The sequence below is a fragment of the Lithobates pipiens genome, unplaced genomic scaffold (genome assembly GCF_037356315.1).
Source record: "Lithobates pipiens isolate NorthernLeopardFrog02 unplaced genomic scaffold, aLitPip1_a1.2 Scaffold_16, whole genome shotgun sequence".
Lineage (NCBI taxonomy): Eukaryota > Metazoa > Chordata > Amphibia > Anura > Ranidae > Lithobates > Lithobates pipiens.
In genome coordinates, this window is record NW_027507748.1 from 367851558 (window position 1) to 367923646 (window position 72089).

Genomic DNA, 72089 nt, shown 5'->3' on the forward strand with positions numbered 1-72089 from the left:
ATTATATATTATATATCTATGCTTTAGATTAGTCCCTCCTTCTTTTGCATCCCTGAAGAAGGACTGCACTTTATCCCGAAACGCGTTGGGTGTAAGGAGGTTTTACTATGAAAACTCTCTGACTGCGTTCAGTTACTCAATGTTTCAAATCTTTCTATTTTTAATCATGTTTGATGTTTAATAAAATCTATTGTTATTACATTATTGTGACATATTTTTACTTAGTATCTCTAGTTGCCCATAAAGTCCACCCAGGGGAATACTTCCTTTTTTTAACCTTCCTGGTAGTGTCTGTAAATACTTGTACACACGATCGGATTTACGGCAGGGGATTGTGTGATGACAGACTGTTTTCCTAAAATCTGACTGTTAGTACGCTCCTTCAGAAAATTGTTGTCCAACTTTCTGCTAACAAATGTTGGATGGCAGGCTAGTACATTTTCTGAGGACAACGGTCTGTTGTCAGATTTTCATATTGTGTGTCCACAAGTCTGTGACACAAAATTCCAATGTACAAACACACATGCTCAAGATCAATGCTCAGAAAACACGACATTAGCAGAAGGTGCCCAAAGAGTGGTGCTCAAGAGCTGAAATTCCACGTAGTACATAACTGTGTTTCGTGTTTGTTGACCAACAATTGTGTGCCCTTAGTAAGCAAGACAAGTTCCTGGCACACGCTCTTTGGACAAAAGTCTGACGCTCTGTTGGCCAGCCGATTGTGTGTATGAGACTTTAGTCAGAGATATATGAATCACAAACAGGTCTAAAAGAAATAACTTTTTTTAGTAGATGGGAGTTGTATTTTAGCTGTATAATAAGATACTTGCCTGAACATTTAGCTTTACCTGTAGGAATTCAGTATACGTAAATTCTAATTCTGGGATAAATTACATTTTTTTTTTACTGTCAATCTTTCAACAATTTTAGGTATAGCAAATTTGCAAGAGAAGGGTAAAAAGGGAAGCACCCATCCAGCATCAGCTTGTCTCCTTGTTGGAAGCCCTCCCCCGGAAGTGTTCCATGCCGACCCCAGCATCTTCCTGATGGCCACAGGAAGTACTCTCTGCCGATAATCATCCACCTGCAGCCCCACATCTCTGCAGTGTCACCCGGATTGGGAATTGAGGAAATCTCCATGGACCACTGAATAACAGATGAGCCTTTTTATCCTTGTTGTCCTGTAAGTGTAATCTTACGTTGTGTCAATAAAACATACATTTTAATACTGCACTCAGGTGGCGCTTCCCTTTTTACCCTTCTCTCGGTTACTACAGAGCCAGCTCTCTGAGGACAGCAGCCGCCTTTCTGATCAGCCATTATACTTTGTTTTAAACCTCTGAACTGCCAGATAACATTTTAACCATTGGACTGCCAGTTTGAGTACCATGGACTTAATACTCAGTCAGCTATAATTGTCCAATTATTGTATGCATCTTTTGTATTGCGCTTACACTTACTACCACATTTATACCAAATATGCAAACTGTGAAAGAAAAAAAAAGAATGAATGACGTAAATGTATATGTGGGTTTTTAAACTGTTTTTGGATGTGCACTGAAATAAGTCAGTTTTGGTGAAATGCCTGTGGGTTAGATCACCAACCAGATGCTTCCGAAGACCTCATCTGCAAAACCACATGCTCACCCACCTGTTGCACTTGGGTGTAGCTCTCCTGTGGTATCCCACAATGGTTCCCCAGTTGGTGATTCAGCGTTCCAAAATCATTTCATAACCAATGATAAAACTAGGTGGACTTTCCTGTTATTGGTATTGTATGTCCAAAACTCAGTATTTGTTATCTTTTATTGCAATGGGGTCTTTAAATGTGCGGAAGCATATATGTTCATGACAATGCCATCTAAAGTCACTCAAAAGTATGCAGCCATCTCTGCTCAGAAAGTTACACAGCCAACACACCAGCAAAGTGGATGAGCATTTGGACTGCAGCGATAAAGCACTGTGTACTATGTTGGTCATTCTCCCTATAGAATTCAGGATCCTGTAATCAGGCAGCATTAACTGTACAACGTATAGTGACAGATCTCCCTACTACAGTTATATGCATTCAGTATATAACACAGGCACACATGCTTCAGTTATGCACAGAAGCAAACACCACCAACGTCACAGTTTTTACTGGCAGCACTATCTAACCAGGGTTAGATACCAAAGGGTTTGTACCATTCATACCCAATGACTTTACATGGCTTGATATGGGTGAGAAGAGGTGCCAGAAAAAAAAAAAAAGTTCCTGTTATAGGTCTTATAGCTCCTAGTCCCTAACACACTGTCAAAAAGACCTTCTTTATCGCTAGAGTAACTCATTATACAGAAAGAAACAAAATTCAGCATGGCATAGCCTGAAAATAGAATTTTGCAGAAAGTTGCCATTAGCACATCCTTGTATTCCAGGGATAGTATGTGTAGTTGAATTCTAAAGTACATTTTCTTTGTATATAGTCATGTGAAGCATCAGTATTCTAATGAATTTGGACTGATTTTCCTAATTAAAATCGTGTAATTAGAACCAAGGTTACTGTGGATGATTGTCCATTGAAAATTAGACAAAGTATTCCAGACTTGTATAATGAATTATAATTGAAGTGTAATGTGGGGTGGCACAGCCTCACAGAAACTAACAAGTTTAATGCAATCAAAACAGCATATAAACAATCCAAATAATGTAAAGAAAATAAAAAAATATATAGAAAAAATAGCAAAGTCCAAATGAATAGTGAGTTCTTTATGAGGTGAGAGTTCTGTGAGCACGATACTGTGGCGCTGAGCTGAAATTGCACCGTCAAGTTTATTACTTCACACGTTTTGATTTGTGGAAGGTGGGTGGTATCTGTCACGTTGGAAGATTGGATTTTGTTTAGTCACTTATTTGAACTCACCATTCATTTTAACTGTGCTATTTTTTTTTATATATTTTTTTAATTTTCTTTACACTATTTGGATTGATTATACACTGTTTTGATTGCATTAAACTTGTTAGTTTCTGTGACGCTGCATTCAAATAAGTGACTGAACAAAATCCAATCTTCTAACGTGACAGATACCAGCCACCTTCCACAAATCAAAATGTGTGTAGTTATAAACTTGACGGTGCACTTCCACTTAAGTGCAACAGTATCGTGCTCACAGAACTCTCACCTCATAAAGAACTCACTATTCATTCTATATATTTTTTTTACACTATTTGGATTGTTTATAAACTGTTTTGATTGCATACAACTTGTTCGTATCTCTGAGGCTGTGTGATCCCACATGGTACTTCAATTATCATTCATTTTCTGGGAACACAAATAGGAGTTGCAGTAACCAACACAATAGTACACATTTATTATTTATACTATAGCCACCTTAAGCGCAGAGGTTCACATCACACATCAGTTTGTATAATACATTTTAGAAAAAATAGCTGCGCTAAAACTTATAAAACAAAATTATAAAGTGACATAATCTTTCCAAAAAATCCCAAAACTTGCAAAATAGTGCCAAAGTAATAATTTCCAAGTATATAAGCAGTCCAAAGAAGAGGGAAGATGAATAAGGAGCTGAATCTCAATCCCTTTTCGGTGACTTTCAAAACCACCCTTTACACACGTAGCAGGTAAAAGTAGCTTATATACTTGGAAATTATTACTTTGGCACTATTTTGCAAGTTTTGGGATTTTTTGGAAAGATTATGTCACTTTATAATTTTGTTTTATAAGTTTTAGCGCAGCTATTTTTTCTAAGATTACTGTGTATTGTGTGTGTCTCACATTGGGTTGCAGCAAGAACTTACTATTATTAGTATTAATATTAATATCATGATGTGTTTCATTTACACCTGATTATTTTTGCACTTTATTCTGACCAGCGCTGTTTTTCAAGGGTTTTTTAGATTGTATAATAAATTATCTGTGAGACAAAGAAAATTCACAAACCAAAGAAAGTGGATGCAAAATTTGTTTTTTATTCATGATTATGTGAGTTTTGAATGTAAACAATGTGCTAAGTATTATATCAAATGACTAAGGCTGGCAAAACATGGATCTGTTTTTTGGATGGGTACCCCCATCTACGCAAGTGAGGTGGATGGAGAAATTCTCCCTGCTGTTTTATTGTTTTCTGACAGCGGGGACTCCTCTAATGTCAGAATACACTGATTAGCGATGCAGCTGTTCAAAGGAGAATTTTCCAAGCCAGTCCCAAAAAACTCAATTCTTAGATCGACTTCTGTGCAAAAGGAACCGCCATAGATAGATCAAAATTCAGCCAGTCCCTGCTGAACTGTCTGAATTTCGATCCATCTATGGCTAGCTTAAAGAGGTTCTTGACCCTAGGAACAAAAAATGTAAAGTCAGCAGGTAGAAATACTTTAGCTGCTGACTTTTAATAAAAGGGCATGTACCTGTCCAAGGATTCAGCATTGTCTTCACCTGAGCCGGTTCTTTACTAGTCTTCAGCCTTGCCTTGCATCCTTAGTGTGGGAAGCCAATGTGACTTCTTGCTGCTTCACCCACTGTGCATGCGTGAGCCACGCTGCGCTTTGTGAATGGTCCTGCAGGCTTCTGAGACCTGTGATGTGTCCCAGAAGACTGCTAGCAAAGGGCGAGAGCAGGCCTCCGCTTGGATCGCCTGGGAGATACAAACATAAGTAGAAGCTGGCACCTGTCAAAATCAGGTACCTGCTCCCCCCAAAAAAGAAAGTGTCCAAAGGTGATACAGGAGGGGGAGGCAGAAAAGTTGAACTTCCCCTTTTGAGTGAAGTTATGCTTTAGGTACTAACAGACAAGTATGTTAACCACAGTGGTAAGATACATTTATTGTTGTTCTTATTGGAGAGCAAAATATGTGTCATCACTTTGCTAAAGCGAATTCAATACATGTGAGATCAGATCATTGTAGAGATGGTTGATAAACTGCAGATATTACTTTTTCTATTTAATTTCATGCTTCATTACCATGTAAAGAGTCGTGAAAATATGTGATTTTGGAGCCTCTTGAAATAAATTCCCAACAATTCTGCACAGAACAGCCATTCAGTTACATATAATCTACACTCATACAGACCTATTGACACTGTTATGTGCCTAGATGCTGCCACGTACATTTTCTATTGCAGATTTGGCACAAATGGGTAACATTAAATAACAAATTGATGCATGTCCAACAATTTTCAGTACATGTCAGGTTCTCTTTATGAGAAGGATGAAAGGGTCAGTCCACTCCAAAGTGATATTTAAATGTTTGGTGCAGACCATCCAAAAAGTGATATTTTAATTTTAGGCATAAAAAAGACATATAAGAGGTCCCTGGTTTCTTACAATGCCTTGAAACATGACAGGTTCTCTTTATGAGAAGGATGAAAGGGTCAGTCCACCCAAAGTGATATTTTAATTTTTGTTGCAGACCATTCAAAAAGTGATATTTTAATTTTAGGCATAAAAAAGACACATAAAAAAGTATTTATACCCCTTGAATTTTTCCACATTTTGTCATGTTACAGCCAAAAACTTAAATGTATTTTATTGGCATTTTATGTGATAGACAACACAAAGTAGCACATAATTGTGAAGTGGAAGGAAAATGATAAATGGTTTTCAACATTTTTTACAAATAAATATGTGAAAAGTGTGGCGTGCATTGGTATTCAGTCCCCTTTACTCTGATTTCCCTAATAAAATCAAATGGAACCAGTTGCCTTCAAAAGTCACCTAGTTAGTAAATAGAGTCCATCTGTGTGTAATTTAATCTCAGTATAAATATAGCTTTTCTGTGAAGCCCTCAGAGGTTTGTTAGAGAACCTTAGTGAACAAACAGCATCATGAAGGCAAAGGAACACACCAGACAGGTATAAAGTTGTGGAGAGGTTTAAAGCAGGGTTAGGTTATAAAAATATATCCCAATCACAGAGCACTGTTCAATCCATCATTTGAAAATGGAAAGAGTATGGCACAACTGCAAAACTACAAAGACATGGCCGTCCACCTAAACTGACAGGCTGGGGAAAGAGAGCATTAAACAGAGAAGCAGCCAAGAGGCCCACGGTAACTCTGGAGGAACTGCAGAGATCCACAGCTCAGTTTAGAGAATCTGTCCATAGGTCAACTATTAGTTGGGCACTCCACAAATCTGGCCTTTATGGAAGAATGGCGAGAAGAAAGCCAGTGTTGAAAAAAGGACATAAGAAGTCCCGTTTGCAGTTTGCGAGAAGCCATGGGACATGTGGAAAGAGGTCAGATGAGGCCAAATTTTAACTTTTTGGCCTAAAAGCAAAACACTATGTGTGGAGGAAAACTAACACTGCAAATCAACCTGAACACACCATCCCTACTGTGAAACATGGTGGTGGCAGCATCATGTTGTGAGGATGCTTTTCTTCAGCAGGGACAGGGAACCTGGTCAGAGTTGGTGAGAAGATGATGGAGCCAAATACAAGGCAATCTTAGAAGAAAACCTGTTAGAGTCTGCAAAAGACTTAAGAGTGGGGTGGAGGTTCAACTTACAGCATGACAATGACCCCAAACATACAGCCTGAGCTACAATGGGAATGGTTTAGATCAAAGCATATTCATGTGTTAGCATGGCCCAGTTAAAGTACACACCTAAATCCAATTGAGAATCTGTGGCAAAACTTGAAAATTTCTGTTCACAGACGCTCTCCATCCAATCTGACAGAGCTTGAGCTGTAATTGCAGGTGGTTCTACAAAGTATTGATTCAGGGGAGCTGAATACAAATGCATGTGACACTTTTCACATATTTATTTGTAAAAATGTTGAAAGCCATTTATGATTTTCCTTCTACTTCACAATTATGTGCCACTTTGTGTTGGTCTATTACATAAAATCCCAATAAAATACATTTACGTTTTTGGTTGTAACATGACAAAATGTGGAAAATGTCAAGGGGTATGAATACTTTTTCAAGGCACTCTACATGTTTTGGCTACTACAACATTAAAGTCCCCATTTGTTTCCACCTGGCAAGGAGGGGTTTCCTCCTTTGTGTGTTTCTGCGTTGCATTTTCAATGCCACAAAATAAATAGAAAGCTCAACATGGAGAATAGGAACTCTCATAATGGCCATGGTAGGAGGCCCATTGTCCTCACCTATGGAGTCTCTAAGAAATATAAGAAACTGCCAGTTAATTAAACCGTCTAGTATCTACCAAAAACAGAACTTTAATTCACTTTACGTTTTAGATAGATTTTTATTAAATAATTTTTTATTAAAGTTCTATCATTTGTTTTAATCGCAGGCAGTGATAAATTAAAATATTTCAAAAGGCTTGGGCAGAAATTTGATTGATTGGCTGGCATCTACAGGGCACAAAATGATTGTTCAGACTTTTAAACCTGAGAGAGTAAATAATTGGGTTCCCCAAGGAATTCAATGTAATCAACATAGCACTTATGTTCCGGAATACAAAGGCATTGGTCTTTAACTTTTCAGGGCAAACTGTGTAGATGACATCCCAAAGAACCCCACCAAAGAATGGAGCATAGGAGACTAGAGCAAGGATCCATATGAAAATGCAAGTTTTAGCTACTTGAAGTTCAGCTGTCCTATAAGTACCATTGTGCTGTCCATGTGCCAGCACTAAAAGCTTCTGCTTCCTTAATATTAAAATTATTCCAATATAGGTAATCAGAGGAACGAGTAAAGCAACAATACAGTTAGGTATAGTGATGAAAGCCAAATAGTCAATACAAAACGGTCCATAAAGAGTAGAGACATTTTCTTTTTTTGTCAAACAATCCCATCCCAGTAGAGGCAGCGAGCCAAGAATGATGGCTACTGTCCAAATAATGAACACAGCTGACAAGGTCTGGTACTTGGTAACCTTACATTTCAGCCTGATGCTCCTAGATACTGTCAAATAGCGCTCTATGGCAATACTCACTAAGTTGTATACTGTTGATAGTATTGATATAGTATAAGATACATAAGCAATCAAGATATTCCATGATCCAAATATAGTGATGTTTGGTTCTGTGATAAAATGCAAAGAAATCCAAAATCCAGATAAGCTCACCAAAAGATCTGATACGGCCAGGTTACAAAAAAGAATAAAAATGCAGTTATTAAGGCCTTTGGAAAATCTTATTTTGACAATGACAGAACAATTAAAGGCAGCAGACAACAAATTTGTGATGATTTGGGGTATTCCTAGTGCAAGGACCACATTGGGGCTCCATATGTTCGAGCTGTTTGTATCTTCTCTGCTGCAGTTTATTAAATTGTCCATGATTTTGCTGCAATGTATATGCGTTGTAGTCCATATGAACCATAACCAACCAAATGACTCATTTAGAAAAAAAATCCTTTTTTCAACATCTTCATTGGTTATAATTAAATATTAACCTTAGGTATTTTAAATAATATACGCCAAATTGCACAGTAACTTACAGTTGCCAAGGTGTGTGTGGCTAGAAGATAATTTCTGCTTGTAATTTTCCACCAGAGGTTTTATCTGAGATATGAGACTGCCTGGTACACAAAAGCAGGAAATTGCAGTTTGCAAATCAGAAAACTTGATAAATAGTAGGATTAATTAAAATTGCGTGTTCAGGGAGGAAATTTGGATTATACTAAAATCCATTATTAATGGAAGCAAGCCAAGATTTAAAAAAAAAAGAAGTGTGGAAGATTTTTACAGCCACAAAATAAATAATTACCTGATGAGCTATACCCTGGTGGAAAATATATGGGTTTATTTTTTTTTTTATTATTTATATCATTTTATGTATGTACAAATAAACATAATAAATAATAATAATAAAATAATAATATATACATAACATGCATAGATATACAACTCCATGCAGAAGTCAGGATCCTAAGAACAACCAAGAACATGATCCATTTAAGGAAATAGAGGAAGCCATTGCTGACCTCCACTTTTCAAAAGGTTACCCGCCTTGCTTTTATGCTGATCCAATGCTTTCAACTAGCATTTCAGAAGAAGATCATCAATTGGAACCGTCTTTATTATTTTCAATACAGGTTCTCTAATATGGTATTTTATCATCTCCCAATCTGCCATTGCAAGTAAGCAGAAGGCAGGGGTACCTTTGCTTTGAGAGAATGATGAGAAATGTCCTTGTTTTCACTGCGTTTGTGTGGACCATGTGCCCACAATGCCTGTGATCATAGGCATGTGCACAGGATGTGCTGCTGTGCCCGGGCACACCCTAATGGCCCCATGCGCATTAGTGCTCCGTTTGCTGGCAGGAAGATGGGAAAGATCTCCCTTCTATCGGCTCTACCATAAGAGAAGTGTTTACACACTTTCCTTTCACTGAGCCGGCAGGGGTCCAATATGCAGGGGTCATATATTTGTAGACGCACGGGTGTGTTTGAGCTTTAGGGTGCACACCTAAATGCTATAGGCTGCACACACCAATGCCTGTGATCACACTGTCATAAGTGGCTTCATGCCTTCTGATCACTGTGCCAATCACAGACATCACAAAGAGTATTGCTGCTGATGTTGTCGATCTTACCCCTTTTTTTTTCTCAATAGTAGTTTGGAACAGGTATAGAAACTGACTATAGAAACTGACTATTGAACAACTTTGCATTGAGTCACCTCACTTTTGCATGCATAGAAGGGATCATAAACAAGCTGATCATCTCAGTCACTCAGCCTATCATCATCAGTTTCACCAGTATTATATATATATATATATACACACAAGGGTCTCGATTGACCTTCCTTCACTAAAAACATTTCTATTGAGTGTCTTAAAAACCCGAAACTCGACACTAAACTCTCGAGTCATTCGTTGTGAAACTAGGCCGTTAGTCGCTCGAACGCACTATTATCACAGCCCGCTTCATTGCACGGGCTTCCTTTCGGTAGAATTGCTTAAACTAAAAAGGTTGCACTATTTTCGTAGCTTATTGTATTGTCTGCCTTGTCACCGTGTTCCACAGACAAATCGTTGCCAGTCGCATCACACGGCACAACGATTCGTGCCTCTGCCACGGCTGGCTCACTTGGATCATTTCATTTTATCATTTCAAACATTTCACAAATTTCTGTCACATACTGCGCTCCGATTCGAATCCAGTCGCATCGGCAAATGCGACGATTCGTCCCGGTGTGCCCCAAGTTGCTCGGCCTCATTTCGGTACATGCTCCAGAGCCCGCTCGTTGTTAGTCGTAGCCTTCGGCTTATCGATCCAGGTCTCTGTCATGGGAATCATTTCACTGTCACCTATTACGTCCTAACTTGAAACCAGTCGCATTCACAATGCACAGGTTCGATCGGCGTGTCCCAGTTGTGTTGGCCTCATTTCAGTACATGCTCTAGAGCCTGCTCGTTGTTGGTTGCAGGTCTTGCGACCTCCCCGATTCATGTCTCTATCATGGGAATCATTTCATTTTCACGTAATGCGCTTCGTTCAAATCCGATCGCATCCCTATGTGTCGATTCGTCTGGACGTCCCCCAGATATGTTTTAGGTTTCGCGGCTGGTCGATCTAGGCCTCTGTCATGACATAAGTTGTTCGTTTCATTTCACTGTCACGATCCGCGCTCCGGTTCGAATCCAGTCGCGTCTGAACACGCACCGATTCGTTCCGGTCCGCCCCAGGTTTATTTCCTCTGTCATGGCAATCGTGCTTCATTTCACTATCACTTACCACGCTCCGATTCGAATCCAGTAGCATCCGTGATGCATCGATTCGTTTCGGCGTGCCCCAGATGGATCGGCCACATTTCACTTTTTCCACAGGTTGTCTTATTTTTACGTTCAAAATTACAGCACTTATTCGTGCTCCCACGCTTGACATGGATCATCCCACACTTCGTCCTTTGCGCAATGATACGTCGGATTGGGACAGGAGAATACAAAAAAAAAAAAAGAGAGGAAAAAAAAAAAAAATTATGAGTGAATTACTGCGGAAAACTGCCTACTCACCGGTGCACCTCGGTCATATCAGCCAGCCGTTTATGTCACCCTTCAGTTTACTTGTCAGACTCCTCATCAGTTGTCATCTGTTGTTTCTCTCTCCAGGTCAGTCAAGTTCAGTAGGTCCACCCTGCACCAGCTTGGACGTTATCTTTCCCAGGTAAAAAAAAAAAGAGAGGGGAAGGCGCAGGCAAAATGCGACAGCAACCATGCTGGCATACATATATATATATATATATATATATATATATATATATAAAGGCACGTGACGATATATATATGTATACACGTTCGCTCCCGCCTTAGCGCACAGCAACAGACCGATTTGCTTGGTAAGATAGAGAAACAGTCTTGACTTATGTCACCCTCTATAGGTTCCGGTCGTCCATCTTGTGACCCCAAAGAGATAGGACATCACTCCTAGGGCACGATTCACCTGGAGCCATGTCTCAAGTCGGCAGTGAAGACCTTACTGCCCCCTTGTCTCCACGCCCGCCTTCAGTGAGCGACAGCATACAGTCCTTCAGGGGTTGGACTATCCCCAGGCTGACAGCAGAGCTGAGACGCAGGGGCATTCCCTTCCCCGCTACAGCTAGGAAGGCAGAGCTTTTCAAGCTCCTCTCTACCCCGCCAGCTACGGCCGGGCCCAGTACCCCACCTCAGGTCTCTCTCCATTCCATCTCAACGGCTATATCTCAGCTACATTCAATGGTGTCATCCTTAACCAACACGGTCACGGACGTCCAGGCCAGAGTGACGCTCCTAGAGGCTCACCCAGCCACAACCACCCCTGTTCCAGTTGCAGTCCCGTACCACTGCCGACAGGTACCGCAGGGACATGTCCCATTGTCTGCCCAGCACATCTGGTTCCGGCCGACATAAGGAAGGACATCCTGGATGGCAAGGATGTCAACCTTGCCTCCCTGCTTATTTCGGTCCACAACCTCGCAGAAAACAAGGCCTACACCTGGGGAGATGTCTCCATAGTCCTCAAGGCCAAGGATCCCAGGCTGAACCGCAAACTTTCCATCCCAGAGTTTGCCCTAGCCTTTGGGATGCTAAGGGATGTCATTTGCTCAGCATCCCCCGCCAGAAGGGAGGAGCTGGACTTGTACCTCCACACCATGGTGGACCTAGGGTACAAATACGGAGGCTTCTCCTTCTGCGATTATCATCGTTCCTTCTCTGCCAAAGCAGCCGCTAGGCTAGCACAGTTTCAGTCACCCACAGACTGGAGCCTTATGGACACTGAGTTGTTCTGCCGGCACTTTGCCAGCCTACGCTCGCCCCTGTGTGCCATCTGCCAGTCCTCCACCCACACCGCCTCCTGGTGCGCCAACATGGCGGTTAGTCGCCCAGTAGAGTTCCCCTCCACCTCCGGTACAGCCCAAGGCCTGTCAGGCCCCGCTCTGAAGACACAAGTAGACAAGTTTGGACGTTCGGTTCGAACCATGGGGGGGGGGGGGGGGCGGCTATTTGCAATAATTACAACTATGGCTCATGTAATTTCAGCCAGTGCCGCCTACTGTACGTCTGTGTCTTATGTCACAGAGCGCACCCCAGGAATTTGTGTGAGGTTAAAACTCACAAGGGCTCATGACTGAGCCGCATAGATGTCCTATGGTTGGGCTTCTACCTCACCACGCACCCCACTCCCTCACTAGCCACCTTACTCATCTGTGGCTTCACAACAGGCTTTCATACCGGCCTTATCTCCCTGCCCCACACAACCTATGAGTGTAGAAATTTCCGCTCAGCAGCCTCCGACGAGCAGGCCATAGACCGGCTGCTGCAAACCGAGGTGGAAAGAGGCTTCGTCATAGGTCACTTCACACAGCCCCCCTTCAATATGTGGAGAGTTAGCCCTATTGGGCTTGTCAAGGGCAAATTTTCAAATAAAAACCGCTTGGTGTACGACCTGTCTGCGCCTCATTCTTCCCACATTCCCAGCCTAAATTCCCTGATCCCTTCCGAAGAATTCTCATTAAAATACGCCTCTGTGAACATGGCGATTCAGGCCATCCTTAAAGTAGGCACAGATGCGTGGCTGTCCAAAGCCGACATATCCGATGCCTTTAAGCTGTTGCCTATCCACCCGTCCCTCTGGTGCTGGCACGGCATTAAATGGAGAGACCGATATTATTTAGCCGTTAAACTAACATTTGGCTCTAAAAGCAGCCCCTGGCTGTTCGACACGTTTGCACAGTCCCTTGCCTATCCATTACCTGGATGACTTCCTATTGATTGAGCAGTCGGGCGTACCTCCAAGGGACCTCGACAAACTAAGGACCGTCTTTGGGAACCTCAATGTCCCCATCGCTGAACATAAGGTTGACGGGCCCGCACAATTCATCACCTTCCTCTGAGTCAATCTCGACACCAGCTCCATGCAGGCCAGCCTGCCCCTTGACAAACTGACCCGCATCAGGGCAGTTCTTCGCGAATTCACCCGCACCAGGGGATGTACAAGGAGGCAGCTACAGTCACTATTGAGCATGCTTAACTTCGCCATGCGAATAATTCCACAGGGTCGCTCCTTTATCTCGCGCCTGTTGGTCTACATTTCTCAGGCACAAGACCCGGATCAAGTTCTCAGCCTGGATACCGCAGCCATAGCAGACCTGTCAATGTGGGACGAGTTCCTGTCCACCTGGAATGGTATCTCCCTGTTCATCCCGTCCATCTCACCTCTCTCGCCACAGGTAGTGACAGATGCCGCAGCCTCCACAGGGTTTGCGGCTATTTTTGGCCACCATTGGTTCGCCGGACCCTGGCCTTCTCAAATACTCTTGATCCCTGGGTTTAGCCAGTCTTCATCCCTCTTCGAGCTTTACCCCATTGTAGCAGCCGCCAAGCTCTGAGGTCATACCTGGACAGGACAAACTGTAGGTTTTACCACCGATAACCAGGCCACAGCCGAAATTGTCAACAAAGGCAGGTCTAAGTCTCTCACCGTGATGTCCTTCCTACGCAGGCTGGTGCAGCTGTCTCTGTAGCATCAGTTTAATGTATACTGCACGTTTGTCCCAGGAAAGTACAACCTTGCAGCTGATGCACTGTCCCGCTTTAATTTCCTTTCCTTCTTTCGGCAGGTTCCCGAAGCCGATACAGTGTCAGCTCCTATCCCACTTTAGTCTCAGTTGACCCTGGACTAGAGCCGCATCTACATGGAGCCACTCAGCTCATCAACCAATCACTCTCAGACTACACTCTGAAAGCCTACCGGGTAGCCTGGAAAGCGTTTAATAAATTTCTGGTTGCCTCCACAGTAGGCACCCCCACAGATGCCAGGCATATACTAGCCTTCACCTCATATTGTCATAGTCGACTGGCCTTGTCCTTCAACACCATCCGGTTATACTTAGCTGGCATACAGCACTTCTTCTCACTCCAGGATCCTACCAAACCATCCATCTTCTCGTCCCACGCGATCCAAGCCGTCCTGCGCGGCATCCAGAAGCAGTAACCGCCAGTTAAAGTCAAACGGCTCCCCATCACCAGTTCCATCTTTAGGGACATGTCCACCATGCTTACCAGCTACCCCTTCGGTGTTCTCCCCAGTCTGGTCATACAGGCGGCCATTTATCTGGCCTACTATGGCTTTCTACGGCCCAGCGAGTTCACCTATAACAGCTCACACAGTCCAGTCCTTCGCAGACGTCATCTGCTCCGTCGCGCGGACCACTTCGTCCTCCACCTCTCGGTAACCAAAACCCAGCAGGCAGGTGCCGGCGTAGATATCCACCTCTACAAAACCAACAACACCTGGTGCCCGGTCGCTGTGCTTACGCAGTTACTCTCTCTACTACCCGAGCTCCCGGACTCTAGTCCTCTTTTGCCCTTCCCGGTCAAACCGTTAACGAACTGCTAGTTCATAAAATACGTAAGGATTCTCCTCCGCAACTTGCTCCTCCGGCCATTCCTTCCGCATCAGAGCATCTTCATCCGCATCCCGGCGTGGGGTCCCGGACCACGTCATCAAAAGATTGGGCAGGTGGAAATCGGCCTGCTTCGCTCGATACATCCCTAACCCACAGGCAGAGATGTCTCGGGCATTCACCCAACTGGCTCAATAAAGATAAAGCTGGAAACAATAAAGTTCTCTTACCCCTACCTAAGTGTTTTTGCCCCCTTATTTTGGTATACCGTCCATTAGACCAGGGCACACTTTCAGGTCCATTTCATATAGTGTATCTTATGATAAGTTTGTATTGTTCGGATACGTATCGGTCATAGGGCTTCGGCCATAAGTAAGAAGGCCAGTATGGTGGCCTGAATTTATGGGAGGAGCCCGGGGGGTATTTAACCAGCCCACTCGCCTGTGGTCTTTGTCGGTTTCCTGTGCGCAATACCCACCCTCCCATCCCCTTTTTTAGGGCATTTCTCAAACATTTCTCTTCAAACACATTCATTTCTAATCACTGGGTATGCCCCCTTATTTTGGTATACCGTCCATTAGACCAGGGCACACTTTCAGGTCCATTTCATATAGTGTATCTTATGATAAGTTTGTATTGTTCGGATACGTATCGGTCATAGGGCTTCGGCCATAAATATATATATATATATATATATATATATATATATATATAAACTATACATTTTTTTGATATTTAATAATTTTTTGGGGTCAAATGTTACCGACAGCACTGTACAGTCTGTTCATTATAGCCTTGTTTGATGCATCTGTGTGACTGTCTGTGTCAGCACAGCTATAATATATCACTATTAGAAACATACCTTAGCAATTGTTTTTGACAGGTCAGATGTATTTTTGCCTGGTTAACAACTGCATTATTTTGCAGCATCTGCCCAAAGTGGCTGGCATTGTTATTAAATTCTGTGTGTCAAGTGTGCCTTATTTATCAGCTTTTAAAACGTTTAACAATTTTTCCAGTAGCGGTGTGTCACAATTTTCTTGACACAGCAGCAATAATTTTCCTTGTGCCTATTTTGTGCTGTGCCTCCCTTTTGTCCAAACAAATGTACAGCTGTCAGGCGGTATATAAAATTCAGTTAGTATGATTGATAAGAAGAGCAGCAGGCAGACTCCACAGTCAGATTCAAAATATAAACCTGTAGGAAGATTCAGAGGATGAGGAGGTCAGTGTGAAAAAATTCAGCTGTATTATGTCCCCATTAAAGTAATTGTAAAGTTGTTGTTTTTTTGCATGGAGTGAACCGCCCCCTCCTCTTCTCGGGTCCCTCTTCGGTGCTCCTGGTACTCCTGGCCCCTCCCTCCTGTTGAGTGCCCCCCACAGCAAGCAGCTTGCTATGGGGGCATCCGAGCCAAGCTGCAGCTCCGTGTATCCATCTAGACATGGAGCTGCTGTCTGCCCCGCCTCCTCTCTCTCCTGATTGACTAACTGACTTAGATTGCCAGCCATGGGAGCCAATGGCGCCGCTGCTATGTCTCAGCCAATCAGGAGGGAAAGCCCCGGATGGCTGAGGAACTCGTCCATATCATCCATATTTTCCATCAATTTTTATGCACATATTGTGTGACAGAGGCCTAAGAGTGTTGAATATCCACATGAAATGCAAGCACCATCAGTGCAGTGCAGATTGGTGGAGGGCACACGGCAAGCACCAGTAGTGCGGTGCATCCTAGTGAGGTGCAAAGAGCAAGCACAAGCAGTATAGTGTGTCCTAGTTAATATAATGAGGCAAGCATTAGAAGTGGGTGTTGCAGCATCAGCCCTGAATAATTAGAGCAACACAGTCCCAGAGAGCAAATACTAGTGTCTCACAGGGATTTTTTAATTCTTTATTTGTAGAAAAAAATTAAGTATCTATCAATATACAATATAACAAAGGCACCAAAGGTCCCATGGCACATCAAACATAGTTACAGTCCAGAATAATACAGTCAAATGTAGAGGTGCTTGGAAGCAAGTCAGCGCAGCATTACTGCCATGCAGGCGAGTCTCCCATTTAAAGAAATCAGGTGGTGACTATATGCATTCTGCTCATGTTGAGTTGCATGAATGGACATTTCACATTTTAGGATAGAAGGAAGGTAGATGGTATAAACATAGGGTCACCCAGAAGACGTGAAGAGGAGAGGGAGAAGAAAATGGAGAAAAGTAAAAAGAAGGAGGGGGAGGAACCAGGGTGATGGGACATGTAGATGCCATAATATGAATGACAGTAGGACCTCAGTTCCCAGTGCAGCTCTCTAGGAGGAACTTCCCTTCATCTGAACATAGAAACATGTTTCAGTATGCCCATGTTTTCATATTTCGTTCTCTTCTGTTTTGTGCGGTAAGTACCAGATCTTCCAGGGTATTGATACTCCTGACCTTATTGAGCCACATGGATTGGGGGTCTTTCCAACACAGGCTTTGGCAGCATTAGTCAAGTGGCGAAGGAGTGATTTTTTTTCTATGTCCAGATTGGCATCTGCGAGCAGTGGAGCAGGAAGAAGGCCGGATTAGGAAGTCTGTGAATTGTTGGGAGATCCTCTGTACCTCCAACCAGTACTGTTGAAGCTTCGAACAGGACCAGAAGACGTGAAGGAGAGTTCCCCTCTCTTCTCCACATCGCCAGCAATGCTCAGATGTTTCTGGAAAATATTTACTCAAGACTGACAGGGTGAGATACCAGCACGTCAATATTTTATAGTTGAATTGCTGCATACGCGTACAGATGGATGATTTCAGGCAGAGGTGGATGATGTTTTGATGCTGAACAGCCGTAAAGATCCTATCAAGATCCCTTTCTCATTTGCTAAGACTTCGCATGATAAAGTCCTCTAGAGGGGATATAAACAAGGCATACATCTTAGACAGTGTGCGGGGGGGAGAGGGTCTGTGTCTTCACAGTAAGATTCAAAAAGAGTCTGCTGACTCCGAAAATGAGTTGAAAGAGATGCTGAAGTTGAAGCACCTGCCAGAAAGATAATCAAAACTGACTATCCGGTTGCATGAATTGAGAGATTGTGGGCCAAGTGTTAGCCATTATAAAATGGGGGACTTGAAATCAGTTACTCACCTGGAGAAAGTTGTCATTAAATGATCTATTGCTCAAACATGCCATGGGCATGTGAAATTACACCCCAAAATACATTCTGCTGCTTCTCCTGTGTACAGGGATAACACATGTGTGAGACTTTTTTTGAAGCCTAGCCGTGTTAAGGACCCCGAAAACCAATCACCGCCTTCAAGCTTTCTAAAGGCATAAAATTGTGATTTTACTCCTCACTACATATCACAGTTACGGAGGCCCTGCAATGTTCAGATAGCACAAAACCCCACAAAATGACCCCATTTTAGAAAGTAGAGACCCCATGGTATTTGCTAAGAGGCATGGTGAGTATTTTGCAGATCTCATTTATTTTTGAAAATGAAGAAAGCAAAGAAAAACGTATTTTTTTTCTTTTTTAAATTTTCAAAACTTTGTGACAAAAAGTGATATCTGCAAAATGTTCAACATGCATGCCTCTCAGCAGACAGCTTGGGGTGTCTACTTTCCAAAATGGGGTAATTTGTGGGGGGTTTGTGCTAACTGGGCATTTCACCCCCTCCGAAACTGTGATATGCAGTGAGGAGTGAAATCAAAAATGTACGCCCTTAGAAAGCTTGAAGGCGGTGATTGGTTTTCAGGGTCCTGTACACAGCTAGGCTCCCAAAACGTCTCACACATGTGGTATCCCCATACTCAGGAGAAGCAGCAGAATGTATTTTGGGGTGTCATTTCACATATGTCCATGGCATGTTTGAGCAATAGATCATTTAGTGACAACTTTGTGCAAAAAAATAAAAAATTACATTTTCCCGCAACTTGTGGCAAAATATAAAATATTCCATGGACTCAACATACCTCTCATCAAATAGCTTGTGGTGTCTACTTTCCAAAATTGAAAATGTACCCTAGTTTGTAGACGCTATAACTTTTGCGCAAGCAAATAAATATACGCTTATTGACATTTTTTTTACCAAAGACATGTGGCTAAATACATTTTGGCCTAAATGTATGACTAAAATTGAGTTTATTAATTGTTTTTATAACAAAAAGTAGAAAATATAATTTTTTTCCCAATTTTCGGTCTTTTTCCGTTTATATGACAAAAAACAAAAATTGCAGAGGCAATCAAATACCATCAAAATAAAGCTCTATTTGTGGGATAAAAACATACAAATTTTGTTTGGGCACAACATTGCATGACGGCGCAATTACCAGTTAAAGCAGTGCAGTGGCAAATTGTAAAAAGTCCTCCAGTCATTGAGCTGCCAAATCCTCCGGGGCTGAAGTGGTTAAACAAGACACTTGAGTGAGTGGGAACAGAAGGCATGATAGGGGCAGGAATGTCCAAAAACATGTGAACCTCCGGGTGCAGGGTTGACGGGAACAGGCAAATGTCATTCCAAGCGTGGGAAAAATTGAGGAGCAAAGCCCTACAGAACATCTCTGTTCGGTACCAGAGATGAGTAATGGTAGTAACCCAAGTATAGACTCACAGGCATTTTTAAGTCCTTTGCGTCTATTCTCTATCTTAGTAGTGCCTGTCATCCCCACGTACAGCCCAACCAAGTATCAAGGTGGAAACTAAAAATAATACCTTCATACAATTTTTTTATTTGTTTTTCAAAAACTATTCAAATTTGATTGTAGAATAATGTAACCCTTACACCAGATAGAATATTGTCAGAAATCCAGATTACAGTTATACCAGACCATTTCACTGGAAGCCTATCATTGTATCAGAATGTTAAACATTCCCTGGCTTTACAAAAAACAAAAGAAGAAAAATAAACAGCAACCATATTGGTCCACACACCCAAGCCACCACATACTAATATCACCTTCAGGCATGTAATTTAGTGGCACTAAACTTTTAAATGACAAAAAAAATATATGTAACTGTGTTTTCTTAATTCAAACATGTATATTCTTGTCTTTTCCAAATCTCCAAATTCTTATTGCTATGATATAACTTTTGCAAAAAATTTGATCTTCATGGTCCCACTGTATAGGAATGAAACCACCCTCTCATGACCTGTCCCAAGATGGTTGACAAAACTGAGTGCACCCACACATAGCACCACCACCACACTCCTCCCCTCATCCTGACTGACATAAACAATTGAGAATCAGGCACATGCGCATAGGTTAGAGATCACAGCAGCATACATGACCGCAGCTAAAGTTCACTGCTATTTCCAAAACAACAAAAGTGAGGGGAAACATGAGTGCTTCGGAAGTGAGTGCAGGCCGGTACTGGGAAGTCGAAAAAAACAGGAAGTAAGGACTGCTTCTGTCGCTACCATTCCACACTATTATATGTATTAGTCTTGCCAGTGAAATATTGTCCACACCAAATGTTTTGCTTGCGTCTATCTAGCAAGGTTGCTTTGTGGTATAAGCAAGGAAGCTGAGACCTCTGCTGTGTGCAAATGTGCTTATACTATACAAAAATGCTGTACATACAAATTTATTACAATATTAGGAATACAGTAAGAAACTGACAGATATCTATAACAAGCAAAATGCCTAGAAAATAAACAGCATATGGTCTATAACAGTAGAAATACACTTAAAAGTTACTCCGGTTACTGTATGCTCGTGATCTCCATTGAAAATGATTCTTCTGTAAATCAGGCACCTTCATGCATGATGAGTGGCTTCTAGTGTTAAAGCATGATGAAGTGGGCTGTGTTTAAGGCATCATAAGTCCTTTTATATGTCAACTTGTTACAAACTGTTACCTTAACAACCAACAAACCTACATCCCGGTAGCTTCAGTTTGAAAGGCACTCTTTTACCTGCTTACTGTAGCAATAGAAACAATAGAATGTTCTCAAACTGGCAACGGAATACAACAATGGTATCTACATTCCCATTCCCAGTCTTATAGAAAAATTATATTTTTAGCAAACAACACATTCCGCCCTTGATTTTTCACTCAGAATATACACAGAAAATCTATTCATTACTAAACTCATTCTAAACATGAATTTTCCTTGAATGCAACCCCTCCATATTTCTGTTACTGAGAAGGTGTTTCAGTCTTTGGCTAAAAGTTCGTTAGAAAGTCCATTCTAAAGTTCCTTTAGAAACAAGTCCAGGCTTGCTCTCCACAACTCTTGCGGCCTTCCATAATTCTGTCCATCATGTAACCACTTTTCTTTGCTCTTCCTATGGATCAAATCGTAGACAGCCTGTGGGGTGGAAAACAAAGCGGATTATCTGTTCCGTCTAATAATTCATAAACAGTAGATCCTGGCCCTTCAGCCACAATCTCTCCTCTAAATTACTTCTGGCCTGAATATCTAACCAATATTTTGCCACCTGCCTGTATCCACTTCTGACCTTCCCAAAGAACATCAATAGGGAGAAGAGGAAATATACTGATATTTCCCAGAAGATCACTGCTGTTTGTTTTGGAAGGCTTGATGTTATGTAGCCTCACTTTTAAATCTTGCTGAGAAGTATGCACTAACCAATCATAGTCCCAGCCACTGTGTTGAAGCTCATCTGCCAATGCAAATATAACTTCAAAGCTTCCTGCCATATTCCCTCTCATTCCTAGATAGGCTTCAGCTTCAAATACGTCACTCTTGGTTTCTATGTCATGGGTTGCAGTAATATGGTATCTGTTATCTGGTATCTGTTAAGCCCTGTTCTTTCAGGAACCTTACATACATATTGAACTCTGCACTCCAGCTGTGGAGTCTGTGCCCCAGCCCCTACCATCCTCTCATATGGTGTGATTATAGCTATTGGCCTAGAATTTAACAACATGACTGCCTGTGTGAGGACCCAACCCCACCCCCTTAGTGTATGCGTGGGTGTAAGTTTGCATATCCGGTCCTTCAATAGCTCGTTGTATCTTTCAATCAAACCAGCTGCCTGTCAATGGTATGGGATGTGGCATAAGCAGTACACTTCAGAATCTTTGGTCCACTGCTGTACTGATGATGAAGTGTGAGCTGTTATCACTTTGTACTTGTTTGGGACAACCATAAGCAACGTCAAGTTTCTGGAGCAGTTGAAGTGATGTGGCTTGATCTGCACATTTGCAAAGATGAACAAGCATAAGTCCTGAATAGGTGTCCACTGCAGTGCAACAATATCTCAGTCCATTGTTTCCCTGGGGCAGGAGACCGATGAAGTCAATCTGCCAGATCTCTGCAGGCCTCTCACCTCTCTTAATCGACCCGGTGGAGTACTTTTGCAATAGACATTGTCACACTTCTCCACACACTGTACAGTTCCCTATTATAGTCTTTATCATGTTCATGGATATAGGCAATCCTCTCTGCTGTGTTCATTAATATGTTGCTTTCTGCCCCAAATGTCCAGATTGCTTGTGGGCTCAGTTGGCCAAGTTCATCAAGACAGGACCAATTGGCACAACTGCCTTCACTTTTCATCTGCAACACTGTTATAGTTCTCAAAGTCTGAGACTAGGGCACTGTTGCATCAACATGCCCCACTTTTATGGTTCAGGAGTGAGCTTCCTTCCAGATGTAGTCACAGACTTCCTTGCCTCCCAACAACACTTATGACACTTATAACACTTATAACACTTATTACAACTTATGCAACATTTTACCTAGCACAAGCTACACAACCCACTACAGAAAAAAAAAACAGGTCTGCTTCAGTTGAATTATAGCACAGCTCATGGCACAAGCCCCTAACTTGTTTTTCTGGCATCTGTATAGCAAGGTTACTTTGTGATATAAGCAAGGAAGCTGAGACCTCTGCCGTGTGTAAATGTGCAACATTATTACAATATTAGGAATACAGTACAAGACTGACTGCTAGGAAATTAAACAGCTTATGGTCTATAACAGTAGAAATACACTTAAAAGTTACTTAACTCCGGTTACTGTATGTTCGTGATCTCCATTGACAAGGATTCTTCTGGAGATCAGGCAGCTTCTTGCATGATGAGTGGCTTCTGGTGTTAAAGCATGATGAAGTGGGCTGTGTTTAAGGCATCATAAGTCCTTTTATATGTCAACTTGTTACAAGCAAAATGCCTAGAAAATAAACAGCATATGGTCTATAACAGTAGAAATACACTTAAAAGTTACTCCGGTTACTGTATGCTCGTGATCTCCATTGAAAATGATTCTTCTGTAAATCAGGCACCTTCATGCATGATGAGTGGCTTCTAGTGTTAAAGCATGATGAAGTGGGCTGTGTTTAAGGCATCATAAGTCCTTTTATATGTCAACTTGTTACAAACTGTTACCTTAACAACCAACAAACCTACATCTCGGTAGCTTCAGTTTGAAAGGCACTCTCTTACTTGTTTACTGTAGCAATAGAGACAATAGACTGTTTTCAAACTGCCAACGGAATACAAAAATGGTATCTACATTCCCATTGTATCCAACAGCATTTATTTGAGAAATTCTGTGTCTGTGAAACTAGAATGCTATGAGTCTTATAGAAAAAGTCTATTTTTAGCAAACGCAACACACCAACACTTGAGCACAAACTCCTTTCTTCACATTGACTTTAAGCTACATTGCCAACTTGGATCTTATTGGTGTCTATATTCTGACTGTGAATGGAATTACTTACCATATTAGTCTGTAATACAGTGAAATTTCAGTGAAAATATCAATGTTTTATTGCTCCCTGGTGTTGGAAAATTATTGAGTTACATTGCCTTAATAAAAAAATTGTAATATATAATTCTGACCGCAAAGTTTTTTTTTTTTTGGTTAAATTCAACTTTCCATCAGCACTGTCACAATCTGATCCTAGCAGATATAACTGTCTGCCTATAACTGTCAGGTACACAATCAGTCCAAATATTGAAAAAGTCTTACACATGTGGTATCCCAATAATTAGGAGGAATAGCAGAATGCATTTTGGGGTACATTTTAAAAAAAAAGTCTCACACAGGCCAAAGTAAAGCTAAGTTACAGAAATTCCATACTCAGCTAAAAGGTTCCTATTTGTCAAAGTGTCTGGTTTCCAATGTCTTACATCTCCCACCTTTAGCCATGAACACAGTCCTTGGGTGAAATGCTAGTCCGCCCTGTCTCCCTAGGTTCCTAATATGCCTCTGGAGCTCAGTGAGGGCTACAGAAGCTAGATACATTTAGTATTCATTAATCTGGTACTTGTCCTTTTATATATAAGTATATCAAAAGCCGTAGGCTCCTGGCATGGATAGCCAAAGATCAAGCTCCGACCTGCACTATAGCTCGTATTCAGGCAGAAAACGGAACAATAATGATGGACCCCATTGACATTAATAACTGCTTTGCCGACTTCTATTCCAGATTGTACTCCTCCAGGGTGGGATATTCAGACAGGGAGTTGTCTGAATTCCTTAATGAAGTGGAGTTCCCGACTCTTGCCCCGGCTGCGAGGGAGGCTCTTGATCAACCGATCACACTGCAGGAGGTACAGTTAGCAATGGGATCCCTGCAGGCGGGTAAGACTCTGGGTACGGATGGTTTCCCATCCGAGTTTTATAAACAGTACATGAAGGAGGTGACCCCAGGCTACACAACATGTTTTCTAAAACGTTGAGGGAGGGTGTCCTACCCCCATCTTTTGCACAAGCCATAATTGTGATAATACCCAAGCCAGGGAAGGACCCCCAACTATGCTCATCCTATAGGCCTATTTCGCTCCTCAATTCAGATGCCAAAATATTGACCAAAGTCCTTGCTAGGCGATTTAATGAAGTGATACTTACCCTAATACACGAGGATCGGTCAGGCTTTATGCCCGGGAAGGGTACAGATATTAAACTTTAGAGACTGTATGCAGTCTTGGCCTCGGGGGTTGGAGATGCTGCAGTAGTGGCCTCCCTGGATGCGGAGAAAGCCTTTGACTCCGTTGAGTGGAACTATCTGTGGGAGGTCTGTGGGAGGTTTCGGCCCCGTTTTTGTCTCCTGGGTTGAGGCTGTGTACAGATTCCGACAGCCAGGGTACGTACGGGCAATAGTCTCTCCCCACCCTTCACCCTGAAAAGAGGAATGAGACAAGGCTGACCTCTGTCACCAGGGCTATTTGTGCTTGCGATAGAACCCATGGCCATTCTTATTATATCTACTCCCCGAATTAAAGTTATAGAAATAGGCCCCCTCCAAGAAAAGGTGTCACTATACACGGATGACACACTGCTTTACCTCAGGGATGATAGTTATCTCCCTACAGCAGGTATTGGAGATCATAGATAGGTATGGGTGGTACTCAGGAGTACCCATATACTGGGGAAAGTCTGTGCTCTTCCCGCTCCACTCAGGAAATGCCCCCTCAACCACAGTTGAACAGCTCAAATGGGTATCCCAGTTCAGATACTTGGGGGTGGAGATACAAAGGGACCTCCGCAGGTTCATCGACCTTAATGCACAGACAGTCCCCAGGCTGCCCCTGGCTGACCCTCTACAACAGATACTTTTATATATATATATAAAAGTATCTGTTGTAGAGGGTCAGCCTGGGGCAGGGTTAAGAGAGGGTTAATCGAAGAAGGCAGGTACTTCCCCTTCAGGCCTGCTTATTATCAGGTGTGCTGAAAGTGTCAGTGTGGAGCTGTTGAGTAGGAGAGAGAGACACAGCAGCACGCTGTGTGGAAATGTCCAGTACCTGCTGGGTGAGCTTAACCCCAAAAAGACTGTAGCTCTGATTGGAGCCATGAACTGTTACCTCTAAGCCTGTGTGCTGCTGAATTGTGAGCTGTACCTGTGTGCACATCCGTGTGATAAGACAAGTCTGTCTGGTCTTATGTTTTGTTTGCTATTTTGCTGAATAAAGCCATATTTATTTTACTGGACTGCCTCTGAGCCAGCTCTTCACCCCTCTGATCCCCTACACTGTATATACAGTATCTCACAAAAGTGAGTACACCCCTCACATTTTTGTAAATATTTTATTTATTTTCATGTAACAACAGTAAAGAAATGACACTTTGCTACAATGTAGTGAAAGTAGTGAGTGTACAGCTTGTATAACAGTGTAAATTTGTTGTCCCCTCAAAATAACTCAACACAGCCATTAATGTCTAAACCGCTGGCTACAAAAGTGACTATATCCCTACTTGAAAATGTCAAAATTGGGCCCAAAGTGTCAATATTTTGTGTAGCCACCATTATTTTCCAGCACTGCCTTAACCCTTTTGGGCATGGAGTTCACCAGAGCTTCACAGGTTGCCACTGTGGACATGGGGCTCCTCTTCCACTACTCCATGATGACAGCACGGAGCTGGTGGATGTTAGAGACCGCCTTCTGTTTGAGGATGCTCAATAGGGTTTAGGTCTGGAGACATGCTTGGCCAGTCCATCACCTTTACCCTCAGCTTCTTTAGCAAAACAGTGGTTGTCTTGGAGGTGTGTTTGGGGGTCGTTATCATGTTGGAATACTGCCCTGTGGCCCAGTCTCCATGCTCTGCTTTAGTATGTCACAGTACATGTTGGCATTCATGGTTCCCTCAATGAACTGTAGCTCCCCAGTGACGACAGCACTCATGCAGCCACCAGACCATGACACTCCCACCACCATGCTTGACTGTAGGCAAGACACACTTGTCTTTGTACTCCTCACCTGGTTGCCGCCACACACGCTTGACATCATCTGAATCAAATAAGTTTATCTTGGTCTCATCAGACCACAGGACATGGTTCCAGTAATCCATGTCCTTAGTCTGCTTGTCTTCAGCACTGTTTGTGGGCTTTCTTGTGCATAATTTTAGAAGAAGCTTCCTTCTGGGACATCAGCCATGCAGATTAATTTGATGCAGTGTGCGGTGTATGGTCTGAGCACTGACAGGCAGATCCCCCACCCCTTCAACCTCTGCAGCAATGCTGTCAGCACTCATACGTCTATTTTCCAAAGACAACTTCTGGATAGGACGCATAGCACGTGCACTTAACTTCTTTGGTCGACCATGGTGAGGCCTGTGCTGTGTGGAACCTGTCCTGTTAAACCGCTGTATGGTCTTGGAGACCATGCTGCAGCTCAGTTTCAGGGTATTGGCAATCTTCTTATAGCCTAGGCCATCTTTATGTAGAGCTACAATATTTTTTTTCCGATTCTCAAAGAGTTATTTGCCATGAGGTGCCATGTTAAACTTCTAGTGACTAGTATGAGAGAGTGAGTGCGAAAACACCAAATTTAACACAACTGCTCCCCACTCACACCTGAGACCTTGTAACAGGAACGAGTGTACTCACTTTTGTTGCCAGTGGTTTAGACATTAATGGCTGTGTGTTGAGTTATTTTGAGGGCACATCAAATTTACACTGTTCACAAGCTGTTCACTCACTACTTTACATTGTAGAAAAGTGTCAATACTTCAGTGTTGTCACATGAAAAGATATAATTAAATATTTACAAAAATGTGAGGTGTGTACTCAATTTTGTAAGATACTGTGTGTGTATATATATATATATATATATATATATATATATATATATTATTTTTAAAGCATTCTTACTTTACAACATTTCTTCACACCTGCTTAAAACTTTTGCACAGTACTGTAAAGGAGTGTTCTTCCTGTCCATCAGAACCATTATATGAATTACTTAAGTGTACATTATTTATTCACATATGAATGTGGAGATTGGAGTAAAGTGGACATGGGATTTATGTAGGCCCTCATAAATATGGCCCCTTTTTTTTTTTTAACTCCAGTCATTTCAGCTGACTTTTTATTTGAGTTTTAAATGTCTAGCCTAGGGAGTCAGGAAGTGGAAATCTGGCTCTGCTTTTAGCTGCATTCCCATCTCTCTGTCTTTAGGCACGTGTATTTTCCATTGAAACAGTAGATAAAAAATGAACTTTGATGTGCTTTGTAAGACAGGCTGAGACCTGCATATTACAGACCAGCATGGCAGACAGGGTTGAATAAATTTGAAAAAGAATTAAATAAAACTTAAAAATAATAAATAAATTTCAAGAAATAATTTTGAGAAGTTTTAGAAACAAAGTGGAAGCATACAAAATGGGGTGATTTATATTAGTACCTAGTAAAAATGCCCACTTTCTTGTGAAAAAAAAAATGCCCTGCTCTTGCTAAATTTTGTACATATATGTAAAGAAACATTACGTTTGCTGCAAAATGCTGTGCAAAGGCTAAGGCTAACAAGCAGCACAATATTACATATTTTACATCAATGTTTCCCACATTAGTTGGTGGTTCATAAAAGTTTTCGTATATAGGGCCTTTATATTTTCACTGCTTATATCTCCTGTGACCAAAACATATGAACTCTTAAGAACCTTACAGCAAACTGTCAGATTTTTGGACTCCAACCTATTGACATAAAAAAAAAAAAAAAAAAAAAAACATAAGACAAGTTCAGACATGTTTCAGAGAACTAGAGCACATTTCCTATCAGTTTAAACATGCCTAAACACATTTTTCCTTTTATTCTAGAACAGTGGTTCTCAACTTTCCTAGTGCCGTGACCCCTTTATAAAAATTCTCAAGTTGTGGGGACCCCTAACGGTAAAATTATTTTCGTATTGTGGGTTGTTAGCACCAAAGGCAAGACCGGTAATTTGCACCCCTAACCCACGGACATTTGGCGCTCCCTGAGTCCCTTCCACTTGTACAGTATTAAAACCCCTTATGATACATTTTAAGATATACAACTCTTTCTGTTTGTTCTCTTTTCTTTCCCTTTTATCTCTCTCTATCCTAATTTCTTGTTTGTTTTTTTCCCCATTCCTCTCTCTAGCTATCTTTCTTGTTCTTGCTGTTATTCTTTATTTCCCTTTTTCTTTGTTCCTCCCCCTCTTTTCTGCTCCCTTCCATGTATTTTCTATTTGTATTCTTTCTATTACTTCTTGGTGGGGGGAATGTGATGAGTGGCAGTGCTGGCAGGCAGTTGGGTTCAATGGCAGTGCTGGTGGGGAGTGGGATCAGTGGCAGTGCTGGGGGGAGTTCTGATCAGCCAACTTAGGTGCTCTTGATCAAGGTCATCTACTGATCTGAGAACTGTAGTGGGGACTGCTAATGGCAACTATAATCACAGGTAGTGTTACTCACTGTGTCTCTGGCTTCACTATGTCTCCAACTTTGTGGTGTCTAGTAGCAGTGACACTTATACCGAAAGCAGGAGATAGGGTCTCCACATTCCTCACCAGTTAGCTGAGCTCTAGTCTCTGCCCCCAGCCATACCATGAACTGAATGGGCTGCTGCGAAGAGGAGGAGTGGGTGGCCACGGGCTCCAGGAACAGCCCAGCTGGGTGGCCACAGGCTCCAGGGACAGCCCTGCTTTGTGTCCACAAAAAGGCTGGGAGAGTGGTGCAGGCTTCAAGAACAGCTCAGGATTCGGTGACCCCTGGCAATCGTCATTCGACCCCCAGGTTGAGAACCACTGTTTTAGAAGAATAGGGTATGTTTAACCACTTAAGCCCCGGACCAATTGTCAGCCTAATTTACACAGGAATTTACACAGCTTTTAATTTATGACTGCCTATCTCATTTCTTGAGGTGCTAAAATGGCAGGGCAGTACAAACCCCCCCCCCCAAATGACTCCATTTTGGAAAGTAGATACCCCAAGGAAATTGATGAGGGGCATGTTGAATCCATTGAATATTTTTTTTTTGTCCCAAGTGATTGAATAATGACAAAAAAAAAAAAAAGTTTACAAAAAGTTGTCACTAAATTATATATTGCTCACACATGCCATAGTCATATGTGGAATTGCACCCCAAAATAAATTCTGCTGCTTCTCCTGAGTACGGGGATACCACCTGTGTGGGACTTTTTGGGAGTCTAGTCGCGTACGGCACCCCGAAAACCAATCACTGCCTTCAGGATTTCTAAGGGTGCACATTTTTGATTTCACTCCTCACTACCCATCACAGTTTCGAAGGCCATAAAATGCCAAAATAGCACAAAATCCCTCCAAATGACCCCATTTTGGAAAGTAGACACCCCAAGCTATTTACTGAGAGGAATGTTGACTCCATGGAATATTTTATATTTTGCCACATGTTGCGGGAATATTACAAACTTTTTTTTTTTTTGCACAAAGTTGTCACTAAATGATATATTGCTCACACATGCTATGGGTATAAGTGAAATTACACCCCAAAATAAATTCTGCTGCTTCTCCGGAGTACGGGGATACCACATGTGGGGGACTTTTTGGGAGCCTAGCTGCATACGGGACCCCGAAAACCAAGCACCGCCTTCAGGATTTAAATATAAAATGTTACCAAAAAAACTGTTAGCGATCGCAGGGATCAGGCCTGACTCTGCGATCGCTGCAGTTATGTGTTTAGTGTTTTGTAAGTGACAGTGATCGATCGATACTGCACTTGGGTGGGCTGGGCAGAGGGGCAAAACGCAGGTGCCAGCAGGTATCTGGGCTGATCCCGCTAACAATGCGTTTTTTTGGAACCCTAAACTGCTGGGGACGCTAGTATAGATCTGATCAGATCGGGGGGGGGACAGTGTGCCTATGTGTACCTACATGTCAGTGTAGTGTTGGTGCACACTTACTATGTCTTCTCTCCTCGCAGTCCGGTCAAAAAGATCGCCCCGAGGAGAGTGACATCACTTCCTCCTGCCTGTGTTTACACTACACAGGCAGGGGAAGCTTCTCATTCGCCAGGAGCGATCGAGAGGGGATGGCCAGAAACCAACGGCCATCCCCTCATCCCGGATCGCTCCTGAAGCGAAGCGGACCGCCGCAGCCAGTGGAAGGGGGTCCGATCGGACCCCCCACCCGCTGGAAGGCAGGCACATACGGGTACGTGCTTGTGCCCATCCGTGCCATTTTGCAGACATATAATTACATGCGGCGGTCCTTAAGTTGTTAAATACAGATTTGTGGCTTTTTTTCCCCTAAAACACTCCTAAAACAAATAAGGCAGGCTGCATCAGAACAATTACGACTAGATTCCCACTGCTGTAATCTGATTTTGATCCAACCTTGTAGCCCTCGTTCACACCTAACGTGGGTTTGAAATCATGCAAGTCCAGCTAAACTTGCAAAATTTCAAACCCACATTTCAGTGCGAGTTCAGGGGCAATTTCTATTAAAAAGGATGATACAGTGTTCCAGCTTGTCTCACCAACATTGACTGTGACAGTATATTTGTATAACCTGCTGGAGGCACATCCGAGGAGAGGATTACACAACTGTCTTGCCACAGTCAGTGCTGACAGAGCTGTGTGATTCACTGGTCACTAATAAAAAATTGGCATCCTTTATTGCCTGGAGGATGCGCCTCAGGAACTTCTGCCACAGTTACGGTCTACATCAGGGGTCCTCAAACTTTTTAAACAGGGCCAGTTCACTGTCCCTCAGACTGTTGGGGTGCCGGATCAATGCAGCCTCACTAGTGCCCATCAATGCAGCCTCACCAGTGCCCATCAACGCAGCCTCATCAGTGATCAACCCAGCCTCACCAGTGCCCAGCAATGCAGCCTCTACAGTGCCCAGCAATGCAGCCAGCCTCTCCACTGCCCAGTAATGCTGCCAGCCTCTCCACTGCCCAGCAATGCAGCCAGCCTCTCCAGTGACCAGCAGTGCAGACTCTCCAGTGCTCAGCAATGCAGCCTTTCCAGTGCCCAGCAATGCAACCTCTCCAGTGCCCAGCAATGCAACCTCTCCAGTGCCCAGCAATGCAACCTCTCCAGTGCCCAGCAATGCAGCCAGCCTCTCCAATGCCCAGCAATGCAGCTAGCCTCACAAGCGCCCAGCAATGCAGCCAGCCTCTCCAGTGTCCAACAATGTAGTCAGCCTCTCCAGTGCCCAACAATGTAGCCAGTCTCTCCATTGCCCAGCAATGCAGCCAGCCTCACCAGTGCACAGAAATCCAACCAGCCTCACCAGTGCCCATCAATGCAGCAAGCCTCTCCAGTGCCCAGCAATGCAGCCTCTCTAGTGCCCAGCAATGCAGCTAGCTTCTCCATTGCCCAGCAATGCAGACAGCCTCTCCAGTGCCCAGCAATGCAGACAGCCTCACCAGTTGCCAGCAATGCAGACAGCCTCACCAGTTGCCAGCAATGCAGACAGCCTCACCAGTGCCCAGCAATGCAGACAGCCTCTCCAGTGCCCAGCAATGCAGACAGCCTCTCCAGTGCCCAGCAATGCAGACAGCCTCTCCAGTGCCCAGCAATGCAGACAGCCTATCCAGTGCCCAGCAATCCAGCCTCTCCAGCTCCCAGCAATGCAGCCAGCCTCTCCAGTGCCCAGCAATGTAGCAAGCCTCTCGACTGCTCACTAATGCAGCCAGCCTCTCCACTGCCCAGCAATGCAGCCAGCATCTCCAGTGACCAGCAATGCAGATTCTCCAGTGCTCAGCAATGAAACCTCTACAGCAGGGGTGTCCAAACTTTTTTCAAAGAAGGCCAGATTTGATGAACTGAACATGCGCGAGGGCCGACCATTTTGCCTGACATTCTTTCAACCATTAAAATTCGGTCTAAGTGTGTTCGTCCGAGCACTAATACACTGCCCAACAAGAATTCTCTTGCCTTTGTGGCTGTGTGTGATGAAGAGATGAACTCAAGTGTATTATTTGGATACACCGTATTTATTGGCGTATAACACGCACCTTCACTTTAAGAGGGAAGCTTCAGGAAAAAGAATAAAAATTTTAAATAAAGAACTGTGAAGCAAAATAAAGGTCAGTGTCCACCTGCAGACCCACAATTGCCAGGAATGCAGCGCCCAGCATTGCCAGGAATGCAGCGCCCACCATTGCTAGGAATACAGCGCCCACCATTGCTAGGAATACAGCGCCCACCATTGCTAGGAATGCAGCGCCCACCATTGCCAGGAATGCAGCGCCCACCATTGCCAGGAATGCAGCGCCCACCATTGCCAGGAATGCAGCCCCACCATTGCCAGAAATGCAGCCCCACCATTGCCAGGAATGCATCCGAAATTGCTAGGAATGCACCCACCATTGCCAGGAATGCACCCACCATTGCCAGGAATGCACCCACCATTGCCAGGAATTCACTCACCATTGCTAGGAATTCACTCACCATTGCCAGGAATGCAGCCACCATTGCCAGGAATGCAGCCACCATTGCCAGGAATGCAGCCACCATTGCTAGGAATTCACTCACTATTGCCAGGAATGCAGCCCCACAATTGCAATTGCTAGAAATACAGCCACCATTACAATCAGTGCAGCCATTAGGATGCAGGACGAGCGCCAAAGACATCCTACAGGAGAATTTCCTGTTTACACAACGGCCCCTTTAAGAGAAAGTCCCGCCTCCTCTGATGGACAGAACAGTCGTCCAATGGCAGAGATGGGACTTCCTTTTACAGCTGCCGTGTAAACAGGAAATTCTTCTCCTGTGTGTACTGCACTCGTAACACCTCCTCCCTCCGAGGCAGCCGGACTATATATCTTTTGTGACCCCGGGGCTGGGAGATCGCCGGGGGCCACAAAAGATGTATGTGTTTAAATAACCAGGCGGGCCATTCAAAACCGGACCGCAGGCCAGTGCTCAGCAATGTAGCCAGCCTCTCCAGTGCCCAACAATGTAGCCAGCCTCTCCATTGCCCAGAAATTCAGCCAGCCTCACCAGTGCCCAGCAATCCAACCAGCCTCACCAGTGCCCAGCAATCCAACCAGCCTCACCAGTGCCCAGCAATGCAGCAAGCCTCACCAGTGCCCATCAATGCAGCCTCTCTAGTGCCCAGCAATGCAGCCAGCCTCTCCAGTGCCCAGAAATGCAGACAGCCTCTCCAGTGCCCAGAAATGCAGCCAGCCTCACCAGTGACCAGCAATGCAGCAAGTTTCTCCAGTGCTCAGCAATGTAGACAGCCTCACCAGTGCCCAGCAATGCAGACAGCCCCTCCAGTGCCCAGCAATCCAGCCTCTCCAGCGCCCAGCAATGCAGCCAGCCTCTCCAGTGCCCAGCAATGTAGCAAGCCTCTCCACTGCTCACTAATGCAGCCAGCCTCTCCACTGCCTAGCAATGCAGCCAGCCTCTCCAGTGACCAGCAATGCAGACTCTCCAGTGCTCAGCAATGCAACCCATACAGTGTTCAGCAATGCAACCTCTCCAGTGCCCAGCAACCCAACCTATTCAGTGCCCAGAAATGTAGCCTCTCTAGTGCCCAGTAATGCAGCCAGCCTCTCCACTGCCTAGCAATGCAGCCAGCCTCTCCAGTGACCAGCAATGCAGACTCTCCAGTGCTCAGCAATGCAACCCATACAGTGTTCAGCAATGCAACCTCTCCAGTGCCCAGCAACCCAACCTATTCAGTGCCCAGAAATGTAGCCTCTCTAGTGCCCAGTAATGCAGCCAGCCTCTCCAATGCCCAGCAATGCAGCTAGCCTCACCAGTGCCCAGCAATGTAGCCAGCTTCTCCAGTGCCTAACAATGTAGCCAGCCTCTCCATTGCCCAGAAATTCAGCCAGCCTCACCAGCGCCCAGCAATCCAACCAGCCTCACCAGTGCCTAGCAATGCAGCAAGCCTCTCCAATGCCCATCAATGCAGCCTCTCTAGTGCCCAACAATGCAGCCAGCCTCTCCAGTGCCCGGAAATGCAGTCAGCCTCACCAGTGCCCAGCAATGCAACCAGCCTCACCAATGCACAGCGATGCAGCAAGTCTCTCCAGTGCCCAGCAATGCAGCCAGCCTCTCCAGTGCCCAGCAATGCAGACAGCCTCTCCAGTGCCCAGCAATGCAGACAGCCTCTCCAGTGCCCAGCAATGCAGACAGCCTCTCCAGTGCCCAGCAATGCAAACAGCCTCTCCAGTGCCCAGCAATGCAGCCAGCCTCTCCAGTGCCCAGAAATGCAGACAGCCTCTCCAGTGCCCAGAAATGCAGACAGCCTCTCCAGTGACCAGCAATGTAACCAGCCTCACCAGTGCCCAGCAATGCAACCAGCCTCACCAGTGCCCAGCAATGCAGCAAGTTTCTCCAGTGCCCAGCAATGCAGACAGCCTCTCCAGTGCTCAGCAATGCAGACAGCCTCTCCAGTACCCAGCAATGCAGACAGCCTCTCCAGTACCCAGCAATGCAGCCAGCCTCTCCAGTGCCCAGCAATGCAGCCATCCTCTCCAGTAACCAGCAATGCAACCCATACAGTGTTCAGCAATGCAACCTCTTCAGTGCCCAGCAACCCAACCTCTTCAGTGCCCAGAAATGTAGCCTCTCTAGTGCCCAGTAATGCAGCCAGCCTCTCCAATGCCCAGTAATGTAGCCAGCTTCTCCAGTGCCTAACAATTTAGCCAGCCTCTCCATTGCCCAGAAATTCAGCCTGCCTCACCAGTGCCCAGCAATCCAACCAGCCTCACCAGTGCCCAGCAATGCAGCAAGCCTCTCCGGGGCCCATCAATGCAACCTCTAGTGCCCAACAATGCAGCCAGCCACTCCAGTACCCGGAAATGCAGCCAGCCTCACCAGTGCCCAGCAATGCAAGCAGCCTCACCAGTGCACAGCAATGCAGCCAGCCTCTCCAGTGCCCAGCAATGCAGCCAGCCTCTCCAGTGCCCAGCAATGCAGCCAGCCTCTCCAGTGCCCAGCAATGCAGACAGCCTCTCCAGTGTCCAGAAATGCAGCCTGATCAGTGCCCATCACTGCAGCCTCACCAGTCCATATCAATGCAGCCTCACCAGTCCATATCAATGCAGCCTGACCAGTGTCCATCAATGCAGCCTCATCAGCGCCCATCAATGCAGCAGGGGTCACTAAGCCAGTGAGTGGGAGCTTAGCAGAGGGATGGTTGCAGCACATGAGGAGCCTTTAGGCAGCTCGGAGAGCCCAGGCCAGGAGATGGCGGTGGCTGCGAGTATGCTGCCAGTGGATCCACACCTGAAGTGAGAGGCGACAGAGGCCGGGACTGGGTATAAAGCAAGGGATGGATGAAGGGAGGCAGGCTATACAAGGGAGACTCACCGGCAATCAGAAGCATGGATGGTGCAGGAGGATGGTCGGAGCTCCTGTTACCATCCGCTGCAGCTCACTTCAAGGCATACCCCCTTCCTGTGGTCTGAGTAAATGGCTTTAGCGAGCCATATCCGGGCTGTGGGCCGTAGTTTGAGGACCCCTGGTATACACATTGTGTGTGTATATACATATCTATATATATATAGATATATATCTATATATATTGTGATATTGGGGTGTTTAACTCAATTGGTAGATGCATTTTTTAGTCCACATCAGGCAGGCGTTGATGGTTAAGGGCCTGGTAGCACACGTTTATTATAAGAAAAACGAAATATTAGTCCATCCAGTAATCCCACGCAGGGGTCCAAGCTTAAATTAAATACAGAAAAATCCAAACGAAAATGCTAGCCCACCTGGCTACTCTTCAGCAGTAGTGCTGCTATAGGTACTGCTGCCATAATCTTTATCCTCCGCCAGGTGGCGGTGTAGAGTCCGCTGTGTGCGCTGACAGTGCCCATAGATGAGAGTAGTGCGGGACTGGGCTGTGCGGACACACGTTCCTTCCTCCCATAGCGTGCAGTTGCCAGGGAACTGAAGTGAACCTGCATGCACTTTCCTCGCCCGGACTCATCTCCCCCGCTGGAGGGACGGCTAGGAATCTGCGGGGCTGCCGCTCCTCAACTCTAAAAGTTCTCATTGATTGGATAGCCTAAGAATTGGAGGATCTGGAGGGTGAGCGATCCTAGGAGACAGCTGGCTGCAGGTACAACATCCCCACGGAGGAACGAGAGATCTCCCCAGCATTACAGCAAAGACAGCCCAAGAAGCGACACAGTGGCTTATACTGTGGAGGCTGATCCACCCCGGACGGGGTCGTATCTCTGGTGAGAGCAAAATTCATAAATACGAACGGATAGCGAAGTTACTCCCTCCACTCCTCTTCTATACATAGAAAATCTTTTTTCACTATTTAATTTTCATTTTTATTTTCAATTTTTACCCAATTAGACTTTCATATCTGATTTGTCACCGCAAGATTTTTTCACATTATGGACTAAATCTCTATTATTACTTATACTTTTTTTCCCAATTTTCTTATCTCTACTTGGGATTTTTTTTAAACCTAACACAGTGTATATATTCGTTGCACTTTTCACTTGTGTTCACAACTGTACAAATTTGAATTTTTTGGTTTTGTTTTATGGTCATTTTATTGAATTTGCAAACCAAGGCACTTGGTTACGCCATAACCACAGTCACAGGCACTTTGAGTATATTTTTTAGAATTTCACTGTTGATTATAGATTGAGTTTAGTAACATAGCATCAATCATTCATCCATTTACCTCAGCTATCTAATTTATTTATTTTATTGTGGAATTCACATTTATATATATTTTTTATTCTTATTCTTATTTTTATTTTATTTATTAATTTATTAACCAGCACGCTGGAAAATTTATATTCACTTTTGTATTCACTATTTAAATATTGACTGATTCTTAGCACTATATTATTTATTGGGTTTATTATTTTAGTATATCTTGGTTCATTCAGGATTTTAAGAGTTTAAAATTATTAGCCAGCAAGCTTGAAAATCTGTACATTTTTATGACACCTATATTTAGTGAGTTTAAAAAGGTATAGCGCCATATCTATTTTCTCTATCTCACCTGCTATAGGTACTTGCCCCTCAAACGAGCTGCTTGGATACACACAGTCTTAGGCTCCTTGGACGCACACAGCTTCAACCCTTCAATGCACACAGCTTTGGGCTCTTTGGACGCACACAGCTTCAACCCTTCAACGCACACAGCTTTGGGCTCTTTGGATGCACACAGCTTCAACCCTTCAACGCACACAGCTTTGGGCTCTTTGGACATGCACAGCAGCAAACTACTCCACTCCACCATCCTTCACACTCTACTCCCAACAGCCCCTTTGTTTTATGGCCTGTGTGCAGCTGGGCACACACCCTGCTCGTTATCACCAAGACCTGGACACAGGGTTGGAGATCCCTCTTTCCTCCAATTTCACAGGGACAGAGCCTCGCTCTGTCACATATCCCCCCCCCCTTTGTTTCGATCCGGAGGGAGGAACACCAGCACCCATCATGATGGTTGGGACACCTCTGTGCTGGCTGTCAGCCACGTAGGCCCAACCTTTTCCCGGGTGTGCTTCCAGGAACATTCCCCCCCTTTGTTTCGACCCAGAGGGCGGAACCCCCAAGTTACTTTTGGCACCTCTGTGCCAGATACCATTTACAGAAGTACACTCCTGTCCAACCTCGCTTCTCCTAACGGGGAACTCTACCCAATGCCTCCTTTGGTGTCTCCCTCTAAGCCTTACTGTCACTCTGCTATGAGCTTTGATGCAACCTTCCCAACTTTTCTTCCGAGTGCATTTCCATAAGCACTTCCTCTCCTGAAATCTTTATGGGTTCCCGTTGGTCTTTCTACCAACCCTTCTGCCTCCATGCTTCAGGTTCCCAGGTTTCCCCAAAACTTTCTCAGCAGTACTGTTCTGAGACTGTAGGGGGCCCATTTCTATAGTGTTTAGAACGGAAACCCACCTCTTATTTCTGGTACCTGACTCAGCAGTCACTAATTGATTACCAGGTTTACCTGTACCTTTGGGCACCACATTATCATGTACCATTAACACATTATTTGGTTCATCATTGACAGACATATTCAAACCAACATTAGACCTCTCAATGTTGCACATGTCACCAATGCCTTTTTTTTTAAAAATTTGCTAGGGCAGAGTCTGCAGAGGGCACACATACCAGAGGGCCACCATCACCCACAGGAACCTCACAGGACGCCACCTCCCCTGGGTTCACCCACTCTGCAGGCAGCTGTCCTACCACTTGACCCGTTCTGATGCCATCTGTATTTTTATCCACCGGAACAGGCCAGCTCTTGTCTGGTCCACATACAATTTTTACCACGCTCCTTGCCCATTCCCCTGTCCCGGGGACCTTATTAGGTTTGTCACCTAAACCAACCACTGGACTGGGGACCCCAGTCTCTTTAACCACCTTTGTTTGAGCCCTGGTCAGGATCTCTGCTGCTTTCAGGTCCACACATGGCCCTTCCACCTCATGTGGTTTTTCTACTGGTGCAGTATACACGCCCTTCACCAACTGACCAGCACCACACTGGACCATAGCAGCAGAAATGCTTCTCATCTGGCTGTTAGGAGGTGTAACCACAGGCAATTTAGGCTTATTTTCAACTTCTCCAACATCTGTCTCAAATATTTCTTCTGGATCTAATCTAGCAGCATACGTAGCGGCAACTTTTAACAAAAGTAGCAAATGTAGGAATAAACCATTCCTGTCCTGTTTTGCTTTGCTCTGTACAGCCTGCCATACAGTGCTCCACCTAGTGGTACTCCGCAATACCAGACCATCAGACTGTGGAGGAGACACACTAGTATAGATTGGCTGTACATCCCAAAGTTCAAGCATCTCTTTTAATGCTTCGGTTATAAACCAGGCCCTTGACTCCAGACCTAAGTCCTTCCTGGGGATTTTCATGACACTGGGGATGCAGAGAGACTCACTTGCTGAGACTTGAAAAGTTGCGACGGTTAACGGAACCTTCTCGCAGCTGGAGGTAAACACGGCCTGGTGCTCCACCAGAGCGCTGCCAGGTGCTGGACTCATACCCAACTTCTCAGGCTCAGCATCAGTGAACTGCTCCAGAACATTACTAATGACGTCACGTTGACACTCCATGCCAACCTCGGTTTTGTGGGTCACGGACAATGTCTCTGCTGTGCCCTTATTTGGTTCATCCTGCTCACCAGGGTTAACCCCTGCAGCAGCCACCGCGTCCTCAGGTACAGGCTGTTCTGCAGCCCCTCTTGCTGGCCCAGCAGAAACCGTGTCCACCTTATTTTTGTGCATAAAAGCCTTATCTATCAGGGAGATAAGATTTTCACCCCAACTATTCCAATCTATTGTATGTGAGCTCCCTTCTGCGGTACTCCTCAGCACCGATCCTTCTGCCCAAGGAGACACATAAGAACAGACTGGCTTAGTTGCAGACTCATTACACCAGTCACTGTAAATCATGTCAGACTGTGGTAGCACAGGTTGCAATACCCCATATTCACCACCTTTCTCTGCTTGCATTTCATAAGCCTCACACACTTTTGCATTTTTCACAGGTTGTGTTAATCCACCATTTATCTGCACATTTTTAGTACTAGCAGCTTGCACTAACACATTACCATTACACAGTACAGTTCCCTTCTGTCCCACCAGAGTGACATCGCAGTTGTCCAGGGCAACCTCTGACTCCAACACATGAAGTTCCCTGGCGATTCCTGTGGACAACTGTGCTGTCTTACCACCAGTTGCTACAGGCAACGGCCCATTTTTGATAACCCCAGGTTCTTTCAGAGCAAAAGTTTTCCCAACAGCATTAAACTTTTCATTAACAGTAACACTTATAGCATTTTTTGCATTTGTAGGCTGTCCTAGCCCATGGTCAACTTGAGCCTGATAGTCATTAGACACAACACTTTTAGTCATCAACACAGGTTCTATTTGGATTTTAACCCTTGCATTCCCACTATATAGGGAAAAGTCATTCTCAAGTGCACATTCAGTGGCCCCACTAACTGGGGTCACTCTCACATCATCATGGACAGTCTCGTAACCAGTCCTTTTATACATGAAATCAGCAGTTCCAGCCATCATTTCATTAAAGACAGTCTTACCCACCGCAGTAGTTGGGGGTCACCATCTTCATTTGAGTACATCGTCTTATGCACCAGTCCTCTGCTGCACTTTTACTGGCCAACTCCTCCTGGTGGCCATGGGATGAAACTACAGCAGGCATCTCCCACCGTTTAGCACCCCCTGCAGGCACAACAGGAAACTTCTTGTTGCTAGGGGTGACTGCAAACATATTTTCACCGGAATCTGGGCCTACAGACAAAACTTTCTCAGCAACATTATCTCCAGCCGTATTCCACAACCTAGGGCGAGAAAACCTGCCATGCCCCAGCCAGCCACATTCCAGGCATGGTACTGGACGATTTTTTTCCAAAGCGATTCTCTCCTGGTGATTCCCAGCTGGCCGGAATGCACAGGCCTCTTTGTGGGGACGCTGAACCAAACCTCTACCGCAGCTCCTTTCAGGCATAAATTTCACTCCGGTTGCCATGGGAGACCGCATTCTTCCAGCAGAACTTTGCTGGCTCTCTCCAACATGATAAATTGGCTCCTCCTTAAGCCACTTTCCACGATCCTTATTAGACATAGCCCATGGTACAGAGACAGCCTGACTGGCTTCCTCTGCATTGCTATGGGCAACCACTCTCATCCTCAGCCTTTGATCAGCCTTGCTCCTTGCATATAGCATGGGCTTCTCTCTGCTGGATCCCGTCTCATGCTGTGACACATTCACATCTTTCACAATAGCTGTTTTAACTGCATCAGCTTTGCCAGGGGCAACAACAGCCCTCTTCCAGTTATGGACATCCAGCGGCTTTCCCCTTGCACTGAGGGTTGGCTTCCTTTCCTCTGTAGCTTGGTTCAGTGCTGCTAAATGCCGCTTGCACCAATCCACTGCAGATTCAAATGCTGGTGGACTCTCCATAATAGCAGTCACCTGTGCACTCATTGCACCAGTGTTGCTAGGGACAACCCCAGCCCTTTTTCTCCTTGATACACTCTGATCAGGTATGTATGGGGCTCGTTCCGGCGGTAACAACCCCTCCAACCACAGAGCTCTGTCTCTTTTAAAGCAAGTTGCTTTTCTCTTCATGCAAGCTTTCCTCACCTGCACATTGCACACACTGATTGTGCTGTCTCATGCACACAAACACAATTCATAGCAAGAGAAAAAAAAAATTTGACTTTTCATTCACAGGTACACCACCTGCAACACGCAATGCCTTTTGCCTGGCTGCACTTCCACACACAGCCAATAGTTCCTGACTTGAACTTACTGTAGAGCAAGGACCCGGATTCCACCGTCTTGTTCCCGCATTCGAACACCACTTGTGATATTGGGGTGTTTAACTCAATTGGTAGATGCATTTTTTAGTCCACATCAGGCAGGCGTTGATGGTTAAGGGCCTGGTAGCCCAGGTTTATTATAAGAAAAACAAAATATTAGTCCATCCAGTAATCCCACGCAGGGGTCCAAGCTTAAATTAAATACAGAAAAATACAAACGAAAATGCTAGCCCACCTGGCTACTCTTCAGCAGTAGTGCTGCTATAGGTACTTGCCCCTCAAACGAGCTGCTTGGATACACACAGTCTTAGGCTCCTTGGACGCACACAGCTTCAACCCTTCAATGCACACAGCTTTGGGCTCTTTGGACGCACACAGCTTCAACCCTTCAACGCACACAGCTTTGGGCTCTTTGGATGCACACAGCTTCAACCCTTCAACCCTTCAACCCTTCAACGCACACAGCTTTGGGCTCTTTGGACATGCACAGCAGCAAACTACTCCACTCCACCATCCTTCACACTCTACTCCCAACAGCCCCTTTGTTTTATGGCCTGTGTGCAGCTGGGCACACACCCTGCTCGTTATCACCAAGACCTGGACACAGGGTTGGAGATCCCTCTTTCCTCCAATTTCACAGGGACAGAGCCTCGCTCTGTCACAATATAGATATAGATAGATATGTATATCTATCTATCTATATATATATATATATAAATCGTCCAAAAGAGAGAGCGGCACTCACAGGTCTTAAAAGTGAAGACTTTATTTCAACGTTTCAAAGAGCCACAAGGGTTTGTGAAAAAAAACGCTTAAGCTCAAAAAAAGCTCAAAGGAGCTGGAAGAAGCTTGAAGAAGTGCAACAAAAATGTGCACAAGAGCACAAAAAAAGCACAAGCTTCTTCAAGCTCAAATAAAAGCTCAAATGTCTGTAAAAGCAGCTTTTTTTGAGCTGCAGTGTCCATGAGCCCTTAAAGCGGGAGTCCGCCGTTTTTTTTTTTTTAAAGCCAGCAGCTACAAATACTGCAGCTGCTGACTTTTAAAATAATGACACTTACCCGCCCAGCGCGCCCGCGATGTCGGCACCCGAAGCCGATCTCTCGATCGTCTCTCGGGTGCTGCCGCCGCCATCTTGGGTATGGGAATCAGGAATCAGGAAGTGGAGCCTTGCGGCTTCATTTCCCGGTTCCCTACTGCACATGCGCGAGTCGCGCTGCGCAATAAGGATGGTCCCCGCTGTCTCTGGGATCCGTGTGTTTCCCAGCAGGCAGCGGGGGACTTTCGAAAAGGGAAGTAGATTCTGCGGAAAGGGGTGTAGCTTCTGCAGAATCTACGCTGGAAGTGGGTGCAGATACCTGTACTGTACAGGTACCTGCACCCCCCTTCCCCCCTGAAAGGTGCCAACTGTGGCACCAGAGGGGGGGAGGGTTTCAATCAGCAGAAGTTCCACTTTAGGGTGGACCTCCGCTTTAAAGTCTATGGGCAAAAGTCGGATAGAAAGCACCTTGAACTAGTACAGGAAACATTTCTAAAGTCAGAGCGACTTCAGTAGTGCTAATTAAGACAGCTCTCATTGACTAAAATGGGATGTGACCCTACTGGAATTGCAAGACCTCACTCGCTTTTTTAAGTTAAAATTTATTTAAAAAAATTGCTTGTCCAGACCAAGTTACTCACAATCCAAGGTTTTACTGTATACTGTATATATAGTATATTATTTTCTAAAGGTGCAGATTTTTTTGTTGTTGTACATGGCAGTAACAACAGTGCAATATACAAAATGTCAGTGGTACAGCTACACCCCTCACTTTTTTATTATATCTTTTCATGTGACAACACTGAAGAAATTACACTTTGCTACAATGTAAAGTAGTGTGCAGCTAGTGTACAGCTTATAAAGTAAGGGTACAGCTTGTATAACAGTGTAAATTTGCTGTCCCCTCAAAATAACTCAACACACAACCATTAATATCTAAACCGCAGGCAACATAAGTGAGTACATACACCCCTAAGTGAAAATGTCCAAATTGGGCCCAATTAGCCATTTTCCCTCCCCGGTGTCATGTAACTCGTTAGTGTTACAAGGTCTCAAGTGTGAATGGGGAGCAGGTGTGTTAAATTTGGTGTGATCGCTTTCAATCTCTTATACTGGTCACTGAAAGTTCAACATGGCACCTCATGGCAAAGAACTCTCTGAGGATCTGAAAAAAAGAATTTCTCCTCTACATAAAGATGGCCTAGGCCAGTGATGGCGAACCTTGGCACCCCAGAGGTTTTCGAACTACATTTCCCATGATGCTCATTGCACTCTGCAGTATAGTTGAACATCATGGGAAATGTAGTTCCAAAACATCTGGGGTGCCAAGGTTCACCATCACTGGCCTAGGCTATAAGAAGATTGCCAAGAGCCTGAAACTGAGCTTCAGCATGGTGGCCAAGACCATACAGCGGTTTAACAAGACAGGTTACACTCAGAACAGGCCTCGCCATGGTCGACCAAAGAAGTTGAGTGCAGAGGTTGTCTTTGGGAAATAGATGTATGAGTGCTGCCAGCATTGCTGCAGAGGTTGAAGGAGTGGGGGATCAGCCTTTCAGTGCTCAGACAATACGCCGCATGCTGCATCAAATTAGTCTGTATGACTGTCATCCCAGAAGGTAGTCTCTTCTAAAGATGATGCATAAGAAAGCCCGCACACAGATTGCTGAAGACAAGCAGACTAAGGACATAGCTTACTGGAACCATGTCCTGTGGTCTGATGAGACCAAGAGAAATTTATTTGGTTCAGATTGTGTCAAGCGTGTGTGGCAGCAACCAGGTGAGGAGTACAAAGTGTGTCTTGCCTGCAGTCAAGTATGGTGGTTTGAGTGTCATGGTCTGGGGCTGCGTGAGTGTTGCCTGGACTGGGGAGCTACAGTTCATTGAGGGAACCATGAAAGACAACATGTACTGTGACATACTGAAGCAGAGCATGAGCCCCTCCCTTCGGAGACTGGGCTGCAGGGAAGTATTCCAACATAATAATGACCCCAAATACACCAAGATGATCACTTCCTTGCTAAAGAAGCTGAGGGTAAAGGTGATGGACTGGCCAAGCATGTCTCCAGACCTAAAACCTATTGAGCATCTGTGAGGCATCCTCAAACGTAAGGTGGAGGAGCGCAAGGTCTCTAAAATCCACCAACTCTGTGATGTCGTCATGGAGGAGTGGAAGAGGACTCCAGTGGCAATCTGTGAATCTCTCGCGAACTCATTGTCCAATAGGGTTAAGGCCACACAAAATATTGACACTTTCGGCCCAATTTGGACATTTTCACTTAGGTGTGTACTTACTTTTGTTGCCAGCGGTTTAGACATTAATGGCTGTGCGTTAAGTTATTTTTAGGGGACAGCAAATGTTCATTGTTATGCAATCTTTACACTCACTACTTCACATTGTAGTAAAGTGTCATTTCTTCAGTGTTTTCACATGAAAAGATATAATAAAATATTTACAAAAATATGAGGGGTGTACTCACTTTTGTGAGATAATGTACTTTGCCCTCAGTGTATGTTTACTAGAAGTTGGCCGATCACATAGACCTGACATTGGTGACTGTGTCAGTAAAGATTGGCATCCTTGGTTGCCTGAATGCGTGTCAGGAAAACTATACAAACAATTTTGACACAGTCGCTGCTGGAGGGTCTGTGTGATCAGGCGGCTGCTTAAAAATATAGGCTGTGCTGACTGTGGCAGAATAGCTTGTATAACTTTCCCGAGGCACGTTCACACAACTGAGGACACTGAGGAGGAAACTATACAAACTATTCTGACAACAGTCAGTGGAGGGCTTGGCTTCAGTTTATGTGTGATTTTAAATCTGCTAGTATATACTCCCCCTCAGACTGACAATGCTGCTGTCTGCTGTGCCCCATGTGCTCATTCATCCAAAGTGGAGGCACTCTAATACAGGAGACGTGTTACTGGCCAAATCCCCAGGTGAAAACAGAGGGTAAATGCCTAAAAAAAAAGGAAACAAATGCAGCCACCACATCTAATGATTGATAAGCTGTAATATATTACATTTTTGGTTTTGGGTTTGAGACTGCTGCACTGCAGTCTATGTGAGAGCAGTGGTTTCTCTATAGCAATCTGACTAGCATAATGCAATAAGCAGGCATCGTAGAGCATTAAAGGGGCTGTAAAGCCTCAAGGTTTTTCTTTTACCTTAATGCATTCTATGCATTAAGGTAAAAAAAACTTTCTGTGTCACAGACTCCCTCCTCACCCCCTGTTGGAAGGCAACATGTTTTATTTCATAATTACAAGAGGTGTTTGAAATATGAACTATGGCTATACCAGACCTTCGCATTATTGGGGGCTGTCTGGAATGTAACAAGTTGCACATCAAAGCTTTGTAGCATATCAGATTATTCATATGAAGAAGCAAGGCTGAACAAAATCTTGGCTCCTGACCGTCTGGTGTGATAATGCTATGCAAGCAAGTTTGAAGAGTGCCATGGCAGACAGGATGATTGATGAAGGTGGGTTACAAAGATCAAAGGCATTGAGGATACATAGACATGATACATAGCCCCTAGAGGCCCCCTAGAGGCCAATACAGCAGGACGGACAGAAATATAATATAATAAAAGGACTACCAATATCTCATTGGACAGGAGGCTAATAGGGGTAATTACAAGGGGGTCTGAATGAATGGGTAAAAAGTGCACACAGGAGGGAATTCGTCCCTTTTTCGCTCTTGGCTCATGCCTGATGGCTCTCTGAGCCTCTTGGCTCTCTCTGTTACCATCATTTTGAGCCCAGCTGAGGAGACAATATCTAGAGGACAGCCTTGCGATAAGTATATTTGATGTTCTATTGTTATATGCATTGTAATATCTTCCTTTAGTATTTTCATGTTAGCATTTTCCTATTTTCTTGGGAAATAATTAAGACATTGTTTTTTATATTATTGTGCGATCAGCAGTAACTATCAGAGTTTTAATAGACTAGCTAACTATAGGAATAGACAAATTAATACATATATGGAATAAATAGAGGGTATCCGTAATCACCTTTGGATAATATTGAGTTTGGAAGTTTCAATATTTATTTCAACCCCCCCCCATTGTGATCCAGTGCTGTGCATGAGAGATGCGGCTTTCACTTTTTCACTTCCAGAGTCCTGGTGCAGCAAGATTGGAGAGGTTTCTGGAACGGAGATTTAGGCCCCATTCACACCTGAACGTTTTGTCGCTTGAAGCTAGAAGCTACAAAACGCTGGAGGGGATGGTTCACATCTCAACTCCAAGTCTCCTGAAGCTGAACACCTGAAGCTCAAACAAGTTCTGGACTAGTGATGGACGAACTTCCGACGGGACATTTCGCGAATGCGGACCACGAACCGGCCGATAGTTCGCGAACCGTAACGTTCGCGGCGGGCCCCATTGACTTCAATGGGAGGCGAACTTCACAAACCTACAGGTCAAATTTGCAGCCACAAAATAATTAATAGCTGTGCAAACAAAGTCCCACCACATGGCCAATGACATAATACATGTATGAGGTGAATCTGGGATCGACAACTACAAGCATTCTTTTTTTATATGGGAAATTGTTGTGACAATTCAGGACTGTGGAGCGCATAAAGGCAATGAAGGAGAGTGAAGGTCTGGGACCAGGGTAGGCAAAGAAGAGGGTGCAGAAGATGATCACTAGCAGCGTGACATACAGCAATGACATCTGCACCGTGATAGAGTCATCTGACAACAGCACCGTGATAGAGAGCACTGACATCAGCAGCGTGACATAAAGCACTCACACCAGCACCGTGATATACAGCACTGACAGCAGCACCGTGATAGAGAGCACTGACATCAGCAGCGTGACATAAAGCACTCACACCAGCACCATGATATACAGCACTGACAGCAGCACCGTGATAGAGAGCACTGACATCAGCAGCGTGACATAAAGCACTCACACCAGCACCGTGATATACAGCACTGACAGCAGCACCGTGACAGAGAGCACTGACATCAGCACCGTGATATACAGCACTGACACCTGCACTGTAAGCACCCCCAGGAGGAAGTCAGCATAGCACAGGTATGGTGGGAGCCCCTCATAATGAGCATAGCACAGGGATGGTGGGAGCCCCTCATAATAAGCAGCCCCAGGAGGATGTCAGCATAGCACAGGGATGGTGGGAGCACCTCATAATAAGCAGCCCCAGGAGGATGTCAGCATAGCACAGGGATGGTGGGAGCCCCTCATAATAAGCAGCCCCAGGAGGATGTCAGCATAGCACAGGGATGGTGGGAGCCCCTCATAATAAGCAGCCCCAGTAGGATGTCAGCATAGCACAGGGATGGTGGGAGACCCTCATAATAAGCAGCCCCAGGAGGATGTCAGCATAGCACAGGGATGGTGGGAGCCCCTCATAATGAGCATAGCACAGGGATGGTGGGAGCACCTCAAAATATGCACAGCAGAGGTACAGCCCCAGGAGGAAGTCAGCACAGGGATGGTGGGAGACCCTCATAATAAGCAGCCCCAGGAGGATGTCAGCATAGCACAGGGATGGTGGGAGCCCCTCATAATAAGCAGCCCCAGGAGGATGTCAGCACAGCACAGGGATGGTGGGAGCCCCTCATAATGAGCATAGCACAGGGATGGTGGGAGCACCTCAAAATATGCACAGCAGAGGTACAGCCCCAGGAGGAAGTCAGCACAGCACAGGGATGGTGGGAGACCCTCATAATAAGCAGTCCCAGGAGGAAGTCAGCACAGCACAGGGATGGTGGGAGCCCCTCATAATAAGCAGCCACAGTAGAAATATGACACCGCTCAACCTCTTCAAAGAGGAGGGTACGGGCATATAGTACGGTGTGCTTTTTTTGGACAAGGAAGTGAGCCAAATGAAGAAAGAAGGTCTTTGTGCTCGTTTAAAAAAATTGTTTATAGACATATACATGGTCTACTGGTCACATGTGTTGAATTCCTCCGAGATCCATGCCTCATTCATTTTTAGAAATGTGAGGTAGTTAACACTGTCGTGAGCTAGGCGAGTACGCTTATCGGTCACGATCCCCCCTGCTGCGCTGAACGTCCTTTCGGACAGGACACTGGATGAGGGGCAAGCCAACAGTTCGATTGCAAATTGGGCAAGCTCTGGCCAGAGGTCAAGCCTGCCCACCCAGTAGTCCAGGGGTTCATCACTCCTCAGAGCGTCCACATCGGCCGTTAACCCGATGTAGTCGGACACCTGACGGTCTAGGCGTTCCCTGATGCTGGATCCGGATGACACCTGTCGATGGGTTGGCTGAAAGAATGACCTCATATCTGAAGTCACCAACACATCTTCAAACCGGCCTCTTCTTGCAGGCGCTGTTGGATTGGTACCCGCAACTCCTTCTCTGGGAGTGGGAATTGCTCCTCTGCCAGCGCACGCAAAGGCAGAATGCAGCATTTCTCGAAGCAAGGCCTGGAAGTGCTGCATTCTGCCAGCCCTCTATGACGGCGGTAACATTTCTGCCATTTTGTGTTTGTACCAGGGGTCTAAGTACATTGCCACCCAGTACTGGTCCTTGACCCTTATGCTTTTTATACGGGGGTCCCTATTAAAACACTGGAGCATGAAGGCCCCCATTTGCACTAAAGTGGAAGCGGTGTGGTGGCCTGGCTCCTGCTCATCATCCAGGATAATGTCGTCCTCTTCATTCTCCTCTCCCCATCCACGCACAACAGGGATCCCAGAAAGGTTTAAAGCATGCTCTTCTTGCTCCTCCTCATCCGCCCCGGCACCATCCTCCTCTGACTCCTCTTCAGACTCCTGTTGTTGACTTGTCTCAGATAGAGTAGACCCCCCTGGGAATTCTTCCAGCATTGCGACTTCCTCATCTTCCCGCTCCTGCTCCTCCACAGCTTGATCAATGACACGAGGCAATGCACGCTCCATAAAGAAGGCATAAGGTACCATGTCACTGATGGCGCCATGGCTGCCACTGACCAGTTTGATGATCTCCTCAAATGGGCGCAGAAGTCTGCATGCATCGCGCATGAGCAGCCACTGGCGTGGTGAAAAAAACCCCAGCTCCCCAGAACTGGTTCTGCCGCAGAGTTCATACAGGTAGACGTTAACTGCACGTTTCTGCTGGAGCAGCCTATCAAGCATATAGAAGGTTGAGTTCCATCGCGTCGGGCAATCGCAAATAAGACGTCTGACCGGCAGATTGTGTCGCCGCTGAATGTCAGCAAGGCGAGCCATGGCCGTGTAAGATCTTCTGAAATGGGCCGAGATTTTCCTTGCCTGCCGCAAGATGTCCTGGACCCCAGGGTATTTGGCAAGAAATCGCTGCATGACCAAGTTTAAGACGTGTGCCATGCATGGCACGTGCGTGATTTTGCGCTGTTTCAATGCGCTAAGCAGATTGGCACCGTTGTCACACACCACTTTACCAACTGTCAAATTGAGCGGTGATAGCCACTGATCTGCCTGTGAACGCAAAGCTGAAAGGAGTGCCGGGCCAGTGTGGCTCTTGGCTTCTAGGCACAACAGACGCAGCACGGCATGGCAACGTCTCACCTGGCATGTCGAATAGGTTCTGGGGAGCTTGGGCGGCACAGCGCTAGCAGCGGAAAAGGAGGAGTCAGCCGAGGAGGAGAGGGAGGAGGATGGAGTAGGAGGAGGAGGAGAAGAAGAGTCAGCCCTGCATGCAATCCGTGGCGGTAAAACCAAATCTACATGGGTGCCACGGGTTACATGCTTGACGGCCATCAGAAGGTTCACCCAGTGGGCAGTAAAAGTGATATACCTTCCCTGCCCGTGTTTGCTAGACCACGTGTCTGTGGTCAGATGTATCTTGGCACCGACACTGTGTGCCAGAGATACATTCACTTGCCGCTGAACATGGCCATATAGCTCTGGGATGCCCTTCTCTGAGAAATACTTCCTTCCTGGGACCTTCCATTGTGGTGTTCCAATGGCCACAAATTTGCGAAAGGCCTCGGAGTCCACCAGTTTATATGGCAGTAGTTGGCGGGCTATGAGTTCTGACAAGCCAGCCGTCAACCGTTGGGCAAGAGGGTTATCCGGCGTCATCATTTTTTTTACGCTCAAACATTAGGCCCACGGAAGCCTGCCTTTTTGCAGAAAAACGTGAGCTTGGCGTGATGGAAGGTGGAGTGGAGGACAATTGTGAGGAGAGAGGAGAAGGAGAAGTAGAAGACGAGGTTGGACGGTGAGAGCCTGCAGTGTGGCTTTGTGTGTTCCGTTGCTCCCACTCGGCTCGGTGATGGCTGCTCATGTGCCTTCTTAAGGCGGTCGTCCCTAGGTGAGTGTTGGGCTTACCGCGACTAATGCGTTGACTGCAAAGATTGCAGATGGCAACGCTATTGTCAGCAGCGGACACGTTAAAAAATGCCCACACTGCGGAGCCATGTGCCGGTGTCCTGGGAGTGCCAGATGTGACCGTACATGGTCGACGACTCGCTCCTGATACATTTGCAGTCTGCTTTGTCCCTCCTGTGCAATGTAAGTTATTTCTGCTTCTCCTCCCTATCTGCTGGTCCATATCTCCCTCTGAACTCCCCTCCTCTTCCTCTCTTGTGGGCACCCACATGACATCACTAGACACGTCATCATCAACGTCACTTTCCCCACCGCTATAAGTATAGATCTCGGAGTAGGCAGCAACACCGGGGACCAACCTCCTCCTTGGGCTGATCTGGGTACTGTCGTCAGACTGCTGAGTAGCGGTTGTTGCTACCTCCTCTTCCTGATCCAATACCAAGAGTGGCTGCGCATCAGAAATTTCCTCTTGATATGGATCGGAAAATAATTCCTGTGACTCAAGCGGAAGGTATGTGGTGGTGGTGGTGGTGGTGGTGTTGTTGGTGGTAGTGTCTTTGGGGGTGCACATAGCAGAGAGTGAAGAAGAGGGTGCAGATCAAGAGGATGAGGGGGGTGCAGAAGAGTAAGGCTGAGCGAGCCACTCAACCAAGTCTGGTGCGTCCTTTAAAGTAATTGAACGCACCTTCTGCAACTTGCCACTTTGGCTCAAGCCTGTTTCACCTGCCCTACCCCTACCACCCCTGCGGAAGGGCCTGCCTCTTCCTCTGCCTGTCATTTTTTAAATGACCCTGAAGGACTGCTGCAGTATAGGGCAGCGGTCAGCAGTAGTGCACCTCAACCCTATGTATTGTGGACCGATACCAGTCCTTTTAGAATGGCAGACTGTATCTCACTCAACCCTATGTACTGTAGTACCCTATACCTTACCAGTCCTTATAAGGACTTTTGTGGACCAAGTAGGTTGTGTGTGAGTGATTCGCAGACTGTACATCAGTCCCTATACCAATGAAGGACTGCTGCAGTATAGGGCAGCGATCAGCAGTAGTGCACCTCAACCCTATGTATTGTGGACCTATACCAGTCCTTATAGAGTAGCAGACTGTACCTCACTCAACCCTATGTACTGTAGCTCCCTATACCTTACCAGTCTTTATAAGGACTTTTGTGGACCAAGTAGGTTGTGTGTGAGTGATTAGCAGACTGTACGTCAGTCCCTATACCGATGAAGGACTGCTGCAGTATAGGGCAGCGGTCAGCAGTAGTGCACCTCAACCCTATGTATTGTGGACCGATACTAGTCCTTATAGAATGGCAGACTGTACCTCACTCAACCCTATGTACTGTAGCACCCTAGACAGACCAAGTTAACAGTCCTTATAAGGAGGTTTGTGGAACAAGTGGGTTGTGAATGATTAGCAGACTGCAGCAGAAGGGAAGCAGTCAAGTATAATATGCTTTCTATATTTGGAAGAAAGAATATTATACGTGTACACGCCTATTACCATACCAGTCCTGAAAAGAACCTTTGTGGAACTAATAGTAACAGCTACTGATTAAACTGACCCTCACTGCCTGACACACTGCTTCCTGCCTGTCCCTATATAAACTTACAAAACAGAGGCTACTGGAACAATAACTGGAATAGCACTTTTGTGGACCTGATAGTAACAGCTAATGATGATGACTAAACTGACTCTCCCTGCAGCACACACCGTCCTGTCCCCTTCTCTAAACTGACAAAAGACACTCAGGCTGCTGTAACAATCAGTAGCACAGCAAACCTATATACACCTAACACCTATACCAGTCCTGAAAAGAACTTTTGTGTAGCAAATAGCTAGCGATTTGGGTCACTGGAATCTCTCCCTGCTCCACACAGCAACCTCTCCCTATAGTGACAGAAGAAAGAATTTTAAATTGGCCGCCGGATCGGGTGTATTTATAGGTTAGGGGGAATGTCCAAGTGTCCATGTGCTGTAATGTCTCAATTGGCTGTCCTGTATAGTGATGGACGAACTTCCGACGGGACGTTTCGCGAACGCGAAACGCGAACGGGCACAAACGTTCGCGAAAACGACCGTTCGCCGCGGGCTCCATTGACTTCAATGGGAGGCGAATTTCGCAAACCTTTAGGTCGAATTTGCGGCCACGGGGTAATTATTAGGGGGTAGCACGTAGTCCCACCACCTGGACAATAGCATAATACATGTATGAGGTGAATTTGGGATCGATAACTACAAGCATTTTTTTTTTATTTGGGAAATTGTTCTGACAATTCAGGACTATGGAGCTAATGAAGGCAATGGAGGAGAGGGAAGGTCAGGGACCAGGGTAGGCAAACAAGAGGGTGCAGGAGATACAGAGCACTGACAGCAGCACCGTAATACAGAGCACTGACATCAGCACCGTGACATACAGCGCTGACAGCAGCTCCGTGACATACAGCGCTGACAGCAGCTCCGTGACATACAGCGCTGACAGCAGCTCCGTGACATACAGCGCTGACAGCAGCTCCGTGACATACAGCGCTGACAGCAGCTCCGTGACATACAGCGCTGACAGCAGCACCGTGACATACAGCGCTGACAGCAGCTCCGTGACATACAGCGCTGACAGCAGCTCCGTGACATACAGCGCTGACAGCAGCTCCGTGACATACAGCGCTGACAGCAGCTCCGTGACATACAGCGCTGACAGCAGCTCCGTGACATACAGCGCTGACAGCAGCACCGTGACATACAGCGCTGACAGCAGCTCCGTGACATACAGCGCTGACAGCAGCTCCGTGACATACAGCGCTGACAGCAGCTCCGTGACATACAGCGCTGACAGCAGCTCCGTGACATACAGCGCTGACAGCAGCTCCGTGACATACAGCGCTGACAGCAGCTCCGTGACATACAGCGCTGACAGCAGCTCCGTGACATACAGCGCTGACAGCAGCTCCGTGACATACAGCGCTGACAGCAGCTCCGTGACATACAGCGCTGACAGCAGCTCCGTGACATACAGCGCTGACAGCAGCTCCGTGACATACAGCGCTGACAGCAGCTCCGTGACATACAGCGCTGACAGCAGCACCGTAAGCAGCCCCAGGAGGAAGTCAGCACAGCACAGGGATGGTGTGATCCCCTCATAATAAGAACCCCCAGGAGGAAGTCAGCACAGCACAGGGATGGTGGGAGCCCCTCATAATAAGAACACCCAGGAGGAAGTCAGCACAGCACAGGGATGGTGGGAACCCCTCATAATAAGCAGCCCCAGTAGAAATATGACACCGCTCAACCTCTTCAAAGAGGAGGGTAGGGGCATATAGTACGGTGTGCTTTTTTGGGTCAGGGAAGTGAGCCAAATGAATTAAGAAGGTCTGTGTGCTTGATTCCAAAAATTGTTTATAGACATATACATGGTCTACTGATCACATGTGTTGAATTCCTCCGAGATCCATGCCTCATTCATTTTTAGAAATGTGAGGTAGTTAACACTGTGGTGAGCTAGGCGAGTACGCTTATCGGTCACAATCCCCCCTGCTGCGCTGAACGTCCTTTCGGACAGGACACTGGATGAGGGGCAAGCCAACAGTTCGATTGCAAATTGGGCAAGCTCTGGCCAGAGGTCAAGCCTGCCCACCCAGTAGTCTAGGGGTTCATCACTCCTCAGAGCGTCCACATCGGCCGTTAACCCAATGTAGTCGGACACCTGACGGTCTAGGCGTTCCCTGATGCTGGATCCGGATGACACCTGTCGATGGGTCGGCTGAAAGAATGACCTCATATCCGAAGTCACCAACACATCTTCAAACCGGCCTCTTCTTGCAGGCGCTGTTGGATTGGTACCCGCAAATCCTTCTCTGGGAGTGGGAATTGCTCCTCTGCCAGCGCACGCAAAAGCAGAATGCAGCATTTCTCGAAGCAAGGCCTGGAAGTGCTGCATTCTGACAGCCCTCTGCGACGGCGGTAACATTTCCGCCATTTTGTGTTTGTACCGGGGGTCTAAGTACGTTGCCACCCAGTACTGGTCCTTGACCCTCATGCTTTTTATACGGGGGTCCCTATTAAAACACTGGAGCATGAAGGCCCCCATTTGCACTAAAGTGGAAGCGGTGTGGTGGCCTGGCTCCTGCTCATCATCCAGGATAATGTCGTCCTCTTCATTCTCCTCTCCCCATCCTCGCACAACAGGGATCCCAGAAAGGTTTAAAGCATGCTCTTCTTGCTCCTGCTCATCCGCCCCGGCACCATCCTCCTCTGACTCCTCATCAGACTCCTGTTGTTGACTTGTCTCAGATAGAGTAGCCCCCCCTGGGAATTCATCCAGCATTGCGACTTCCTCATCTTCCCGCTCCTGCTCCTCCACAGCCTGATCAATGACACGACGCAATGCACGCTCCAGAAAGAAGGCATAAGGTACCATGTCACTGATGGCGCCATGGCTGCGACTGACCAGTTTGGTGATCTCCTCAAATGGCCGCAGAAGTCTGCATGTGTCGCGCATGAGCAGCCACTGGCGCGGTGAAAAAAAACCCAGCTCCCCAGAACCGTTTCTTTCGCAGAGTTCATACAGGTAGACGTTAACTGCACGTTTCTGCTGGAGCAGCCTATCAAGCATATAGAAGGTTGAGTTCCATCGCGTCGGGCAATCGCAAATAAGACGTCTGACCGGCAGATGGTGTCGCCGCTGAATGTCAGCAAGGCGAGCCATGGCCGTGTAAGATCTTCTGAAATGGGCCGAGATTTTCCTTGCCTGCCGCAAGATGTCCTGGACCCCAGGGTATTTGACAAGGAATCGCTGCACGACCAAGTTTAAGACGTGTGCCATGCACGGCACGTGCGTGATTTTGCCCTGTTTCAATGCGCTAAGCAGATTGGCACCGTTGTCACACACCACTTTACCAACTGTCAAATTGAGCGGTGTTAGCCACTCATCTGCCTGTGAACGCAAAGCTGAAAGGAGTGCCGGGCCAGTGTGGCTCTTTGCTTCCAGGCACAACAGACGCAGCACGGCATGGCAACGTCTCACCTGGCATGTGGAATAGGTTCTGGGGAGCTTGGGCGGTGCAGTGGAAGAGACGCTAGCAGCGGAAAAGGAGGAGGCAGCTGAGGAGGAGAGGGAGGAGGATGGAGTAGGAGGAGGAGAAGAAGAGTCAGGCCTGCATGCAATCCGTGGCGGTAAAACCAAATCTACACGGGTGCCACGGGTTACATGCTTGACGGCCGTCAGAAGGTTCACCCAGTGGGCAGTAAAACTGATATACCTTCCCTGCCCGTGTTTGCTAGACCACGTGTCTGTGGTCAGATGTATCTTGGCACCGACACTGTGTGCCAGAGATACATTCACTTGCCGCTGAACATGGCCATATAGCTCTGGGATGCCCTTCTCTGAGAAATACTTCCTTCCTGGGACCTTCCATTGTGGTGTTCCAATGGCCACAAATTTGCGAAAGGCCTCCGAGTCCACCAGTTTATATGGCAGTAGTTGGCGGGCTATGAGTTCTGACAAGCCAGCCGCCAACCGTTGGGCAAGAGGGTTATCCGGCGTCATCATTTTTTTACGCTCAAACATTAGGCCCACGGAAGCCTGCCTTTTTGCAGAAAAATGTGAGCTTGGCGTGATGGAAGGTGGAGTGGAGGACAATTGTGAGGAGAGAGGAGAAGGAGAAGTAGAAGACGAGGCTGGACGGTGAGAGCCTGCAGTGTGGCTTTGTGTGTTCCGTTGCTCCCACTGGGCTCGGTGATGGCTGCTCATGTGCCTTCTTAAGGCGGTCGTCCCTAGGTGAGTATTGGGCTTACCGCGACTAACGCGTTGACTGCAAAGATTGCAGATGGCAACGCTATTGTCAGCAGCGGACACGTTAAAAAAAGCCCACACTGCGGAGCCATGTGCCGGTGTCCTGGGAGCGCCAGATGTGACCGTACATGGTCGATGACTCGCTCCTGATACATTTGCAGTCTGCTTTGTCCCTGCTGTGCAATGTAAGTCATTGCTGCTTCTCCTCCCTATCTGCTGGTCCATATCTCCCTCTGAACTCCCCTCCTCTTCCTCTCTTGTGGGCACCCACGTGACATCACTAGACACGTCATCATCAACGTCACCTTCCCCACCGCTATAAGTAGAGTAGGCAGCAACACCGGGGACCAACCTCCTCCTTGGGCTGATCTGGGTACTGGCGTCAGACTGCTGAGTAGCGCTTGTTGCTACCTCCTCTTCCTGATCCAATACCAAGAGTGGCTGCGCATCAGAAATGTCCTCTTGATATGGATCGGAAAATAATTCCAGTGACTCAAGCGGAAGGTATGTGGTGGTGGTGGTGGTGGTCGTGTTGTTGGTGGTAGTGTCTTTGGGGGTGCACATAGCAGAGAGTGAAGAAGAGGGTGCAGATCGAGAGGATGAGGAGGGTGCAGAAGAGTAAGGCTGAGCGAGCCACTCAACCAAGTCTGGTGCATCCTTTAAAGTAATTGAACGCACCTTCTGCAACTTCCCACTTTGGCTCAAGCCTGTTGCTCCTGCCCTACCCCTACCACCCCTGCGGAAGGGCCTGCCTCTTCCTCTGCCTGTCATTTTTTAAATGACCCTGTGACAAAACTCTTAGTCCCTATACCGATGAAGGACTGCTGCAGTATAGGGCAGCGGTCAGCAGTGGTGCACGTCAACCCTATCTATTGTGGACCGATAGCGGTCCTTACAGAACAGCAGACTGTACCGCACTCAAGCCTATGTACCGTAGCACCCTATACCAAGTTACCAGTCCTTATAAGAACTTTTGTGGAACAAGCAGGTTGTGTGTTAGTGATTAGCAGACTGTACGTCAGTCCCTATACCGCTGAAGGACTGCTGCAGTATAGGTGAGCGGTCAGCAGTGGTGCACGTCAACCCTATCTATTGTGGACCTATAGCGGTCCTTACAGAACAGCAGACTGTACCGCACTCAAGCCTATGTACCGTAGCACCCTATACCAAGTTACCAGTCCTTATAAGAACTTTTGTGGACCAAGCAGGTTGTGTATTAGTGTTTAGCAGACTGTACGTCAGTCCCTATACCGCTGAAGGACTGCTGCAGTATAGGGCAGCGGTCAGCAGTGGTGCACGTCAACCCTATCTATTGTGGACCGATAGCGGTCCTTACAGAACAGCAGACTGTACCGCACTCAAGCCTATGTACCGTAGCACCCTATACCAAGTTACCAGTCCTTATAAGAACTTTTGTGGAACAAGCAGGTTGTGTGTTAGTGATTAGCAGACTGTACGTCAGTCCCTATACCAATGAAGGACTGCTGCAGTATAGGGCAGCGGTCAGCAGTAGTGCACGGCAACCCTATGTATTGTGGACCGATAGCGGTCCTTACAGAACAGCAGACTGTAACGCACTCAGGCCTATGTACCGTAGCACCCTATACCAAGTTACCAGTCCTTATAAGAACTTTTGTGGACCAAGCAGGTTGTGTGTTAGTGATTAGCAGACTGTACGTCAGTCCCTATACCAATGAAGGACTGCTGCAGTATAGGGCAGCGGTCAGCAGTAGTGCACGGCAACCCTATGTATTGTGGACCGATAGCGGTCCTTACAGAACAGCAGACTGTACTGCACTCAGGCCTATGTACCGTAGCACCCTATACCAAGTTACCAGTCCTTATAAAAACTTTTGTGGACCAAGCAGGTTGTGTGTTAGTGTTTAGCAGACTGTGCGTCAGTCCCTATACCGCTGAAGGACTGCTGCAGTATAGGGCAGCGGTCAGCAGTAGTGCACGGCAACCCTATGTATTGTGGACCGATAGCGGTCCTTACAGAACAGCAGACTGTAACGCACTCAGGCCTATGTACCGTAGCACCCTATACCAAGTTACCAGTCCTTATAAGAACTTTTGTGGACCAAGCAGGTTGTGTGTTAGTGATTAGCAGACTGTACGTCAGTCCCTATACCAATGAAGGACTGCTGCAGTATAGGGCAGCGGTCAGCAGTAGTGCACGGCAACCCTATGTATTGTGGACCGATAGCGGTCCTTACAGAACAGCAGACTGTAACGCACTCAGGCCTATGTACCGTAGCACCCTATACCAAGTTACCAGTCCTTATAAGAACTTTTGTGGACCAAGCAGGTTGTGTGTTAGTGATTAGCAGACTGTACGTCAGTCCCTATACCAATGAAGGACTGCTGCAGTATAGGGCAGCGGTCAGCAGTAGTGCACGGCAACCCTATGTATTGTGGACCGATAGCGGTCCTTACAGAACAGCAGACTGTACTGCACTCAGGCCTATGTACCGTAGCACCCTATACCAAGTTACCAGTCCTTATAAAAACTTTTGTGGACCAAGCAGGTTGTGTGTTAGTGTTTAGCAGACTGTGCGTCAGTCCCTATACCGCTGAAGGACTGCTGCAGTATAGGGCAGCGGTCAGCAGTAGTGCACGGCAACCCTATGTATTGTGGACCGATAGCGGTCCTTACAGAACAGCAGACTGTAACGCACTCAGGCCTATGTACCGTAGCACCCTATACCAAGTTACCAGTCCTTATAAGAACTTTTGTGGACCAAGCAGGTTGTGTGTTAGTGATTAGCAGACTGTACGTCAGTCCCTATACCAATGAAGGACTGCTGCAGTATAGGGCAGCGGTCAGCAGTAGTGCACGGCAACCCTATGTATTGTGGACCGATAGCGGTCCTTACAGAACAGCAGACTGTAACGCACTCAGGCCTATGTACCGTAGCACCCTATACCAAGTTACCAGTCCTTATAAGAACTTTTGTGGACCAAGCAGGTTGTGTGTTAGTGATTAGCAGACTGTACGTCAGTCCCTATACCAATGAAGGACTGCTGCAGTATAGGGCAGCGGTCAGCAGTAGTGCACGGCAACCCTATGTATTGTGGACCGATAGCGGTCCTTACAGAACAGCAGACTGTAACGCACTCAGGCCTATGTACCGTAGCACCCTATACCAAGTTACCAGTCCTTATAAGAACTTTTGTGGACCAAGCAGGTTGTGTGTTAGTGATTAGCAGACTGTACGTCAGTCCCTATACCAATGAAGGACTGCTGCAGTATAGGGCAGCGGTCAGCAGTAGTGCACGGCAACCCTATGTATTGTGGACCGATAGCGGTCCTTACAGAACAGCAGACTGTACTGCACTCAGGCCTATGTACCGTAGCACCCTATACCAAGTTACCAGTCCTTATAAAAACTTTTGTGGACCAAGCAGGTTGTGTGTTAGTGTTTAGCAGACTGTGCGTCAGTCCCTATACCGCTGAAGGACTGCTGCAGTATAGGGCAGCGGTCAGCAGTAGTGCACGGCAACCCTATGTATTGTGGACCGATAGCGGTCCTTACAGAACAGCAGACTGTAACGCACTCAGGCCTATGTACCGTAGCACCCTATACCAAGTTACCAGTCCTTATAAGAACTTTTGTGGACCAAGCAGGTTGTGTGTTAGTGATTAGCAGACTGTACGTCAGTCCCTATACCGCTGAAGGACTGCTGCAGTATAGGGCAGCGGTCAGCAGTAGTGCACGGCAACCCTATGTATTGTGGACCGATAGCGGTCCTTACAGAACAGCAGACTGTACTGCACTCAGGCCTATGTACCGTAGCACCCTATACCAAGTTACCAGTCCTTATAAGAACTTTTGTGGACCAAGCAGGTTGTGTGTTAGTGATTAGCAGACTGTACGTCAGTCCCTATACCAATGAAGGACTGCTGCAGTATAGGGCAGCGGTCAGCAGTAGTGCACGGCAACCCTATGTATTGTGGACCAATAGCGGTCCTTACAGAACAGCAGACTGTACTGCACTCAGGCCTATGTACCGTAGCACCCTATACCAAGTTACCAGTCCTTATAAGAACTTTTGTGGACCAAGCAGGTTGTGTATTAGTGTTTAGCAGACTGTGCGTCAGTCCCTATACCGCTGAAGGACTGCTGCAGTATAGGGCAGCGGTCAGCAGTAGTGCACGGCAACCCTATGTATTGTGGACCGATAGCGGTCCTTACAGAACAGCAGACTGTACCGCACCCAAGCCTATGTACCGTAGCACCCTAGACAGACCAAGTTACCAGTCCTGATAAAGAGCTTTGTGGAACAAGTGAGTTGTGAATGATTAGCAGACTGCAGCAGAAGGGCAGCAGTCAAGTATAATATTCTTTCTATATTTGGAAGAAAGAATATTATACGTGTACAAGCCTATTACCGTACCACTGATACCAGTCCTGAAAAGAACCTTTGTGGAACTAATAGTAACAGCAAGTCTTTAAAATTATCCTCACTGCCTGACACACTGCTTCCTGCCTGTCCCTATACAAATTGGCAAAAAAGAGTAGGCTGGAACGATTAGCTGGAACAGCTCTTTTGTGGACCTGATAGTAACAGCTAATGATGATGATGATGATGATGATGAAGAAAGACTAATCTGGCTGAGCTGTCCCTAAAATAGCAGCATACAGCGCTCTGTCCCTTTATCTAAACTGACAAAAGAAACTCAGGCTGCTGACCTAACACCTATACCAGTCCTGAAAAGAACTTTTGTGTACCAAATAGCTAGCGTTTTCTCTGTCCCTACTCCACACAGGATCCTTTCCCTACAGTGACAGAAGAAAGAATGTAAAATGGCCACCGGATCGGGTGTATTTATAGGTTAGGGGGAATGTCCAAGTGTCCATGAGCTGTCATGTCTCAATTGGTTGTCCTGTAACACATGATAAACGTGTCACGAAAGGTTAAAGTTCTTGTATACATTAAACACGTAAGTCCGCCGGGGCGAACGACGGAAAAAGGCGTTCGAACCCGCGGACGGCGAAAGTCGGAAATTCGCCGCGAAACGACCGCCGGGCGAACCGTTCGGCCATCACTAGTCCTGTACCCCATGATGGATGTGTCATCATAGGTCAAAGTTCTTTTACACAGAAAACACGGAAGTCCGCCGGGCGAACGGCGGCAATAGTCTGCCGATCGGGCGAATCGCGAACAGCCGAAATTCGCCGCGAAACGACCGCCGGGCGAACTGTTCGGCCATCACTATTCTGGACCCTTTTTTGTCACTCGAATTGGGCAGATTTTTCTTCTTTTTACATTGGTGACCCTTTTCCCTGCACAAAATCGCAGTAAAAACGCAGTAATAAATGCCGCAAAATCGTGGTAAAAAACTACATAAAATCGCGTGATTTTTCTGCCTGAAAACACTATGCTCAGGTGTGAATGGGGCCTAAAGATGTTCATCTGGTTGGCTGGCAGTTTGTCTGTGCCACACAACACCGCAAATTTGTTTTGATAAATATTCAGGAGAGAAGGGACTAACAAAAGGACTCAGATTAATACTTGTAATATAAGGTTTTTTTTTTTTATGGACAATTTAGTGTTAATGCTGAATCTGAAAGACTGAGCCCATCAACAAGACTGGTGAAACATTTTGTAAATGACAGGAGTCTTTCCTGTCATTTATGAATGCAAACGTACTGAGTGCAGTGGGTTGGAGGTTGGGGAAGGAATATAACCTATCCAATCCTTCAGAACAAGAAATGTAAAATATGTTTTTTTTGTTGGAGGGAGGAATTGAAAGAAGGAAAGGTTTTTAATGTGTGACACGTATTGACATAACTGAATTAATATGATGCAGGTACCCAGGAGGCTGGCATTTATGCATAATAAGGTGTATGTTGGCCAGACTAGAGGGTGCTAGGTGACACATCAATGGGATGAAAATTTCCTTGTAGGGGTTGTGTCAGTCTTAGCAGTCCTACAGAGAGGTTCTCAGGTACTGGACATGTGGGACATCAGAGCTGGATATGGGGGAGATACGCCTGGTTGATGTCTCACCTGATGCACCTGATGCACCATTAGATATGCGGAACAAAAGCTGGCTACCAGGGCACAGTATGCCTTCACCACATGGAGCTTCAACATCTCACAATTGTTGATAAAAACATATTACCCTATATGTGTTGAGTATACACTGAATCAAATGCGGTCATTGTATCAGAGGCTTACTCCCAGAGATGTGCGGACACAGAAGGCATTCAGGACGTTTATTTCTGAGGAGCAGGGCTTTTTTTCTCAGAGAATAGGTGCAGGAACTCTCCCTTTCTGAGTCACCCCTTGTCTCCACTACTACCCACCCCCAAGCCCTATTCCTTGGTTTCACCCCCTACCCACCTCCCAGTACCACCACTTTTAAAGAATACAGAACCACATATAATTTTGTGGTGCTCAGTCATTTGTATGGAATTTGGTAATGATAGCAAGAAAAGCAGTAAAATGGATCCCCTGCAGCCAGTAACAATAGGGCCCCACGCCAGCAACAATAGATCCCCCTAACAACAATGGATCATACGCAACATTTCCCCTCTATTGACAATAGACTATCGGTAGCAACAACAGATCTCCCCGCAACCATCATCAATAGACTCTTCGTCAGCCAACAACAATAGATGCCTCTTTCAACAGTATATCTCTCCCAGCAACATCTGACCCCCCCCCCCCCAGCAATATAAGACCCACCCTCAGCAACAATAGGTCCCCTCCCAGCAACATTAGACCTCCTCAGCAACAATAGACCCTCCTGTAAAAATAGACCACCGACAAACAGAATAGATCCCCCAATCAATAAACCCGGCAGCACAACCCAGATTTTCTTGCCATTACATACAGTCAGTGCTGGTGGTACCGGAACTGCGTTCCCCCGCATTCCTGCTGAAAAAAAGCCCTGCTGACGAGTAACCGAAAGAAGAGGGATGTATTCAGCAATATATTGGGGGGAATAGTGGCTGAGATGGGTGTTGTTAATGGAGTGGAAATCAGTATCCTGAGGAACTAACTGTCAGCCATAGCTTCAGACAGTAAGCGAGGCTTTGTTACTCAGAGAGTGTGATGGTACAGGACAGAAATCTGTCATGGTCTCTGGTGTGCAAGCAAGGGCAGGAGGAATTATTAACCAACATCAACATCAACATCTCTTACACTAATCCAAGGTGGTGGTTGGATGCCTGGATGGGCTGTGCTAGTTTGCATTATGAGAGATGTTATGCTGTCTCATTGATCCCATATACAGAAGTGCAGACTCAGTCTGTATATTTGGTGGCATCAATGGGTTTACTGACTGGGGATTCTACCTTGTTGCATGGGAGCATAAATTACCCACATGTGATCAGAGAGGATGGAAGCTGGAGGCAGGATGATATTTCCCTCTGTCGGAGCATGACCATGATGCCCTTTGTGGGCCAGGTCAATACACGGTGGTGAACGGGAAATGTTGGAAACATATTTCACTTTGGGTTCTGGATGGAAAGATCATTGCTGGGAAGGAAGCACCTGGGTATTATTTGGGACATAGTCGAGTTTGTTTCTTTGTCCTAAAGGATACTGATGTAACGTTAGTCATGGAACTAGGGTGTTCCTTGAACTTAACAATAGGTAAAGTAGCATGGTATACCCTGGGCATGGTCTCTGACATCCAGGCACAGGGATGGAATTTTGTGGTTTGGCACAGGTTTATATGTGCTAGACTCAAAATTTATATAGGAAGCTCTCGCATTTATCTATGCAATTTGATGGACGAATTGATGGTAAGGTCTCTTCGTACTAGTTAGAGATTTTGCTGCCAATTCAGAGCCCTGAAATACAGATGATGTGCCAAAATTGCAGTAGGAAAGGCAATTGTGAGCAAGCCTGCCTAATCCCAACCCGTATTTACATATAGGGTTATAGGAGGTTGGGAACGGGATGCATAATTTGATGGGTCACATATATATGCATATATTATGGTAATGGGATGATTTATGTTATGGTATAGTGTGACATATGTGTATTTGAGGTAAGTAATATGGGTGAGTAAGGCCCTCCTCGAGACTCTGTATCTAAAAGCTGAGTATGTGCTGGTGAATGGTGAGTGAATGCACACCCCTTGTCTGTAGTGCACCCCGTTGTGAAGATACTGAAAAGGAGAAGACACAGAATGGTGACATGGAAGCTGTCACTGAATGATGGTGGTTTTTCACTCAACAGAGCGCTACACGTACGACAGTTATAGACTGTTCCATAGGAACTGGTTCTGAAACACATGTTGGGAAGCACAACGTGTTGAGACAGGTAAGGACTGTTCCATAGGAGCCGTGTCTGAAAAAGGGTTATATGCGCCTTTTAGGCGCAAAGCGGATGGTTGGAAGGGAACATGTTTTATTTCATAAATATAAGAGGTGTTTGAAATATGAACGATGGCTATACCAGACCTTCGCATTCTTGGGGGCTGTATGGAATGTAACAAGTTGCACATCAAAGCTTAGTAGCATATCAGATTATTCATGTGAAGAAGCAAGGCTGAACAAAAGCTTGGCTCCTGACCGTCTGGTGTGATAACGCTATGCAAGCTAGCTTCAAAGAGGGCCATGGCAGGCAGAATGATTGATGAAGTTGGGTTACAGAGATAAAAGGCATACACCCAGGATACATAGACATTATACATGGACAATGCTGCCCCTAGATGCCCATACAGCAAGACGGACAGAAATATAATATATTAAAAGGGCTACCTCTTGGCAATATCTCATTGGACAGGAGGCTAGTAGGGTGGTTACAAGTGGGTCTGAATGAATGTCTAAAAAGTGCACGCAGGAGGGAATTCATCCCTTTTTCGCTTTTGGCTTGTGCCTGATGGCTCTCTCTGTTACCATAATTTTGAGCCCAGCTGAGGAGACAATATCTAGAGGACAGCCTTGTGATAAGTATATTTGATTTTCTATTGTTATAGGCTTTGTAATATCTTCCTTTAGTATTTTCGTGTTAGCATTTTCCTATTTTCTTGAGAAATAAATAAGACATTGTTTTACTAAGCAGTGTGTTTTTTTTCATGGCTAACCTTATATTATTTTGCTATCAACAGCAACTATCAGAGTTTTAATAGACTTGCTAACTATAGGAATAGACAAATTAATACATATATTGAATAAATAGAGGGTATCCGTAATCACCTCCGGATAATTTTGAGTTTGGAAGTTATTTCAATTTCAGGATTTATTTCACCACCCCCCCCCCCCCCCCAATTGTGATCCAGCGCTGTGCATGGGAGATTTGGCTTTCTTGACTTTGTCCCTTCTCCCTGGGCAGATCGATAGCAGCGGGAGAAATTTCTGGTGTGGTTGGGGTAGGTTTAAAAACAAGCAACACTAAGACCCCTTAGTAATAATTTATCCTTTTGACAGGAGCATGCCAGAAAGTTCAGCAATCTGCCATGTTCAGAACAGGCTCTTTATGAACAACCCTGTTCACTTTTCATGATCATTTATAAAGTTTTGGATATGGAATGGACTCTTAAGCTTGGTACACACAATTAGATTATCAGATAAATAATCGCCCATTTTTTTTTTCCATGCCACTCTCATATCGAAAACTAAGAGGTTACTCAACATACGAAAATTTGCATACGACAGAATATTCTAAAGTGATGTAATGTGTTGAATTGTATTGTAATGTGTTCTTTCGTTTCTGAGCATGCATAGTCTTGCTTTTAATTTTTTTGGAAGAAAACTGTACAAATTAAATGAAAATCGCGCGTTGTGTTCACTTACGATAAGAATTTTCTAGGTTTTGTGGTCGGAATAGTTGGAATCGGCTGTTGAAAGCACTATACCAGTGATGGCGAACCTTGGCACCCCAGATGTTTTGGAACTACATTTCCCATAATGCTCATGCACTCTGCAGTGTAGTTGAGCATCATGGGAAATGTAGTTCCAAAACATCTGGGGTACCAAGGTTCGCCATCACTGCACTATACTAACGATCAGATATCAGATGAGCTTCCAATCTTCTTATCATGTGTATAGGCCTTAAGACTGGCCATACGTGGAACCATATTTTGATCAGCAAGTGGGAAAATTGAAATAAACAGAAAAAATTCCCCCATCCACACAAACAAAGTGGATAGAGGAATCCTCTACTGTGTTATAAAATTCTGATGGTGGGGACTCCTCTGCTGTCGGAATACACTGATCAGTGCTGCTGCTGATTGGCTGCAGTGCTGATTGAATAATACTTTCCTTACAAGATCATCATTGGATCAACTTTTCTGGCACGGGAATGGAGATGGGTGGACAGTCTCTGCTGTACGAGCCAAATTTTGATTCATCTATGGCAAGCTTTACTCAAGATGACCAATCATCTTTGAAGGTATTAACTGTTGTGAAAAGGGTTCTTGCTTCTTGAAGTAGATGTAGGTTTTATGGACAAGCTATTTCTGATGGATGGATTACGTTTAGTATTTCTGATACTAGTGCAGAGCTCTCTGATCTTCGGTAAATGACAAACAATTGCAGACATTCTCTAGCCTGAATGTGTAAAGACTTTTTCCTCCCTGCTGCTTTTTGCAGTCTGTAAGATTTTTGATGATTTGTGAGATGACAGCTGATCGAATTTATCTACATCACAAGCCTAGAAGTGAGAAACTTGTTGGCGGCTAGGTGTTAATTCAGGTCTGCAGGCCTGAGTTATCTTTTCAAATTCTAAATGAAACAAACACTTGTCTAAACTTACTGACCACTGGATTAGAAAAATATCTATAATACCACACCTCTTCTATATTTAGGCCCCATTCACACCTGAGCGACTTTCTGCTTGAAGCCTGTAGCTCTAAAATGCTCAACAAGCCAAATTCCATTCATTTTAATTGCCCCTGATCACATCTGAGCGTTCTGTCGGCTGAAGAAAAATGCGTGTCACTCAAAAAAGTACATGAGCTTCTTTTTGGCAGATTACAAGTGTTTTTGGCCCCACAGACTTAATAAAAATTGCTTGACTTGAGCATTTTCCAAACATTTTGTTACTCGTTTTTGTTTAATCCGCAGATCTCCAACCCTAATTTCCTCTCTCTCTCTCTCTCTCTCCTATAGGACACAGAGGGAAAAACAAACTGACAGGGGTCATAAACCTTCCTTACTCTATCTAAAATGTAAAAAAAAAAGTTTTTTCTTTAATTATTTTTTTTTTAAATACCTTTTAAACACTCTCCTCCTTCCTAGGGGTGCACCACCATGTTCTGGTCTTGGCTCACAGGAAAAAGACAACCTCACATGGCTAGAAATCAACTATAAAAAAAACATATTCATACTAAATGTATACGTATAAGGGGACTCCTATCATGAAGCTGAGATTTAAACATTCTTGTTTGATAGTTTCAGATAACTTAGTAGTTATTATTACACACAATATAATATCATGCCTCTTTTATATGTATCCCTCTATCAGGGGCGGATTGAGCATCGGGCAGTTCGGGCACTGCCCGAGGGCCCTTCACCAGTAGGGAGCCCCATGACAGTTTCCATATTGATCTACCCGTCAATCACAGCTAACTGACGGGTAGATCGGGTGCCAAATCACTGCTCCCTAAGAGACTGCTGCAGTGTAAAGTGTAAACAGACCTCTTGTAATGCGCTCCTCCCCACCAGCCCTTGACCCCAGGTGCTTGTATTTGTCATCACCTCGGACAGACGAGAAGAGAGGAGGGGTCAGCGGGGAGGAGCGCATCACGAGAGGTCTGTATACAGCCGCTTCCCGCGCTACTCTGTATATAGGAAGGAAAGTGCAGCGTGTATGCTGTCCTGTGCTTACACGTGTACCATGTGCAGCTATTAGAAAGTTGCTGCACACCTTCCCACCCTCCGCAGTGTCCCCCTTTGCCCTCCACCCCCCCCCCCCCCACAGTGTCCCCCTGTGCCCTCCACCTCCCCCACAGTGTCCCCCTATGTCCTCCACCCCCTGATGTGCCCTGTGATGTACCCACTGATGTGCCCTGTACCCCCTGTGATGCACCTTGCTGTGCCCAATAATGCCCTGCTCTGTACAGCATAATAAACCCTGCTGTGTGCCCTGTGATGTGCCCTGTGATGTGCTCAGTGCCCTGCTGGGTGCCCCATTATGTGTCCTCCTGTGTGCCCTGTGATGTGCCCTACTGTGTGCCCCATGCCCTGTGATGTGCTCAGTGCCCTCCTGTGTACCCCATGATGCGCCCTCCTGTGTGCCCTGTGATTTGCCCTACCATATGCCCACTATACCGACCACTATACTATACTGACCACCATACTACACTACACTGACTGACCACCATACTACACTACACTGACCACAACACTGACCACTATACTACACTACACTGACCACCATACCACACTACACTGACCACCATACTACACTACACTAACCACTATACTACACTACACTGACCACTATACTACACTACACTGACTGACCACCATACTACACTACACTGATCACTACACTGACCACCATACTACACTACACTGACCACCATACTACACTACACTGACCACTATACTACATTACACTGACTGACCACCATACTACACTATACTGACCACTACATTGACCACCATACTACACTACACTGACCACCATACTACATTACACTGACCAACGACCATACTACATAACTACACTACCTTCTCTCCCCCCCCCCCCCCCCGGCCAATAACACGACTCTCACTCACCTTCTTGTCTGACTCTGGCTGGCCTGCATCAGTCCGGAGGATAGGAGAAGACAGCTGTGGCTCACATTGCTTCTCTCACCTGCGCTCAAGTTGCTATGTTCAGTGTCCAGGTCATGTACGGAGGCAGGACTTCAGGAGCGATCGCAGACAGGCCAGCCCTATGCCTCATATGACCCCCATACGCCCAATCACAGGGCGCCGGACACTGAACATGGTGGCCAGAGCGCAGGGGACACCGGAATTTAAAATTAGGCGGAGGCAGCCAGTGACACATACTGGTGCCCCCCTAGGGCCATGGCACACCCTGCACCCCCCACGCTACGCCACTTGTCCTATGTACAGATACTCCAGTATCTGCTGTGGAACTCTGCAGCTCTTCCAGGGTTACCTTAGGTCTCTGTGCTACCTCTCTGATTAATGCCCTCCTTGCCTGATCCATGAGTTTTGGTGTGCAGCCGTCTCTTGGCAGGTTTGCTGTTGCTGTTGTGCCAGATTTGGATATGTTTTTATAACCTAACCCTAATTTGTACTTCTCAACAAAATTGTCCCTTACTTGTTTGGAGAATTCCCTGGTCTTCCTGGCAGTGTTTGGTTAGTGGTGCCTCTTGCTTAGGTGTTGCAGCCTCTGGGGCCTTTCAAAAAGGTGTGTATATGTAATGACAGATCATGTGACACTTAGATGGGACAGGTGGACATCATTTCACAAATTATGTGACTTCTGAAGGTATTTGGTTGCACCAGAGCTTTTTATGGGCTTCATAACAAAGGGGGAGAATACATACGCTCATGTCAATTGTCAGTTTTTTATTTCTGAAAAAAAGTTTTATGTATATATTTTTCTAATTTTACGTCCCCAACTTAGACTATTGTGTTGTGATCCATCACATATAATTCAGATAAAAAAAAACATTGAACTAAAGGCTGTAATGTAACAAAATAGGTAAAAAACCAAGGGTGGGTAAATACTTTTGCAAGTCACTGTATAAAGATGGAATAGAATGCAGCGGGACAGTCTGGTATTTATACGTACAGGTTCAAATATATGGTCTAAGGTTATGTTAAGCAAAATGAAAAGGTACAATTAATTAGCAATATCGAATTTAGAATGTACAGTAACCTTACGACATTCAGCAATCAGTACAGCTTTTTAAATAATGTACTGATATAGCCATATGTATTGAATATCCAGGCTGTTTAGTGCATAATAAGAAAAGCACTCAGAATTCAATACATCAAGCAATGAGTATGCAGGGCCGCTATCAGGGGGGCTACAGCCATTACAACTGTAAGGGGCCCGGGGACTGAGGGGCCCGCCCGGGCCAGAAGAAGGATGGGTGAAGGGGATCCGTGCTGTGCAGTACAGAAACAAACTCACAGTTTCTGCAGTTCTCGTGTCATTGATTTTAGACATCTAGCTTTTTACTGCCACCTCTGACTACTCTATGCATGTGCACCCCTTGTGTGACAGTGATCTGCCTGTACTATGCTTCTCAGCAAAATGTGAGCTTTGTAAAAATGAGCTGGGTCCAGGTAGGAAGTTACAAGTAGGGGTTGTGAAGGTAAGGGAGGGGGCTGTTTGTGTACAGGGAGGGGCCAGAGGCTTGTGCGTGTACAGATTTGTGTATGTGGGGCAGCCATATATACAGGTGTATGTGGGTGTTTGGGATTCACCTGGACAGTCCGGGTTTTGAATCATGTGTCCAGGTTTCAGGTGGCCTGAAACCTAGACACGTTATTCAGACCGGGCTGTGGCTCCCCAAGTAACCAAGATAGTCACACACAAATCTGTTGCCATCCAAGAGTTGCAAGCAGCTGTCTGCAGGCAGTTTTGGCATCACTGGAGGGGCAGGGTGATAATGTCAGTGAGAGCAATTTGGCCACACCCACTGTTCACCGTGGCACGCTATACAGAACGCATTACTGCTCTCTTTAGGGCACCCAAAGGTGTCCCAGGCTGCTAAAGTGTTCGGGTTTGGCTTGAAGAAAAGGTGGCAACCCTAGGGGGGTGGCTGGCAGTATGAAATTAAATAAGAAAGCAACAGCCTTTGTTACTGTTATTTGTCACAGTGAAAGCCAAAGTGATTTCTAATAAGTTTCCACTGTCACCTTGTACAGTGGATGTCAGAGTGGGAATGCATTCATTTAGCATGTTGTGTTTGTAAAGTATGAAAAGAAGAAAAAAAAATCTCAAAGATTTGAGAACTGTGATAAAAACATTGCCGAAAGATGAAAGAAGAATATAGAGATTGTCGGATGTTCTTGAAGTTACTGTGGATTGTGAGGAGACAAATTTCAGATGAAAGGGAAATGACAAGTCACCGGGAATACAGCGAAAGAACAGGTCTGAATAATTCTCTCTCACAATAGATCTTTTTAACGTGCTGTCAACGTAATTCAAAATTTCATTTAGTAATCATTAGCAGCACATGTAAGGTGTTCTGAGCATTTTGTTCTCATCATTTGCTCATATCAATGTTTTAAAAGTACATCCTGTTAAGACTTCCTCAAGAATCATTTATAATTTATGATTAAAACCTAAGTTTAGACATAACAGTCAGTAGAATGTGT